Genomic DNA, 51,366 nt, shown 5'->3' on the forward strand with positions numbered 1-51,366 from the left:
GTGTGGGTGGAATCATGTATAAGTAAAGTTTTAAATAAACAGAATGCATCACTATGGAAACATTCGGCTTTATCAAAGCCACCATTAAAAAAAATAATCAAGACTTAAGATTCAACACTACAAGTGTTTATGACCAGAAAAGGCAAAGTGGGTCTTAGATATTCTGCAGCCAAGTAATAGCTGCCAGAACTCAAAGAAGAAATATTCCCAGCAGGGCGGGAACCCGTCGTTTGTCAAGACTTTCTCTGAAACCCTCCAACTGGAGCATTCAGCGCCCTGCAGGGCCTACTTAACTCTTTCAGCATTGCAATGACACAATTCAGCAGACGGCTCTATAGTTACTGTGTCCAGACAGACCTGCCACACACGAGGGCAGGATCACATCAGCCACAGAGGCAGAGAGTGGGTGCCACAAGGAAAGGGCAGGTTTATTAGCTGTGACTCAAACTTATCAGGAATTGTCAATGCCACCCGAGCTAGTGGGTTAATGATGGATCAATGTGGATCCTGATTTCAACACTGGGGATGCAATCTGGTGCTAAGTGTGAGTGTTCCAACCCATGTTTGGAGCAAGTTGCCTGTTATAAAGAAGACATTTTTAGTGTGGAGCCTGATGTTTCTTTGGGCTGCTGACTGGAGTAATGGTGTTGGTAAGTATTGTGAAAAAGCCTGATATGAGTTTGGGTGTCATTCAGGGTCCCCAAGTGTATTCACAGGTAAGAATGAGGTGAGAAAGGACCACAGGGGAAAACTTATCTGTCTCTAAAAGTTTCATATCTCTGAAGGTGGATACGGTCAGGAAACACTTGCCAGAAAATCAAGGAAAGTTGGCTGAGAATTTGTCTAACTCACCAGAAGTTGGATTCTGTCCCCTCAAAAGGAGCTTCCCCAATGAAATGGGAAACTGCTAGTCCAGTCACCAGCAGTTTCTGGCTAGAAGATGCTGATGCTGATTAAGGGAAGATGAGATGCAGATGCCTGCCCTGATGAACATGAAAGCCAGGGAACAAACAGGTGGCCTGTGGTCAGCTGTGACCAGCTCGGCAGGAGCCAGCCCTGAGGCTCAGGCTCCCAGGAGTGCTCAGCAGACCATTTTGCCTACATTCAGCATGGCAAAGGGAAACCAAACAGGCCGAGAAACTAGCCTGCAGTCTGAAATCTGGTTCTGCCACTACAAGCCCTGTTAACTTACCTAACGTCTTGGAGACTCAGTTTCCCAGCCTCTACAATGGGAATGGGACCTCTCTCTTGCAGTGCTGTGGGGAGGATTAGGGATTATGTATAAAAGCTCCTAGGACAGTGTCTGCTGAAGCTCAGAAAAAGGGCAGCAAAAACAAAACCGAAACCTGTTTTTCTTCATGCTACTGGTGTTATATTTGCTTCCTCAGCTTTACACGCAATGTAAGCAAAAACAGCTTCACCTCTAATTCCTAGTTCAGATCTAGCACCAGCAAAACAAAGCAACAGGCTGCTGCAGTCACTGAGCACACTGCCCTTTGCCATGGTCTGGAATTCCTGTCTATGCCTACACCCTGTAGTTTTATTCTATGGCAAGTACCTACTTGACATTTCAGAAGGGACATTATCTTAATGGTAAAGAAAAGGGCAGTTCTGGCATGTGGTATCTGGAGTGACAGCAAGAAAAACAAAACTGAAGATTTGCGGCTCTCAGACCAAGAAACCCAGGTGGTGGTCCACTCCATCTGCTGTAGAGTAGAAATGTTTCCCTGAAAGACATGGGTGTGACAAGTGAAGAGATCAAATGCACAGCTGCCGCAAGGGGAGATCATGACCCTCCATTAAGAAAAAGGGACGCTGGAAGACTTGGAACCATCTGCCAGTTCTTCCATTAGTAAGGAATGGAAGATAAATTTCCTAGTGTCATGCATCAAACTTATCACCAAAGCTGGCTGTATCACCTGGCCAGGTATTATTTGCATTAATAGGAGAACAGCTAAGAATTAAAAAGAGGCTTTATTTTATTCTTATGGTGATTTGAACCTCCCTCATAGGAAAGCTTGGTGTGGTGCTCAAATTTTAGAAAGCATTTCATATTTCTTACAGAAACAAGCTATGCTCTTTTTTTGGTTTGTTTTTTGTTTTTAAAAGGGCAGGGTGACTACAATGCCAGGAGCCAGAGAGCTTGTCAGAGAACAGCCTGGCCAGGCATGGTGCTCCATCTGAGTGCCGGGTCAGAGCCCGCCCAGCCTTTGGCATTTTCCTATGATCATGGAGAGCATCAATCTTACAGCCTGGAATGGAAACAGGATAAAAAGCAAGAAGGCACTGTACCTTTCCCCCACTGGCAGATAGAGAAACTCTAACTCTCCTGCCCTATTTTCATCCATTTAAATTCATTTCCTTTCTCTCAGGTTTTCTGTATATTGGTTTGGAATGAATCTGGTACACGGCTCCTGAGTCAAGAGGTCAAGAAGACACGTGGTTTTATGATGCAATAATGGGCAGCCACTCTGTTTTGTTTTGGGAACCTCAGTGACATCACAGACTAACCCTTGTACCTTGGGACCTTGTATGTAAGAAAACATTGAGTCAGAAGAGAGCGTTAGTCATAGGACTACTGAAACACAAGGTGAAGAGAACTATTAGGCAATTGAGTGCATTCCCTGCAGGGCTGCTCCCACTTCTATCTGACTTGGGTCTAGATGACTCAAGTGATTCCCGAGGGGAAAATAATCTATGTGGAACAGCTGTCATGAGCAGGCCTTCTGTGGCTCTTCAGCCTCAATTTCAGCCTGCTACTTCCCGTGACATCATTCAGTGATTCCTCCCTTTAAGGGGACAGTTTTCTCTTGTATTACAGGTGACTGCTTGAAGGTGGCTAGATGAGACCATACTGCCACCACTCTTTATTTGGAGGCCTGTAACCTGTCTTGAGTGTGTCGCAGGAAGACTCAGTTACAGTGTTCCCTGAATATGTAGCTTTCCATTACAATAGTATGCAAGCCAAGATGAAACCACCTCTGTTTGGGTTTCAGCAGCTGTCTGCCTACGGAAGGCTCCAGAGTCCCTGACGCATATTTATATCTCCACTTCACTGAAGTCACAAGGAACAAACACGTGAGATTTTCTTTTCCCCAGAGGCACAAGTCCATTCATATTTCTTCAAATGAAGGCGGGGTGTGTGGGGGGCAGGGGAGGGCAGGAGGAAAACTGCTTATGAACAAAATCATCCATGAGCACTGCCACATAGATTTTAATTTGCCTAAAGATGATAGCGATTTTGAGCTGTGGTTAGGGGTAACTGTTCCCACAGTAGACCTATTATCAACATGAGTTGCTGGCTCTCATTTAATAGGACTCCAAGCTGGGAAACAAACCCTACCATCTTCCCAACAGCCACATCACGAGATTTAGCAGCACCAGCCTCTTGAAGTGGCTTCTCAATGGAAGGTTTGCTCCGTTTCAGTGAAGCTTCTCTCTCAAAGCTCTGATGTCACCAGGGCACCCCTCGAGGGTCTGGATAGACTGTCCGGATAGACTGTCCGAAAGGTCAGATTCACTCTCGGTTCTCTAGAGTGGTATTCTTTGGGCACTCGATGCTAAATGGAAATACACATAACTCTGACATAAATATACACATACACACTTTTAGTTCAAAGTGACTTAAAACTTATTCATGAGAATACAGAAATATTTCCATCTTATCCCCCTTAAATGAGTAGTAAGCTCCTTGAAGTCTTGTGGAGAAAGATTCCTTCTTTGAAACAAATTTCCATTCCCAGCCCCACTGTGCTATGCCAGCACCTCTGAAGTGAGATATTTTCATCTTTTCTAATTGTTGCTGTTCCTCTCAGACACCTGCCATTTCCCAGATCTCATAAAACATATAAATGGATGAGACCAAAGAGAGGCATGAAATTCCATTCTTATGGTAAGTGTTTTGACATTAACATGTGCACCTTAGAAATGATCTGGCCTAAAAATGGCATGGCCTAGCTGCAGAGCTGTGTATTCTAATACGATAGTCACTAGCTACCCTGAAGCTATTTAAATTTAAATTAATCAAAATTAAATTTAAAACTCAGTTCTTTATAGCATGCAAGCCACATTTTAAGAAGTCAGTCATATGTGACTAGTGACTACTACATTTGGCAGCACAGATACTGAACACTTTCATCATCACAGAAAGTTCTACTGGACACACTAGTGTCCACCTGGATTGTCAGTAGTAGCAAAACTCCTTGGAAAGAATGTCAGCTCATTCCCTCTTGCTCATTATAAAAGCAGCTTGCTTTTCACCATGTCTACTTAGAAATAGTCCTCAGAGTCAGGAAACTGCCTCCACATGAGAGCAGATTCATATTACTTGCAGATCCTCACCTGCCAGTCAGCTTGTGTCGCTCCTTCCATGATTAACAAGGTCCCATGATCCAAGGGTATCTTCACTCTTTCCACATATGTGTAGTCTCCATTCTCTTCCTAGAAAACAGCATTCGTTGCGATAAATTTTTTTGCCTGTGTGCTCAAGATGCAACAGAACCTGACAGAGGTCAAAAAAAAATGGAAACCTCTGCTCAGCCAGACTGTGGGAATCCATATATAGCTCTGTCATTTGGCAGCTGCTTGACTGTGGGCAAGTTACCTCAGCTCTCTGTACCCTGACTTACTCATTTGTAAAATGGGGAGGATGACAGTGACTGCCACCTAGGGCTATGGTGGGCCTCCATTGATAGAATATGTGTAAATCCCTTGAAGATTGGCATGCAGTAAGTGCTAGCCATTAGTGTCATCATCAACATATTCCAAAATGCAGAAAAGCCCATTCTGCCCTAAGAAGGAAATAAAAGTCACTTGCACAAGAATTCTTTACATCTGACTGATGTTGTGCTCTACATTTTGACATACTCAGTGTGGGGAAAATGTCCTTTTAACCAAGATTTGATGCGATGACTTCCTTCACCTTTTCACAATGTATGCTAATTTACTAATTGGCACCTATAGTCTCAATTCTTCTCATGGCTACTATGGAGTTTTGGAGATATACTCCTGCCTCTTTCCAGAACAGACAACAGCAAGATTTTCTCAAAGGGAGCTCTGGCTTGACCAAAACAGTGCTGTCAAACTGAGATTGGCTGTTTACATCTTTGAGGATGGATCACGACTCCTGAACACTTAGGATACAAATGCCTTGTATTTACACAGACAGCTCAAAAGCAATTTATGTCCAGTATTCTCAGGAGTCTTCACAGCATAAGCTGCAAAGCAATCAATTGGTAGTGTGGCTCCTCCACAGCTGAAAACCAGGAGCATTAAACAACTTCTGTGCTCACAGCAACAAAGAGCATGTCAAGTGCTGAGACTGGCACAGATCTGAGCTTCCTGATTTCTTCACTTCCATTCTGGGCAGAACTGATGGGTCTATTCATTCATCTGCTTCACTTCCGATAGAAAAGGTTACATTTGGGTTACTGCAGGATTGATTTCAGTGCAAACTGTGTTTATGTTTATTACTGTATGGGTGCTTCTGAGAACTTAACTGTTTACAAAGATTTTCCCTAGGAAAATCAAAATCAAAACAATCATGAACTTGCATAAACAGTCTAAGTTCCAGGCCCCAACTTTTGGCAGTAACTTTGTCAAGCATAGTCATAATTTTTATAGACAGAAGATAGAAGCAATGTTTAAAATAACTCTGGTTTCAGTGATTGATTTTAATTGTGTCTGCCACCTTTTCTCTTCCAGTAATAAGTGGGCACCAAAACATTTACCTTTGACTCCTCAGACAACCAGAGGGCAGTGGGAAGGTGACCCTGCCCTCACTGCAGCCCAGCTCCATCTCAGAAAAGCAAAAGGCTGCTCTGATTAAAAAAAAAAAAAAAAGCCAGACAGAGGAGACACATGTCCTACTGGGGAAAAGATATCCGGAGGGAGTGCACTGACCATGAGATTAGAGAGTCCAAGGCGCCTTAATTTAGGCTGTATAGTCAGCTGTCAGATCAAGGTTCAACACAGCTAGAAGCAGAAGAATTTCTGCTACCCTCTACATAATCAGAGAGTGCAACATGGGCTTAATCTACAAATCAAATACAGACACTAAGGAGAATAAAATAAAGTAGAAAGGAAAGACACTTAAGCACAACATGAAGGCAATTCTGAGAAGAAGATCTCTTAGAACATTAAAAACACTGTTGGGGAGAAGGGGGTGCTAGATCAGTGGAAGAGAATAGGTAAACACTATAGTTCCACCTGGAAACATGAAGCAGGAATGTACCTCACAAGTGAAAGAGAATTCCGAAATGCAGTCAGCACTGATGGAAAGTGATGTTCAGCGATCACATTTCGTATACTGTTCCTAAGATCCAAACTTTTCAAATGAGAGGAAGCCTCAGGTTGGTTTTGAACACATTACATTCAACATAACCATTAGCCATACCAAAAAGCAGACAAGGGCGAGCCTTCATTTGGGAGGGAGCCACTCGAATCAGTCCACAAAGGAGACACCGATACACAGTGTACCCTCTGTGAGAAGTGATATCATTCTTCGCTGCTTGTTATTTATTCCTTCTAAGATCTTTGACTTAGAAGATGCATTCCCAATTTGCAGAAGGAGACAGACAGGAAAGAGGACAAGGGATCCTGCTAATGCAACACAGAGCTCACAAATGCATCCTTCTCTTGAGGCCAGAGTGGCAACAGACCATAGAGCCACCCTTCAACTGAAGCAAGATGCATGGAGACTTTTTCCACTTAGGAGTCAGATAAAAGGCCAGAGGAGCCCACATGGCTGTGCATAAAGGCTCCAGTTGATAAATGGATAAGCAACAGTGGAAACACAGGTCAGACTGTTTAGAAGAGTGCCTTCCTAGTCATTAAGCGTGGTTAAGTTACCCAAACACATCTCTGTAGCCCTTTTGATTTACTCAGGGTTTTCTTCAAAACAAAACAAAACACACCCCCCAAAACCAGGGCTAAGGATAAAATTTTCCATTCCTCATCCTGATTAAAAGCAGCTTTTAGGGTCACACTCAAGCTACAGGGTGGGTTTTGTTATTGATGTTCTTGGTTTTCCAAATACTTGAAACCCTACAAGTACATGGAAAAAGCGAAAAACATATATTTTTATATTAATGCTGATCAACATTCTCATTCCTCCAACCGCAGCCAGTTCATTTGAAGGCTTAATTATGCTTTTCTAAAGCTTCTCACAACTCTTACCTCCACCTCACCAAGATATTATCCTATTCAGTTTCCTTTAAGAAAATGCTATTTGGGGTGAAAAAATCTGGATGTATTTACTGTTATGTCATTATTAACCATCCAACAGATGGGAAACCTAAACATTTTTCTTTCCATTGGAAAGGTAATTCATACTGTATGAGATTTGGAGTTTTCTTATAATCATCCCTTTCTTGTCCTAAAAGAATGCCTTAGAAATTACAAACAATCATCAATGCTTTAAAATCATCATACAGGTTTTCTTTCTAGAATATAAAAAGTAACATAAGTTTACTAAAGTAAATGATGCACTTGTAATTACTTATTCAACCTCTGCTCTTATAAACTCCATGAGGGAAAGTTTATGTGGTCTTCCTGTTAAGAAACATTCTCAGTGCCTATCACACATAAGAATAAATATGTACTGAATGACTGAGGAAGAATACACAGAAAATGTAGAAAATTGCCTGTAATCCTATCATCCAGAGTTTATACAACATACACACAGAGTATTCCAGATATACAATTGTGTATACTCCATTTTTAATATTTTATTGAGCATTTTTCTATATCTTTAAATACACATTTCAAAAATATGGTTATAGAATATTCCTTTGTATGAACATATCCTTCCTTTAAACTCACAAATACCTTTTGACCACCTGTATATATCAGGCATTATGCTAGTACTAAGGATGGAGCAGTAAGGAGCACATGGTTGGAGACTGATTTTCATACACCAGTATTTTTTTTTTTTAAAGAGGGAAAATAAATATAAAGCTGCTGCAAGTAGATTTTTGGGCAAAACATTTCTGCATATATTTCTAGGATATATTCTTAAAAATGGAATTACTGGAGCCAAGTGTATGAACTTTAAGGCACTTGATTTATATTACCAAACTGCTTTCTTGAGAAGGCTGCAGCAATCTATAATCTCACCAGGAAAACATGACAGTACCTATCTTCTGGCTGAACATTATCAACTGACAATAACGAAAAACAATTAGGGGAGAAATGACAACTCATTCAAACTTAGAGATCTTGGATTACAAGCCAAGTTCTTTTTTTTTTTTTTGAGACAGAGTCTCACTCTGTCACCCAGGCTGGAGTGCAGTGGTGTGATCTCGGCTCACCGCAACCTCCACCTCCTGGGTTCAAGCAATTCTTGTGCCTCAGCCTCCCGAGTAGCTGGGATTACAGGTGCCTGCCACCATGCCTGGCTAATTTTTTTGTATTTTTAGTAGAGATAGGGTTTCACCATGTTGGCCAGGCTGGTCTTGAACTCCCGGACTCAAGTGATCCGCCTGCCTCGGCCTCCCAAAGTGCTGGGATTACAGGCGTGAGCCACCGCGCCCAGCCCAAGTTCAACTTTTTTTTTTTTTACATTCTGTTTGCTGTTTGTGTTTCTTCTGCTGTGAACACTCTCTGTTCATGTCCTTTGTCCATTGTTCTATGGGGGTGTTAACACTGTTTTCTTATTGATCTACAACCACAGATATTAAGACATTTGTTTGTCATACTTTTTGCAAATGCTTTTCTCATTTGCTATTTGCCTTTTAACTGTACTTATGGTATTTAACACGGAATAGCTCAAAAATTTTAGAGTCAACTCTACTGACCTTTCTTTGGCTCATCTTCATGATTTTTATGCTTAGAAAGTCTTTTCCCATCCTGAGGAAAGTTAAATATACAACTGCATTTCCTTTTAGTTTTTTTTTTAAGAGTTTACATTTTTTAGATTTAACTCTTTAATCTACATGGAGTTTGTTTTTTGGTGGTGGTTGGGTTATTCTTTTTTTTCCATGCTTCTTTTTGTAACAGTTTCCAGGTACTTAAACCAAAGCATCCTGCTAGACTTCTTCCACAAGATCCACCATGGTGTGTGCTCAGGTGCCAGGCACATCAGGCACTCTATATTCGTTATTGCTAATCCTCACTACAACCTTGTAAGGGAGGCAAGGAAGGTGATATTATCCATTTTATCATAAGCAAAGGGAGCTGGAGGGAAAATACTTCTCTAAGGCAAAAGCTAGCAGGAGGGCAGGCTAGCATTTGAATGTAGATTGCCCCGGCTCTAAAGCCCTATTCTTTCCACTATACTCTGCTTTCCGAAGTAAGCTGTATTCCTTCTGAAATCCTAGTATTTCCTGTCCTGATTATATGGTACCCTGACTATACTGTAGGGGTCACAAACACCAGCAAGTAGCATAAGTGAGAGGTGTGGGCTGGGTGCAGCACAAGGAGGAGAGGGAGCCATGCAGAACCAGGGGCCTGCAGAAAGGTGGTGGCTGCTCTGCCAATGAGTCGTTTCAGATCACTGTTCCCCCAGTGCTGCCCCCTCTTCTTTTCCAGGGAAGCTGACAAGTGGGATTTTTATGTGAAATTTCCTGAGTTATAAATTTTGGCAATTAATTCAGTGTCTTTAAAAACATTGGGCAATTTAAACAAGTCTGAGGGCCAGATTCGGCTCCAGGGATGCCCAGCTATGCTGCTGATGGGTCCATGACATGACTGCCTTCTTTGATTCCCTTGTCAGTCACCTTAGCTGACTTGTAAGCATCTAAGACTGTTGTCATCTGATGTGCTTCTTGCATCCCCTTTGCCATTCCATGCAGCAGTGCCTGAGAGACGCTCAGGACACAGGTGCTACTTCATCTTCAAATATCATCTTCCTTTACTGAATTAAATCTAGAGGTAGAAACTGTGGGGAAATATCAAATACATGTACAGTTGCTTTTAGTTAGCAACTGATTGTAGCATAGGCTCCTCCAAGGTTTCAAGCAATGGGCAGAGTTTTAAATTATAGTGGATTTGTTTAATTTATTATTTTATAGTAATCTGAATAAATCTTAGATGCCATTATCACTTAAATAATAGTATATCTAGGTCTTTCAAATTAAAATTATACCTGAATAATTGAGGATGGAGGATGGGAGGGGGGTGAGGATGGAAAAACTACCTATCGGGTACTATGCTTATTATCCGGGTGATGAAATAATCTGTATACCAAACCCCCGTGACAGACAAGTTACCTATATAACAAACCTGCACATATACCCTAATCTAAAACAAAAATTAAAAAAAAATTAGGCCTGAATGAAGCTGTCTGTACACATGAAGTATATTTGTGTACCATGACCAAGTTTGTCTCCTGTACTTGTTTTTTTTTTTTAACAACTGGAAATTATTTACTGTATCTCATTTATGTCTGTCTATCATAAAGAATTGACCAATATGTAAATATGTGATTTGAACCATGGTTGACTTATGAGTGTTGCTACAACATTTTAGAAAACATAGCCTGTTCCATGTGTTAACCAAGGCCCAGGAGAGTCAGTGGGCTTGTGCTTTGTGTAGAGCTGGGAGAGGCCATCCGTCGTGTCTCTCAGTGGACAGTGTACTTTCCTGATAAGGAAGGGAAGCACAATGGAAACACACCTCAACTGTTTTATTGCAGTAATTTTTTTTGTATCTGAAACTGTATTGTTTAATATATTAAGATTTTAAAAAATAAATGCCATGATTTAAAAAAATTATCACATTCTTCATCTCACCCCCAACTCAATCAGAAAAAGTCATTCAAAGCAAAATATGCTTCCAAATTACTGATTTCAGGTAACAGTGAGGCAGCTGGTTTTCCACATCATCTCTGATTCCTTAGATGAGCAAAATAGAAAAACCTCCATCTTTGTACTAAGAAGATACTTATAAAAACAAAACACAAACGAGCAGAAAGGACAAGGTAGAAGCCTGCTACCTGTTTCTCGTTTTCCAGGTTCACAGGAAGCACCTGGCACACAGTAACTATTATTAATTTCTGCACTGGAGGCATCAGGAAAGCCTTCATGCTATAGGGGGCCCTTTTAAGTTAAGAAGTTGGAGAGCAAGCCTCAGGGAGAGCAAAGAGATAACTTAGTAGAATGGAGCAACCATACAGGAACAGTGAGAGTCCATGGATCTCTATGGGCTAAGATCATGTATGGATTTGACAATCTGGCTAAGGAGTTTCTATTTTATCCTTTGTTCCAACAGAAGCAAATTAAGATTTTTCAGGTGGAAAACAAAGTGATGAAAGCAGTGAGCTCAACCTTTGAGGCTCTATGTTCCCTCCTTGTTTTTTGTTTGTTTGTTTGTTTGCTTTGAGGAGTCTCACTCTGTTGTCCAGGCTGGAGTGCAGTGGTGCAATCTCGGCTCACTGCAACCTCCGCCTCCCAGGTTCAAGTGATTCTCCTGCCTCAGCCTCCTGAGTAGCTGGGATTACAGGCACGCACCACCACACCTGGCTAATTTTTTTGTATTTTTAGTAGAGACGGGGTTTCACCATGTTGGTCAGGCTGGTCTCGAACTCCTGACCTTGTGATCCACTCACCTCGGCCTCCCAAAGTGCTGGGATTACAGGCGTGAGCCACGGCGCCTGGCCGCTCCCTTTTTTATTCTCTTTCTCTGAATGATAATGTACAATTCCACAGTTTTACATATGGTCTATATTATTAGTTTTAATTCGATTCCTCATTCAACAAATAGTTGTCTAAGCCATCTTGGGCAAGTGATTTAACACTGAGTCTCAGCCACCTCATCCGTACAATGGAAATAATAATGGCATCAACTACATAAAATTATCGGAGAATTCAATATAAAGAAGTTAGAGCAGAGCCAGGCACAGTCAGCAGTATACACCTGTTCTTTATTATTAGCATTTTACTACTGTGGTTATTCCAAAATTCCCAAATGACATCTCCAGCCAGGCCTGTTGTCTGAACTCCAGACTTATACAGTCAATTGCCTACTTAACATTTGGAAGCCTCAGGCATCTCAGATTTTGCATGTAGAAGAAGGAACTCCTCCAGCAAGGACAAAATCAAATGCAGAAATTCCGGCTTCTCTTCCACCTGAGTAAACAGCAACTCCACTCACCACTGCTCAAGTCAGACATCTGGGAGTCTGGATCCTTACCCCCGTATCTAACATATTACTGGCAAGTTCTGTTGATTCATCCTCAGAAATATACCTCAAACCCATTAACTTCTCTTCATCCCCAATGCCACCTTAGTCCAAGCTAGCAGTCTCCCACTGCGATGACTACAACCACCTACTCTTTTAGTCTCCTACTCTTGCCTCTTCCCAAATTATTCTTCACAGCAGCCAGAGTGATCTTCTAAAATAAAAATTCAGAGCTCTAACCATGAGTTGTAACTATTTCTCTCTATTCATTTGATTATAGTCTAGCTCCTGTAACCCCCATAAGGGCAGGGACTATGTTTGTCATGTTCACTGCTATATCCCCAGAGCTGAGCATAGTATAATACTTGACACATAGTAGGGGTTTAATTAATATTTGGAGAGGGGAGAATGAGAGAAGACACTGAGAGAGAGGCAGGAAAGAACTGTTCCTGGAAATAATACCTGACATCTGGGTAATGGACAGAAGAGAGGGAGCAAAGATTGGAATTAAGGACATCAGGGCGAAAAAAAAAAGTCATTTTAGTACTGTAGGCATGGGTTAAAAAGTGCCTGGGATAAAGATGGTTGCTGTAAGAGAGATGGGTTCTTTAGATAGTTCAAGAAAGAATTCAGATGACTTGGGACTTGATAATATATGAGAAACAAGGGAACAAGGAAGAGCTGAAAATAACTTACAGTGTTAACCTGACCAAGAGAATGGTCAGGTTAACATGAACATAAATGAACTTACCAGGAAGTGTGGAGTCTTTCTGAAAGAACAATACGAATCTGATTTTATCATTACAGGGTGGAAGCCACATGTGCTGTTATTAAGTGGAAATGTCTCGTGCACATGTGGAAAGTGATGACTGGAACTTCAGATGAAAGTCAAAGCTGGAGATAGGAGATTCAGAAGTCACCCCACCAAAGAAGGAATGTTTAAAGCTGTAAGAACTAATCAGATCCTATTTATTTACTTATTCAATCAACATATGTAGAACTAAATGCTAGGAATGTAATGATAAGACAGAAAGGGACCTTGCCCATATGGTATTTACAATCTACTGCCAGTTCATAATCTCCTAAAAAATAATGTAAAGAACAATAACAGAATCAAAGATAATGTTGAACCTCTATATTTAAGGGGTTGAATGTAAAAGAAAAGGCCTTAAAGGAGGCAGAAAAATAGCAATGAGAAAAGTTTGGGAATTCTAAAACAAGACAGTATTTCAGAGGAAGAAAACGCAGGTAATAGATGGGCATGTTTCACACACACAGGTGATGCATCCTGGTGACCAATATTACAAGGAAGAGAGATGACGACTGAGGACAGGCTGGTGGACTTGATTTGAGGTCAATGGTATGAGGATAATTTCAGCAGAGTGGTGGGATAGAGCTAAAGAGCAGGTGTGTCAAGAATGAGTTAAGCTTTGAGAAAGGGGAGACTTCAGATGCAGACAACTCATTCCTGAATCTGCACTTCAAAAATAAGAAAAAGCCCAAGATGTCAGGATATCTGCAAGGTCAAGCAAAGCGTTTTTTCACGATGGTAACAGATAAAAGAGATTTCTCTAGCCCGCTGGTCTAAGGATCAGACAGAGGGTGGAGGTGCTTGATAAGGATAGTCATGGCATTTTTTGCAGACTGAAATGATATTTGAAAACTAAATGCTAGCCTGTGTTACAGCTACTTACCTGCTGAGAATCAAATGTACATTTATTTGCCCTATTGCCCAACTTATGGCTATGCCAGTAATGTCCTCTTTTTTTCCTTATCATTTCTTTTCAGCTTGTTTTCCCAAACTGTGATGTTGCCTTGCCCTTGAGAACCCAGCTGAGGTCTAGACTGTTTCATGGATTACCTAAGCTTGCAGCTATAGTTGGGCTGCAAAGTTGTTCCTCTAGTGCTGATACAAGAACATAGCTGGTCCTTTTGTTCAGTGGTAAAATATTTTTAAAATCTGACATAAACACAACATATTAATTACAGAAATGATGGAGAGAGAATAAAGCTGGGACCCCACAAAGTCATATTTGCAGAGTTATTCTGCTGACTCAAACCACACTTTAACTGATGACCTCCTAGCATCGATCTGAAATACATTACTTTAAAAACAGAAGCTGTTTCTGAAATAAGATCTGCTAAAGTAAGAAGCCAGCTAGAAAAACACAGATTTTAAGTCACCTAGGTTACTGGTTCAAAACAGTTTACTTGGCACATACAGATCTTTGAGTTTTTCTAAAACTCTTTCCTGATTTTTGGCATTTATTTGGCTTGGAAGGTTCTGGCGAGGCAAATGAGAAAGGTGAGCAGAAAGGACTGGTGCAATCAATCATCCTATACCAGGCACACCCAGTGATATTAAAAGCTCAATGACATGGGACCTCACCAATGTCTCACTAACTTAAGAGCGTTTGGGAGGCCAGGGCAATTGTTGGCTGCGGCACAGGCTCTCTCAGCAGGCATCGACAGCACAAACTACCAGGCAGACTAGTGCCTTTCCTTCTGGACTGCACACATTGAAATGTCAATGAAATTGAATGAAATACCTGCTGACAGGGTTTACTGTTCAGACTTATTGCTGCAATAATACTAGGGATAGGGTGGGGGTAAGAAGTTACTGAATTTGAGCAAAAACAAACCTGGTTTTACACTTACAGTTGTAGCTGTTCCAGCTACACTGAATGTGCATGTGAAATCAGAAGAGATCATGTGATGAAGATTCCATTCTTGGCAATATAATATTTCTAAAAAATGCAACTTAAAAGAACTGCTATCTTGAAAGAGCTTCTATCTCAGGTGCTAGCACCAGAAACAAACGCCCTTCATCCTCTGAAAGCATATGAGAACACATTCCGCCATACCTCATCTCCAGCTGAGCCCAGTCACTAGCAGAAGTGCAAGCCTCTCCAGCCATCTGTTAGTACCAGAACACTCATTCCCAAACTGTTCCTGGACATAATCTGATCAGACACAATCCCCCGGAACTCTTTCCCTCCTGCACCCTTCCACTGGGTCCTCTGGATTTCCCACTCAAAGATGAGCAAACTCACCTATATCTTCAATCTCAATGAGCTCTGAAGGTTCTCTCTGCTTCCTCATCCTAATTGAAATCTGGCTGTCTCTGGAAGACTGCAAATTCCCTGAAACTCCCTCACGTGGAAGGTGATCATGGCTCTCCATCCAGTGGCTCACAGAGCCAGGTGACAGAGTATTCTCCTTACTCCTCAATAACACTTTCAAATCATTATTCTGCAGCAGAGAATAAAAATCCCTGTTCCTCTGAGCTCATGCCATTGAATCGTCCCTTTTTCTCCTTCTCTACCTTGGTCCCAAGGTATATACAAAATCTAACAATGTCCTAATTGGCCTCCTTGTTTCTATCTAGTCCAGGCTCCATGCAGTACCAATAGTGACCTTTTAAAATTGCCAATCAGACCGTGTCACTCTTCTGCTTAATACAGCTCACTGGCTCCCTGATGGACATAAAACAAAATCTGCTCTTCCTGAGGCTCATGAGTCTCCGCATGCCCTGGTGCCTGCCCACTCTCCCAGTCTCACCACCTGTGACACTCCTCAAGCTGGCTCGCTCTGCTCCAGGGCAGGGCCTCCTTTCCCTTCCTGAAACACACTTTGCTCTTCTCTGCCTCGGTGAGGCAGCCATCCTCCATGAAAACGTGACTTGTGAAAGATGAAAAAAATCACCAGATGGCTTAGGAATAGTCCTTAAGAGTATGGCAAGGGGAGAAAAACCTCTACCACTGGGGCAAGGTTTAAAAAAAGTCAGGTTTGCAAGCCAAATCATGGTACACACAGAAACAACAATGAATCACTTAGTTTCACAAGGAAACACAAGTTTGTCCTACTAAAACTAAAAGTGCTGTCACTAGTAGTAGAAAACTGGGAGGCTTGTTGCAAAAATCAATTATTCCCAGTGGGAGTCAGGGCATGGATTCTAGCTTGAGACAAGGCCCCAAGGACGCAAATGAGGACTCCAACTCCTAAGGGATCTCAAGTCTGAAGATAATTCAAGTCTTATCAGGACTACCAATCTTTATCTGCTCAAACACACACACTCTCTCTCTCTCTCTCTCTACTCACCCTCACACTCTCCAAACCATTAAACGGTCCTAGAGATGGGAACTCAAAAACCCAATCACCATTTATGATCCACAGGCCGCCTTACCCTCCCTGAGGCTTCCCTATACTCTTTCAATGAATGCCATTTCACAGACCACGGGTACCTTGGAGTTTAGTTTCACTGCTATTTCCTTTTTCAGTTTCCATATCTGAAAAGTCACCATAGTATCTACCATTTACAAAAGCTTAAAAATTCAGATTACTATAGCAACTTTCATGGGAAAACTTGTTGATTACTTCCATGAAGTAGCTAACAATTATCATTCCCATTTACAAAAAAGGAATAAGTACAAATGAGACAGCTGAGTGCTTTTTGCCAACAATAGGGATAGAAACAGTAAATACAACCCAATTTTTACAATTTCATTAGAAAGTGTTTTTAAATGATCATGGCTATCAACAATTTATTTCAAGTATTTCTTTTTGTTACTTATTATTTACTTGTATTTATTTACTTTAAAAAAATAGAGATGGGATCTCACTATGTTACCCAGGCTGGTCTCAAACTCCTGAGCTCAAGGGATCCTCCCATCTCAGCCTCCCAAAGTGCTGGGGTTGCAGGTGAGAGCCACCACGCCCAGCCTCAAGTATTTCTTGTAATCTCTTAGAGTAGGTGCTATAATCACCAGATGGATTAATAGGAAGGATAGATGACTGGAATAGCAGCAGCAGGGCTGCTGGCTAAGGTGTGGGTTGTTTCCACTCTATGAAATCCTGCATAGTACTAGCTTATCTAACTTCTAAATTTATACTATTTAGTATCATATTATTTTGGATTCCAATATCTTCTTTTCTAAAGTTTTACAAAAAATATCAGTATTTATGACTTGACTGACCTTTTTATACTCCACTCTTCCCAGCAGTGTACAAAAAACCCACAACCAATTAGCAAAGGAAGCACTAGGACCTCCAATTCATTGGGTGCTCTCATAGTCTATACCGCTAGACTTGGTTTTACAATCATCTCTCCTGGCAATCCAAACAGGATCCACATTCTTCACAAGGGCTAAAGAGAGGAGTGGTTAGAGGGCTCAACTTGCCCCAGCTCAATCACCCTGAGGTGAATAGGAGCCCCTAACATTTGCAGAATTCAGCTGATGAAGGATACAGTTTATCCAGAGGTAATTTACTAGAAAAACAAGGCTTTTGGCATCTAAACCTCCAGTGCATCACAAACTTCCTGCTATTATCTAATAACACCCCCCAGCCATCACTGTTTCCATAGTAACCGACAGAGAAATAGCAGCCTGCCAAATGGCTTTTGTAGTTCCTTTTCCAGCTTGTTTTTTTCAGTATAGAATTAAAACTAGCTGGGAAAAGAACCAGACTAATCTTTGCAAACAGGAACACAATGTAGTTTGAAAGGTACAACTGGATTTGGGACAAGAAGTATAGAAAACCTTTAATAAAGCCAGCCTGATAGAATAAAAAAGGTCTACTGAAGTATATTTGATAAGCTTTATGACAGTCTTAAGACAATATAGCCTGACACCAGCCAGAATATAGACAAGGTGCCCTTCACTTAGTCTTTGATTTGAACTAAACAAAAAAGGAATCGGAATGAATGTAAAAGCAAGCTTAAACAAGTCTACTATGCCCCTGAGGAATGACAGTAATATCATTAAAGGAAAGGGTAATTTACTCTAAAATCAAAATGAATGAGCAGCACTTGGCAGACTTGGACTACAGGACAGTGGAAAACAAAAAACAAAAAACTGGCACCTTGGAGGAGTGAAATGTTTAATCTGAGGGATGATGTCTACATGAAGCTGACTGAGCTGATGCATGAATCAGAGGGCACTGGTGCTTACGAAACAAAGATCTCCTTACCGTCTCAGCACAGGGAGAAACTGTTAGGAATACAGTGTGTGGAACTGGGGCAGCTTTCAGTAGATCAGCAGTTAATGGAGATCTGCTCAAGGTGCCAGACTACAAAATAAACAGCTGCTGCAAGGGTGGAGGAATTTGAATTTTTAAAAAATCAAGACTATTTCTCTTTGAAAGTGGCCCAAAACAAATGCTTTTCTGTCTCAAAACTGCACATTTGAACAAAGTGCAGGAAATCTCATGACTCTTCCGTGTCCGCCTGAGATGTGAAACTGTGACTCAAGTCAAATAGGCATTAACTTCTCCTCCGACGGGTCAAAGCTAATAGGAGTTTGAAAGATTCCCTCCCACCACCTCTAATAAACCCTGAACGTCTCAGTGACAGACATGAAAATTACAATCTGTAGTAGTACACCGAGATAGGTCTCTAAGAGTTACAGGAAGTCAGACTCCTACAAATCCCACACAGAAGACTAACCTAATTTGTACTTTTTAAATTATGCTTTACCTTGGGCTGTATGAATCATGAGTCATGTTCTCATCGCCTGAGTTTATAAAGAAAAGTAGACAAAAATTTGCAATAATCACTTCCTTTCAATCCTTTGGAAAAAAGGATTATTTATAAGATAAAGATGATGCACTCTAAGGTATATTTCCAAGGCCATCAACTCAAAGAAAGGGTTCTGTACTTCCAGTTTAGTTACATTTGTAGAGCCCCAGGTTTTTGGAAATCTGTTAGTGAGACCTGAAGGAATCTACAAAAGTTTAAACTTGTATCCTGTTTACACAAAAATGGACTTTACAGGTTTTGGGGAAAAAAGGTCACTTTTTACTCATGTGTGATTATAATTTCAAACATATTAATATTCAATTTCCCAATCTTAAACGAAAGCCAGAATTGAGATGATATACAAAAATTGCATGAAATTCAATCATAGTTAAGACTAGGCCAGAAGCCAAAACTTAACTACAGTCAACAACCTGAAGTACCAACATGTTTATATTTCTTCCCAAATCCCTTTCCTCAGCCAACTTTGTTAAAATCTCAGGCAAATTTTCTTACTTACTGGATCAGTATTTTAATCAAATCAGCTACCATCGTCATAGTGCAGATTCCCTTGCCACTGGCAGACAATTACGTGGACTTTACCACTTCTGAGTATTTCATGGCCTGTATTATCATTCATGTTCATCAAAATAGGCTCCAAGAAGGCTGAGGAGAAGAGAAAGCTACAGCATGGGGCATGGTAGGATAAGGTGCTGTTCCAAATGGTTGCCCACAGAAATAATGTATGTAGTAGTTATGCTCTCCATCTACATGTTACCCTATAACATAACTGATGTGTACTACCAAGAAATAGCTCTTGATCACCATATGTCATATCTTTATATAAGAAAATGAAGAAATTCAGCTCTCTGGAGGGGAGAAGAAATGGGGTATTTCTGGGCACCAGAATATTGTGAATGCGTAATATTTGGAAATTGCTTGTACAGTAAAATGATTTATCCAAAAAGCATACTTAGGGAATTCTTAAGCTTCAAATCTATAAATAGGCTCAAATTTTTAAAAAGGGGCATGGTGGTGGGGAATATATGTGTGTAAAGAAACAGTAACTGAATACTTAAATAGTGAGCAACAAAGAAAATAAGTGTGAAGAACTAAAAACCATTATTATACCAAAGGCTATATATACTATAGCTTATTTGCCAATCAGGAGGCCAGAAGGATAACTCTAGGAGGAAGGCGCAGCGCCAGCATATGCTAGATGAGCTCCAGGAGGAGAAAGACGATTTCATCTTACTCATTCACTGCTACGGCCCCCGGTCCCAGGACCACTTCTGGCAACAAGCTGAGGTTCCATACATCTGGCTTGAGAAGAGGGTCTGAACTTAAATAATGAGACTGATACAGTGTTTCTCTACTATTTATGTAACAGGAGTCTTACTAAGGGCAGGATGAATTTTTCACACATGTGAACTTGGTATTTAACTGAGTGGAAGCTGTATACAGAAGTATAATCATACCTAAAACGAATATAGCAAAAGCTGGTTTGTCTGATTCTCAAGTGGTACTCCTTGGTATATGAGAAGGCTGCTTCCCAATGTAACTGAAGGCTTAGGGAGCAAGTTCACTCAAAAAAACACTGGCAACTACCAATCCCCTAACAATGATCAAACTTTTTATGTAAACATAAACAAAGAAAACCTAATCAATGGAAATTATACCAACAAAAGGTGCTTAATGGCATATATGCAAAATTACACAATATGCTTTAAAAATACCATGCATGGAAACCCAATACACACCAGGAAAACACTCAGTCTATTCTTACGGAAGTATATCTGATGAAGAACTGACACGGAACTAATAATGATGTGGTCTGCTTTAGGTCTATTGAAAAATCAGCCTGGGCCAGGTGCAGTGGCTCATGCCTGTAATCCCAGCACTTTGGGAGGCCAAGGTGGGCGAATCACCTGAGGTCAGGAGTTTGAGAACAGCCTGGCCAACATGGCAAAACCCCATCTCTACTAAAAATACAAAAATTAGCCGGGGGTCCTGGCATGCGCCTGTAATCCCAGCTACTCGGGAGGCTAATGCAAGAGAATCGTTTGAACTGGGGAGGCAGAGGTTGCAGTGAGCCGAGATCGTGCCACTTGCACTTCAGCCTGGGCAACAGAGTGTGACTCCGTCTCTAAAAAACAAGCAAACAAAAAAACAGCCTGTTGGTTGGCCTTCCACACTGACTGGGTCTGGTTTAATATTATAAGCTGAATGATCAGGAATGCTGGTTAGGAAGAGACACAAACACTGAAAATAAAATAATTGGCTCTTTTCTTGGCATTACTATCTTTCTTCGTCCTAACGGGCTACACTTTTGATTTTTTAAAAAATTAATAACCCTAGTATTCCTCAAATGTCACATAATCGAGGTAAGCGCTGGGGTAGAAACTGAAGTTATTATATCGTTATTAATTTTTTGGTCACTGTTTTTCTACCTGAATGTGGACAGATCACCATCTCTGATAATCTGGCTTGAGTTTCCTCTCTCTGAAAGAGTTACAGATTCACCTGTATTTCAGGAGAAGGCTAAGAAGGAACAAAGATATGTGAATGCTCCCTTTCAGAAAAGTGGCCATATTACCATGAAGAACACTTAAAATAAAGGCTTCTTCAGGGACGTCTTCCTTAGCCTCCTTCCTCTTCCTTAGCCTCCCATTAGCTTGAGTCATTCTTCTAAGGCTTTCCTTCACAGCATTGATCACAGTTGCAATTATTTGAGTAACTGGCAATATTTATCTACCCCAACTAGACTGTATCTCCCGGAGGACAGGAAGTTTATCATCAATGAAATGAGCCCCCAGCACCTAGCATAAGGCAGCCAATTCTTGTTGGACATGTAAATGAATGAAGGAGCACTTTGGAAGTCAAAAGTTAACCATGGGGAAGTAGTCACTTGAAAATGTTTCATCAACAAAATGTGTACTCCCATGCTCGAAATCTGAAAGTAGAAGTTTTTAGGAGTTCTACTTTTTCCACAGACTAATAAGAGGCAGGAAGAGCATAAGAAAAAGAGAATACTCACTGGTGGTGGCTTCTTTCTCATCTCAAATGTGCGTGTGGCACCAAAACTTAGTGAAGCAATAATGGGGCACCTCCCTAGTGAGGGTTCATCATCACTGTGCCAGTCCACGCTGTCCTTCTCATTGCGGTAAAGATTGCAGAGTAAGGAGTTGAAGGTGTGGCCAGTGTTCTCTTCAACGCGGTTCTTTAGTGTGCGCAGCACAGGATGCCACTGCGATCCACAGACCAAGAAAAGGGCAAGACAGTCGCATAACACACAAAATGACAGCCTCATGGAAAAACAAAAAAGAAAGGGCAAAATCAGCCAACTTATAACCAGGGCATGAAATAAGCAAACCACTTGGAATGCAATAAACAGAAGGCAAGAAAAGTAGTTTAATTCCCTCCCATCATTTCTATTTTGAAGCAAGTTGATCTCTGCAATTTTATAAAAGTACTGAATTTAGTACAGCAATATCATAAGGACCAGAATCTATCTAACCATCTCATCCTTTCCATGTTAAATACATGGCCTTTGCAAAGAAGCAAACATCAGTATCTTCAGGGCAGTGACCTTGGTAAGTCATTAAGGTGGTAAGTGGAGCAGCAAAGCCGATATGTCACTAGGTAGTCAGCAGACCCAGACTGAAGCCTGAAGAGCGAAACAACTTTCCTGCTGGGTGGCCCTCTGTTCGTTCTATTCCTATTTTATCCTGATGGGGAGAATTGCTTCTTAAAAATGATCTTTAATATTTCCAGAGTGGCTAACTTCCAAAAAACATAACCTGAAGAATAAAAACATTCTTTTCTAAAGAATGAGAACCATGATATCCTCTTGACAAGTGTATGAGCCATCAACTACAGAAGACTTAAACAGGTTCCATGGCCCTGCCTCCTGGGCACTGGGTTCACTGATGTAATTCATATTTGGAACTGTCTTGCCATGTATATTACAGGAAGCTATGACCTCTGACCTTAGATTGTACTTGGGAGCTACAAACAACATAGCTTATATTGGTTCTTGCTAGAATTCTTTTCTCCCAGAAATCTCGAGTACTTTACAAAGCTTCCTTTAGAACAGTGGTTCTCAAATTTTACATGAGAAATTATTGAGGAGCCCAAGGAACTTTTGTTTATATGGGTTATAGCCATCAGTTTTTATCATATTTAAAATTAAAACTGAAAAAATTTTCAACTACTGGTTAATTCATTTAAAATGCAATGACAGGCCGGGCAACATGGCTCACACCTGTAATCCCAGTACTTTGGGAGGCCGAGGCGGGTGGATCACGAGGTCAGGAGTTCAAGACCAGCCTGGCCAATATGGTGAAACCCTGTCTCTACTAAAAATACAAAAATCAGCTGGGCGTGGTGGCATGCGCCTGTAGTTCCAGCTACTCAGGAGGCTGAGGCAGAAGAATCACTTGAACCCTGGAGGCGGAGGCTGCAGTGAGCTGAGATTGTGCCACTGCACTCCAGCCTGGGTAACAGAGCGAGACTCCGTCTCAAAAAAAAAAAAAAAAAAAAATTAAATTAAAATAAAAAAAATGCAATGACAAATCCATTACATGTTAACATCAACATTTTAATGAAAAATAACTATAATTTCCAACACAAATAATTGAATAATTGATGAGAAGGGTTACACTGTTTTGCAAATCTTTTTACTATCTAACTTAATAGAAGAGAGCTGATTCTCATATTTGTTTCTGCATTCAATCTGTTAAAATAGGTTGTTTTTACTGAAGTATATGAAGGAAATTGGCTTCACATAGGTATGTAGTTTACAGCCTTTTCAAATAACTGTAGATATTCTTCTTTGATATTATACCAAAACTCAACAAATACTGGTTTCCTTTTTTTTTTCTGAGACCACGTCAATCTTTTAATTGGTATAGAAACTACTTTTATTTCAAGAGAGCCCTTGTGCTCTGGTTTGATTTTGTGCACAACATATACAAAATCTATGGCTATTGAGTTAAGGTAGGATCAGAGTTAAAACTACCTGCCTAGATAGTTTTGGGATGAAATGACTACGTTTACCATCTGGCGAGCTATTTGCTATCTAGAGGTGAGAGGAGTCTGTACAATGTCACTGCTCGGCAGGAGGGTGGAGCTGGCTGTCCGAGGAGGGGCGGCCATCCCCTCTGCACACTAGGTGCAGGCGGTGCGGCACTAGCTGGAAATCATGGAGCTGGAGTGGGACTGGCTGGAGAAGGTGGTGGCGCGGCTCAACTGGGAGAAGCCACTGTGGCTGGACTCCAGGCTCGTCATGGAACCTCTGAAATCCTCGGAGCCTATCACCTTGGCGTAGTACATCACTTTACAGTTGTGCAAAGAGATCTGCAGGGACGCGAGCACATCATCCACCTGGGGCAGGCTGCTGACAGCGCACACTGGCATGCTGTGGAATTTCCACTGCAGGATGCAGAGGCCCGGCCACGTGGTCGCATGGGAGCCCTGCACACCTTCTCCTTCTTTGCAGATCAGAGGCGATTCCACCATGTTGTAGTCATGGCCCCACTGCCAGACGTTGTCTATGAGCTGTACATTGTTCCCACCTGGAGAGGTGGGGCCCCCAGGGAGTCCTTTTTGGGTGGCTGTGGCGACCTCTTGGAGTGATAGATGTTAAAGACAATGTCCCCTTTGTACACGTCGAAATTCCAAGTGACGACTGAAGAGGCATCCACAATCTGAATGAGAATCTTGTGTGGGGTTCCTTTGAAGATGCTTGCAGAGTGGTAGAGGTCTCAGTCCAGAGCTTGAGGTCTTCGTTCTCCAGCTCCTCCATGGTCCAGTACAGAGATCTGGGGACGAGTCCACCCTCTGGCACTTTGCACATGCACTCTTCACTCTGAAATAATCTGTCAATGTAATCCAGCAGGCCTCCAGGACCCTGGTAGTCATTTCCTGCATAAATGAGGAGTTTCCTTCTGGTGTTGTCATCAATAAATGGACTAACCAGCGTCCAGAGCACAGGAAATACCCTGGGTGCCCGCAGGATGAGAAGTCGGCCCAGTCTCTTAGGGTAATTGGCCTTCACCACCTCGATGATCCACCACAGCACTTTGACATCAGGTCTCCACAAGTGGCGCATGTTCACCCCTTCCAAGTCCACCAGGCAGGTCCATGAGCTGATAGGCCAAACAAAGACTTTTGTATTCTCTTCACATCGCCTTAGCTCTTCTTCATTTATGGAGAGAACATATCTCAGCAGGGCTTCCTCCCCGAGCGCTCTCACCAAGCCATTGGTGTCCATCTGCCCCAGCCTGAGCACACAGAGGGGCCGCCCATCTTTGTCGTGATGATGCCAGCTTCCCGTGTAGTAATCCTGAAGGACCTGTGGAGCGGTCCAGTAGCAAGAATGTAGTCTACCTGGTGCTGCTTCCTCCACGCCAAAGATTGACAAATGATCTCTCTGGCTTTGTCAATATTAAAATCCCACGCACGTAGGAACTGAAGAATATGCTCATCTTTTGGAATTTCGCCCTTGTGGATCTCCTGGAGCCACCGGTGAAGTCTAATGAGACAGCTCTCCTCCAGCGGAGTCAGATCGCCCAGGTATCTCTTGATGTAGTCGGCATCTAGTTTGTTATCGGGGTGCCCATGGGCTCAGGTGCGCTGGGACTGCTGAGGGCATCACCACTCAGCCCCTCCTTGAGAACAGCATCTGGGATGACAACGGCCATGGACACTGCTTGTTTCTTGCAGGATGACGAAGATGTCTCTGAAGAGGGTGTGATGGAAGGCGGAGTCCAACGGGGCACAAAGGTTATGCCTTCTTCTAAATGGCGAAGGTAGTATTCAATGATTTTCTTTCCTTTTTTTAATATTGCTGATATATTGTTTCACTGCAGTTTTTTCCATGGTACTTTCAAAACCAAAGAAAGATTTAATATCTAAACTTGCAGACTGTTCAAAACAGGTCCAATCTTCATTTTCAGGGTGAATGGTATAGCGACTAGAAAATGTTTCATTATGAGCCTCAATGTGCAAAGTACATTCCCGAGAATTCAGTGAGTTCTTCTGGACAAAATAAACGTAATCAACTCCTGCAATCTTCTTCAGCAGTCTTGGTGCATCTACATCCAGATTACAGTGCTTTTCAATGACATGAACAGCCCCATCTTCACTCTTGAATTCATTCACAGTGTCACTGCCCATGAATGTCGGAATCAAAGGACATGTAGGGAACCTCCTTTCATAGGCAGCCATAATTAATTTGAAGGGGTATTTGTACACCCTCAGTGGTGACTGGTATTTTTGCACCATGATTGTAATACAACAGCAATCCTTTCACACCTGTCTTGCCAAGGATAACCATTAAGTATGGTATTTTATGCTGAATATGGTGAGAGGATATTCAAACATACAAAACTGAATATTCTCAAGGAGCCCAAAGTCTAGCTCTTGTCAGAATGGCTGGGCCTGAGATGTGGGGTGGCGAGGGGCGCTCATACCAGCAGCTCTGCGGAGCAGTCACGGTTCCACTAACAGGTGCTGACTTCTTAAAGGTTAGTTGCAATATGGAATCTGAAACCATGTCAAACTTTTCATATTATTTTTTATATAAAGCCACTGTCAGCCAGGGCAATAAACTGAGACCCCTCTCTATAAAAAATAAGCCAGGCACAGTTGGCACATGTTTGTGGTCCCAGCCACTTAGGAGGCTGAGGCAGGAGGATCGCTTGAGCCCAGGAGTTCAAGGCTGCAGTGATCTAGTATTGAGCCACTGTGCTCGCTCTAGCCTGGGCAACAGAGCAAGACCCTGTGTCTCTAAAAAAAAAAAAATGCTTTAATTAAAAAAATAATAATAAAGCCATTGGTCCAGCCTACAACTTGAATAAATCTTTAACCTTGTATGGTTTTGTAACATCAACCACTGGTCATCTGGAAAATATTAGTTCACTAAGTTACACAGATCTTCTAAATGCTGACACATTTCATTATACAATAACAAAAAAAATTCTCATCCGACAATATTACCACTGATCTCAGCAGAAAAGCCTAAATAATGGGAAGAAGTCAGGCTCAAAGTGGCTGTGATGGTTAATATTGAGTGTCAACTTGATCGGATTGAAGGATACAAAGTATTGATCCTGGGTGTGTCTGTGATGGTGTTGCAAAAAGAAATTAACATTTGAGTCAGTGGGCTAGGGAAGGCAGACCCACCCTTAATCTGGTGAGCACAATCTAATCAGCTGCCAGTGAATATAAAGCAGGCAGAAAAATGTGAAAAGGAGAGACTGGTCTAGCCTCCCAGCCTACATCGTTCTCCCGTGCTGGGTGCTTCCTGCCCTCAAACATCGGACTCCAAGTTCTTCAGTTTTGGGACTCGGACTGGCTCTCCTTGCTCCTCAGCTTGCAGACAGCCTATTGTGGGACCTTGTGATTGTGTAATTAATACTTAATAAACTCCCCTTTATATATTTGTGTGTGTGTGTGTGTGTGTGTGCGTGCGTGTGTGTGTATCTATCCTATTAGTTCTGTCCCTCTAGAGAACCCTAATAGTGGCAGATACCAGTTTTCTAAAATTCTAATTTTTGCTTGAAAACTCAACTTTTATCATTAGTAAAAAATCTTGTCCATTGTTTTCCTTGAAGTGACATTCACATCACTCATTTATGAGGAAATGTCTGCCAAATACTCAAGTTTGAATAACCACAGTCGGTCTGCCAGTTATATTTTAAGCAAAAACAATCCACAACAAAAGTAGCTAGTTCAGCTTACAGCTCAATCACACTTCAGTTTGTAGCTGGAGTACTTTAGGTATACTCTGAATCATTAAGAAGACTATTGGGAAGACACACACTCAAAGACCAAGATTTAATAAAATGAATAATGTTTACTACTTCATCAATAGACATTCTTAAATGAAACTGGCATTTTTTAAAGTTTGCACTGGAAGCGCATGATGATGATGAACACAATGACTACTAGCACAGTTTGGTGACAATGGCTTGATTCATGCTAAGGTGCTGGCAGCTTTATCCACCATTACCATCAGTGCAAACCCAACACAGTGAAAATACCATACGGACTTAGTATTATTATGAAAAGAGTTTTACTTGTAGGTTCCCAAAAAAGTTTTCATGAACCCTCTCCAGGGATCTGCAGATTATACTCTAAGAACTGTTACTTTAGGGAACTCCTTGAATGTCTATTGCATTAGTCTGTTCTCATGCTGCTAATAAAGACATATCCAAGACTGGGTAATTTACCAACAAAAAGAAGTTCAATGGACTGACAGTTCCACATAGCTGGCGAGGCCTCACAATCAAGGCAGAAGACAAAGGAGGAGCAAAGTCACATCTTACATGGCAGCAGGCAAGAGCACATGTGCAGGGAACTCCCATTTATAAAACCATCAGATCTCATGAGACTTACTACCATGAGAACAGTAATGGGGAAAATGCCCCCATGATTCAATTATCTCCACCTGGCCCTGCCCTTGATACATGGGGATTATTACAATTCAAGGTGAGATTTGCATGGGGACACAGCCAAACCATATCATGTTATATGTTTTGCAGTGAAGAAACAGATGTTCAGCAAAGGAAAGAATATTATCGTTACTATTATCAAGTATATCCCATGGTTGTCAGGTAAAACTGCCAGGGAAGCTTACATAATCACTCAGCTTTACTCTGATGTGAAAACCATGGTTAAAGATGGAATTCCTTGTTGTGGATATTACATTATAATATTATATTATAAGCAGAGGATTTTAAAAAATAAACAGCAAAAACAACAAATAGTTGGCTAATAGGACACCTGGGGAGACTCAGGAAGCCTCTGGAAGTTGGAAGTTTCTGTATCTCTTGTTCTCCTTTTTTATTGTGGTAGAAAAACACATAACATGAGATCCACACTCATAAAGCAAAAATATTAAATTAACCTTTGTTCAAGAGAATAAATTCCAAAGTGAAATTCCAATAATAGTGTCAGCAGGCTGTATTTCCTATTTACTTTACAGCTTTAAATTTATCTTCATAACGATAAAGATCAGATGCTAGAATTACACACTTAACAGAAAAACAAGAATGTAAAGGAGGAAGATAGGCTTTTTTCTCCAATGTTACTGAGAATCTAATTAGCACTTCCCTGACTTGCTCAGGGACTGAATACTGAGATAACATAAAGTTTGTGTTATGTTTCTAAGTAGGTATTTTTTTTCTGGGTTATTTTTGGTACTGAAACAGTGAGAAAAGGAAGAAAAAGGGGGATAATGAACTAGAGGATTAATTTAGACTCTCCAACCAATACTCTATATTCAGATGCCTCAGAACTGAATGTCTAAATTAAAATTCAGCATTATCTCACTGTTCAGTGAAGACATTTTATCCTTAAAAGACATTTTAGGAAAAGAATACAAAAAATATGAATCACAGAAGTGAAAGGACCTATTCAGCGGATTTCAAACAGTGTTGTACAGAGTTCTAGGTACCTCTGGGTCTACAGGAGAAGGAAGGAGAGGTCAAGTTGGTGGGACTCCCAGCCAGCCAAGGCTCTGATCTGTTTTATACACTGGGCTCATTGGAGATTTAGTTTGAACAAAAACTAAAACAAGTTTAAAAACCCATGACTGAAATTGCTCGTTTTGTATGGGATATTAAGCTTCAGGTAATGACAATTTTTAAACTAAACAAGTACTCCCAACATATATATACATACACTAGTGAATCCACCTTTAAAAAATTCTGAGAGGTCGGGGTGTGGCCGATAATCACAACTATTAAAGGAAGCTGAGGCAGGAGGATCACTTGAGCCCAGGTGTTCAACACCAGCCTGGGTAACATAACAAGACCTTATATCTAAATTTAAAATGAACATAAATAAAAATCTGAGAAAGGGTAGCTCTTTTGTTCAAGATAGTATGTAAATGAACTAAATATATCACCAATAAAGACAAAGTTATGAGCCAGCCAAATCCGAATTAAAGAATTCTAATTTGACCACATTATTATCCAACAAAAGAGGGTTGTTTGAGTAAGCTACGGCACACATAGATTACAGAATACTATACAGTGATTAAATATGATGTTGTAGAAGAGTATTTAGTGATAACATGTTAATGATACATAGTTAAATGAAACGCGCTATCTCTCTCTCTCTCTCTCTCTCTATATATATATAGATATATATATATGTTTGAATGACAGGGTCTTGCTCTGTCTCCCAGGCTGGAGCACAGTGGTGTGATCATAACTCACTGTAACTTCAAACTCCTGGGCTCAAGCGATCCTCCTGCCTCCACCCAGCTAATTTTTAAATTTTGGTAGAGAAGGCATCTGGCGATGCTATCCAGGCTGGTTATGAACTCCTGGCCTCAAGCAATCCTTCCACCTTGACTTCCCAAAGTGTTAGGATTATAGACATGAGCCACCACACCTGCACTATTTTATTATTACAGAAAAAAAGATTCTCTAGGTATATTTGTCTAAAATAACAAGATTGGAACCAAAACATCGGGTAGAATTATCAAGAATTTTGATATTCTTCCTGTTTATGTGCAGTTTCTAAATTTTCAATAAGCACATACTACCAACATTTAAAAAAAAAGGATTGTCATAAATCATTTTGAAGAGTTGTCAAAATGTTCCCAAAGTGTCGGACAATAAGAGGCTACTTTACTCAGCAGATCCTATGTGCTTTGTGTTTATTCCCACCGGTTCTTAACCAAGGGCAATTTTGCCCCCCAGCAGATGTTTAACAACGTCTTGAGTTGGTTTTGGTTGTCACAACTGGGTGAGGGGTGCCACTGACATCTAACAGGTGGAGGTAAGGCATACTGGTAAACATCCTACAACGCGAGGGATAGACCCACAATAAAGAATTATCCAGCCCAAAATGGCAATACTACTGAGGTTGAGAAATCTTGTTTTAAAAGATTAACTAGAATGAATGAGAAAGAACTTGCCCACAGCCCATTTAATCCTCAAATTCTCTGCTATGACTACTGACAAGAAGATAAATTAATTCTGACAGAAACAAGGAAAGCCGGCTATGTTGGACTGGCCTAATTCTATTACCTCCATGTTTCAAAATCAACCTCAGATATAAAGGGTCTCGGCACTTCCCTGGCTTACATTCTAAATGCAGCCCTTGAAACCAAAGCATGCAGCTATCTCCTTACGTGAAAAGGCCATGTTCCCTTAATGTTTTCTCCCTGAACATTTTAGTAAAGTGGTAGCTTGCAATTACAAATTTCTAGAAGCTCTGAAATGTGTCACATTTCTGTGTATCCCAATGCCATAAGCAAAACTCCATTTTCTTCAAAGTCTCTTTCAAGAAAACATAACATTATTTGCCAAAGGCAAGATTCCAGGAACTAAACAGGGAGCTATTTCTTGGACCTTAACTCTATCCCCTGGAAGAGCTTAATTTATATACTAGAATATCTTCGTCTACTTTCATGGAAATTTTTTGAAAGCAAAAGCAGCAGCAGAAACAAGCCAAAGCAAAATCAGATGGAAGTCTGAGAACTGCAGCCATAGAATAAATACAAAGTTAACAAGAAAAACATCAGATTTTTTTTTTCACAAATAGCAAAAGAGCCTGAGAAACAGAAAAAGACATATTGACCTCACTCGTCAGTCATAAGGACTCAGCCCCACAGCAAACGCGTACCAGGGTGTACACAGAAGGAATACAGCTAGAAAAGCTTGGGAAAGAGGGATATTAGGAGAAGAAATAGTTCATTGTCCTGAAATCCTAGACTCTGGTTCAGTTTACTCTAGTTCTAGTTTTTTCTCATCCTCTAGCTCATCTGTGGATCAAAAGCACATGAAGGATGACAAGCACAAAGTCTCAATGTTTCAACCCAGAGAGGTTTTTTGAACTAGGAACCAGCATGCATCTCTGCAAGGTAATTTGTTGTTATTTTATAGCACTCAACACATAGTATATAGTCTATAAAACCATACCAATGACAATATGTTGACATACGTGAGGATTTGGTTCCATAGTGATTCTTGAATAAGTGTAAGGAAGTTCTCCATACCATGCTGTAAGTCTTGGTTGCTGATAAGTTATATCTAAGAAAGAAAATACAGGCCTTTGAAATGGTTTAATGCTATTTAAGGTGTTACTACTGAGTGCCAACTTTGTGCCTTGCAATGTGCTATGAGAAATACAAAGGAAAAGTAAGAATGGGCTGTGACCCAAAGTTCCACCTTCACAGAAGATATGGGACTTGGCAAGTAGAATGGACAAGAGAAACCACTACGTTGGCAGACACTGCATGGGCAAAGGCTCTGAGATGAGAATGTGGGTGACTTGCTGTATTAGTGATGACATAAACAAGAGAGGGCAAAGAGTCACACTGGGGAACAGTGGGGCTCAGACTAGGGTCTCAAAAAGCAGAATATGGAGCCTGAACCCCTGTCTGCAGAAATTTGTGGCACCAACATCCATATGAGAAACAAGACAAACTGCTCATTCATGTGTCCAATGTTGTGTAAACCTTTTTGATTCAATGGAGGAAAAAGTGCCCTGACCAACTGTAGCATGCAGCTGATTTTCGTCAGAAGGCTTTGATGTTCCAATTTAGAGAAGAAGTTATCCATAGATCTACTCTTTTTCCCACAACTGGTATCAGCCACAACAATAAAAACAACAACAATAATAATAGCAGCAGCTAATACTCACTGAAGGCTTACTATGTACCAGGCAATCTCATGCGTTATCTCATTTTATTAACACAACAACCTTATAAGGAAGACATTATTATTAATTTAATTTTACTGGTAAGAAAACCAGGGATCAGAGAGTTACTTAACTGTAATTTGCTTAAAATTAACAACTACTTTGAATGAAAGAGCCAACAATCAAAGCTATGTCTGTCACCAAAAGCCCTGCTGCAGAAACTGTGGGAGTTGAGAGAAGGCTGTCCTGAAGGCTGAGAGAAAGCTGACTCCTATTCTGAGGCATGAGTAACAAAAATGAAGCCAGTACAGTTGGCCTTTCGTATCTGTGGGCTCCACATCCACCATGGATCAAAAGTACTCAAATCATGGATCAAAAATACTCAAAAAATGTATAAAAATTAAAAATAACAATACCACAATAAAAAAGTGTAACAACTATTTACATAGCACTCACATTGTATTAGGTATTATGAGTGATCCAGAGATGATCTACAGGATACTAGAGGATGTGCATAGGTTATATGCACATACTATGATAGTTATTTTATTTTTTTTTGAGACGGAGTCTCGCTCTATTGCCAGGCTGGAGCACAGTGGCGCAATCTCAGCTCACTGCAACCTCCGCCTCCCGGATTCAAGCAATTCTCCTGCCTCAGCCTCCCGAGTAGCTGGGACTATAGGTGCGCACCACCATTCCTGGCTAATTTTTGTATTTTTAGTAGTTTCACCATGTTGGCCAGGATGGTCTCGATCTCCTGACCTCATGATCCACCTGCCTCAGCCTCCCAAAGTGCTGGGATTACAGGCGTGAGCCACCACGCCCGGCCACTATGATAGCTTTTATAAAAGGATTTGAGCATACATGAATTTCAGTATCCACAGGGAACAATCCCCTGTGGATACTGAGGGACAACTATATATACTTTGCCTCTTTACAGAAAATTTAAATTCACTCAATTCTAAGCTAGAGCACAGACGCCCCCAAGTGACCACCTGTGGTATATCAGGCACTGTTGGCTTGTGGATGCCCGCAGACATTCAGGTTCCAACTCAGGTAACAAACTGCCGTGTCACTTTTACAAGCTCAGGAGAGTACAGATGCTGAAGCTAGAGGAGACTGGACTCTTTTGGCGAAAGTTAAAGAAGAATACAAAGTCAGCAAGGACTGTGAAAGAATGTATGCAAAATAGGATAAGAAAAAAAGAAAGCTCTGTAAGTTTCTATGAAGAAAGGAAAAAGTTGGCACCATTTGAAGCAATAGTCAGTGAACACAAAAGGAGATAAGTATGTCAGCCATAGTTCAGCCAACCAAATTTCCTTTGGTTCCTTGAACTCTCTCTCACGTCTATCCTCCTGCCAAGTTCTCTCTGATCTCTGGGCCTTCCACCTGCTGTTTCTCCTGCCTGGAATACTCTTCCCTGTCCTTTTGGGCTAATTCTACTTTCTTAGGATCTCAGGTTTTGAATTTCTGTTTAAGACTAGCTGTGGTGAGCAGAGGTGATGGTACCAGGAAACATTCCAGAAAGGGAGAACACGCAGCACCAACTGTGACCTCTGGGATCTACTTACCCTCTCTGATGCCGGTCCTCTGTTTCCAGGGAACATCTTGACAAAGCTGTTCCAATATCCAGTCAGCTTCTTTTACGTCAACAAAGCCAGGATACAAACAGACCCTGGGTGCAGGATGAACCATTGTTAACCAAAGAACATGGAAAAGATAAGTTAGACCCTAAATGTCAGTGGAAACAGTTAATCTGGATGCAGCCTCTAATGGGTACATGAAATCATCTTACAACAGCTCTCACAGCAAGCAGAGCCTAACATCACCCAGGTCATGAGGCTCCAGATGTAAAATAAACTCCTTTCATGTTGGGACAAATAAAAGAGGCAATGAAGGATAAAGGGATGATAGGTGAGGGCTTTTATAGATCATAATTCAAACAGTACTTCAGTACTGCTTAGCTGTGAAACCCTGGGCAAGTTACTGAACCTCTCTGAACTTTGGTTTTCTCATCTGTAACCTGAGATGACATCCACCTCATAGGTTCACTGTAAAGAGTAAACAGAATAATAAGGCCGGGCACAGTGGCTCACGCCTGTAATCCCAGCACTTTGGGAGGCTCAAGTGGGTGGATCACCTGAGGTCAGGAGTTCGAGACCAGCCTGACCAACATGGTGAAACCCCGTCTACCAAAAATACAAAATTAGCTGGGCGTGGTGGTACATGCCTGTAGTTCCAACTACTTGGGAGGCTTAGGCAGGAGAATCGCTTGAACCCAGAGGCGAAGGTTGCAGTGAGCTGAGATCACACCATTGCACTCTAGACTGGGCTACAACAGCAAAACTCCGTCTCAAAAAAAAAAAGAATAACTAATAAAATGCCTGGCCCTGTTTTATTTAAACAATTGGTAGTCTTCTGAGACTATGCTAATTCTAGGGAAAGCTAGAGCTCATTATGACTGTATCAAAATAAACACAGCTAATGAGGGTTCTTTCTCCCACTAAATATGTGTTTATTTCAACAATGCCAACTCAGCTCAAAATAATTTTGGATATCTTTCTTAAGACATCTTCTGAAAGCCCACGGAAGATTCTCTTAAACTGCCTTGGTAGCAAATCTTCACTCTTTGAAGGTGCATCTGATTTTGTGAAAGAGCCAAGCTTACCTGAAGCCGTATCCAGTTAACAATGAGATATGATCAAAACAATAAAACTGGTTTTCTTGAGTGACTTACTTTAAAATAAAAGCTCCAAAAAGGGTTATAACCATGGCAGAGCCATTGCTCCAGCAGAAGTTCCTCTTAAGAAATTCATTTAGATGTGTAAGTTCTATTTGTTTTAAATGTCTCATTATTTTATAGTGACAATTAGTATACTCATGCATTAAGGCGATGTTAATGTTTCAATGTTTTTAAATGTTTTTAAAACAATGACTAATGCCTAATATACCCTAAATAGTATATGCTTTAACTACTGAAATCTATCCTAGGCCAGGTATGGTGGCTTACGCCTGTAATTCCAGCACATTGGGAGGCCAAGGCGGGCAGATCACTTGAGCCCAGGAGTTCAAGGCCAGCCTAAGCAACATGGCGAAATGCCATTACTAACAACAACAACAACAACAACAAAATACAAAACTAGCCAGGTGTGATGGCGCACACCTGTAATCCCAGCTACTCGGAGGCTGAAGTGGGAGGATGGCTTGAGCCCAGGAGGCAGAAGTTGCAATGAGCCGAGATTGTGCCACTGCACCCCAGCCTAGGTGACAGAGCCAGACCCTGTCTCAAAAACAAAAAGACGGCCGGGCGCGGTGGCTCACGCCTGTAATCCCAGCACTTTGGGAGGCCAAGGCAGGCAGATCACGAGGTCAGGAGATCGAGACCATGCTGAACAACACGGTGAAACCCCGTCTCTACTAAAAATACAGAAAAAAAAAAAAAAAAAATTAGCTGGGCATGGTGGCACGAGCCTGTAGTCCCAGCTACTTGGGAGGCTGAGGCAGGAGAATGGCGTGAACCCTGGAGGTGGAGCTTGCAGTGAGTGGAGATCAGGCCACTGCACTCCAGCCTGGGTGACAGAGTAAGACTGTCTCAAAACACAAAACAAAAAAAACAAAAAAAGAAATTTACCCTAGTGTAGCAATATGTAACATTATATACAATAATATGTAACATACATGAAATATAATAATATAATGTAGCACTCACAGCACAGAAGTCCAGGCTAGACCCAATTCTAATGTCAAGTTATTATGTGGCACAAAGAAAAAATATTCAGGCCAGATGTGGTGGCTCACACCTGTAATCCCAGCACTTTGAGAGGCTAAGGCAGGGCAGGTGGATCACCTGAGGTCAGGAGTTCGAGACCAGCCTGACCAACATGGTGAAACCCCATCTCTACTAAAAATACAAAAAATTAGCCAGACTTGGTGGCACATGCCTGTAATCCCAGCTACTTGGGAGGCCGAGGCAAGAGAATCTCTTGAACCCAGGAGGTAGAGGTTACAGTGAGCCAAGACAGCATCACTGCACGCCAGCCTGGGCAACAAAAGCAAAACTCTGTCTCAAAAAGAAAAAAATATTCAATCTTCCTAGGTCTCATTTCCTCATCTAAAAAACTGGGGAAATAGTAGCTACTATATCTGACAGAAAGGTTAGGAACTATACCTGAAAATATTGTGATGCTAGAAATACTAATAAAAAGGAGATATTATCAAATTTTTGCTACCCAAGAATTTAAGGGGCAGAAGCTACCTATTTGAAATAAGGGAGTAGACTTTTTTAAACTTTAAGTTTGGGGTACATGTGCAGGTTTGTTATATAGGTACACTTTTGTCATAGGGGTTTGTTATACAGATTATTTCATCACCCAGGTGTTAAGCCTAGTGCCCATTAGTTATTTTTCCTGTTCCTCTCCCTCCTCCCACCCTCCACCCACCGACAAGCCCCAGTGTCTATTGTTCCCTTCTGTGTGTCCCTGTGTTCTCATCATTCGGCTCCCACTTACAAGTGAGAATATGAGGTATTTGGTTTTCTGTTCCCACGTTAGTTTGCTGATGATAAAGGTCTCTAGCTCCATCCATGTTCCCACAAAGGACATGCTTTCATTCCTTTTAATGGCTGCATAGTATTCCATAATGTATATATACCACATTTTCTTTATCTAGGGGAGTAGACTATTTTAAGAGACTATAACTCAGTGATAATTACAGTCACTTCTTGTGAGGATTCGCTTACCTAGATACACCTGTGGGTGACAGGCTGATTTCATACACACCCTGTCTGCTAAAGAAACAAAGGAAACAGACTTGTTAGTTTGAGGCAAAACAATATGCTCTACCCAGTGGAAGAGTTATCCTTCTGAACTGCCAAAGTCCTGGCTCACCAAAGTCATTTAATTATGAAAGAGGCATAATCCCCACCTTCTTCTACCACTGAGAAGATCATGGTATATCATTAACAGCACTGGGAATGGAACTGTGACAGGATCAGGCCATGGAGACAAAAACTGGGATAAAATCAATTCTGATTCTACTCCTTTATATTTTACCCAAAATTGAGGCAGATATGGTCCAGGAATCTATTGCACAAAGAGGTTTCAAATAGAGCACTCCTCTGGAGAATGTGGAATAGGGGATACATTTAACAGGCAGCAAGCACATCTCAGGGATCTGGGCTTCTGTTGCTTTCAGAGATATACATCTGATGAGGTTCCTCTTCTGATTAAAATCCTTCAATGGCACCCCAAAACTGCATTCAAGGTCCTCATAATGTAGCTCTATCTTCTGACAGCTCCCATAAACTCATCATCCTCCAGCAGCAATCAACTGCTTGGAATCTCCTGAATACACCACTACGTTTCTAACTCCATGCTTTTCAACATGCTGGAATGCCACCCCATCACCCGGCATCCCCAATCCAATCCACCTCCAGCTTTGGTCCAGTGGAAAACTCTCATTCACCTTTCAAAAATCCTAGCTTCAGCATCCCCTCCTATAAACTTTTCCTGACCTTTAATCCAGGCAAATAATATTAACCTCTCATCCTCTATGTTACCACTAGACCTTAGATACAGTCTATTTTTTCATGATGTACAAGATTACAATTTATCTGATTAAATGTCTATTTCATTTACTAGACTGTGGGGTCCTGAGGTGCAAGGAATAGGTAGATTATTGCTTCCCAGTGTCTGCACATAGCAGATGGGCAATAAAGGTTTACTGAATTTAATCAAATGTGGAAATGTATAAAGCTGTTGCAGAACTGCCAGGTGGTGAGGCCCATAATGAGAAAAGTGACACAGCCTGGATAGGCATATCTATCAAGACAATTGTGTCAGATCCTTCTCAGAGAGAGAAACGTTATAGAGAATAATATGAAGGGGCAGTTTTCACATCACCTTCTGTCATGGGAGTTAGTGGTTCATGATCTCTGAGCTAGGCTTTTAAGTAGATGTATGGGTGCCTTTCAGCCAAAATGCAGGCATAGCTGTCACACATATTTACTACATTTTCTACATGCATTGTCTATAAAGTTTCCCTGAGTATATAGAGAACAAAATGTTTCAATATGATATATTTTTGGCCCACATTCAGAAATGGCTCACTTTAAATTTGGAAGACATTTCCGGCTATTTTTTTTTAAAACCTAGCATAGTTAACTTTAGATAACGAGAATTAACAGATTCTAGGACCAAGTAGGAATGAGTTCTGTCATTTTTCTCTGACAATTGCCCGTTTCTGGGGGGCCGAATGTCACATCTGTAGCTTACAACATGTTTCATGGTTTTGTTTATTCTCCTTCACCAATGAAGGCACTAACACACTTGTTTTTTTTAAAACAACCAAAGACCTGGCATGGTAGCTCATTCCTGTAATATCAGCACTTTGGGAGGCTGAGGTGGGAGGATCATCTGAGCCCAGGAATTCGAAACCAGCCCAGGCAACATAGGGAGACGCCATCTCTACAAAAAATTTTTTAAAAAAGGAGCAAGGCATGGTGGTGTGCGCCTGTGGTCCCAGCTACTTGGGAGGCTGAGGTGGGAGGATCACTTGAGCCCAGAAGATGGAGGCTCCAGTGAGTTTTGACTATGCCACTGCACTCCAGCCTGAGTGACAGAGTGACAGCCTGTTCCAAAAAAATAATAATAATAATAAACAACCAAAGACTATTAGAACTAGCCTGCGACTTTTTCTAAGATATACAAGCCAACCTGCAAGCAGTCAAACAGCATAACAAACAGATTGATCATGGGCAAGAACATATATCTGATGCTAATTTGCTAAGATAAAAGAATAGTTTCTACTGACAATTTATCTACATCAGATGAAAATGGACAAGCATAAAAAGAGGAGTCAAAGCATCTCTCACCAACTTTGGACAAGAACATTTTAGACACAGATCAATATAAGAAGAATGTTTACTATCATTTAAATTGTTCTGGAATAATTACATGGTTTTAATAAATGGACTGTAAGCTCATCTACAGTACTAGCAGCTTTCATAGCATTGCTAGTAAAAAAAAAAAAAAAAAAAAAAAGAGGCAATTAATGGCTTCTCAAAAAACCTGCTTCAATGACTCAGGAAAAATCCCTCTCTGTCTTTGCCTGAGAGGTTTAGCTTACTGTCTACAGATGTCAGTGAAATAGGGCCAGGAAATCTACACGAGTCAAAGTTTAACATATGGATATCTTGTTGCATTTTCTATACTATCAGCAAATTCAGAAAGTCTTCTCAAAAGATCAAGTTTAAAGACATTTGAGATGGGAATATCCCAGACTACAATTAAGACACTTATTGGGCCATTCTCTTCCAGATAGAAAAAACAGTGAGGAAAGATTCCAGGCTCTTCATTTCACTGTGGGCAACAATTACAGGAAGACAGCAAATTACTTACTCAATCACTCGTGGCTCAGGAGCTCTACGTACTACCTGCAAGGAAATAGGCAGATCTTACTTCTGGAATGTTCTTAATCCTCACGGATACTGATTTACCATATCTTCCCACTTCTGGTCAAAATAAAGTTAAAAACTATCTCTTTTCTGTTCCAACTTCTCACTAACCCACCAGAGACCCTTGTCTCTGCTCTTCTTAAAACTACTTCACATTTGCTAGTAGACAGTAAAAGAAGATACAATTATTAATAGAATTAATAAATTTTCCTAGCAGCCAGCAGCTCTGGAAAAATCTTGATAAGATTTTTTAAAATAGAAAATATGCTATAAAATAAGGAGTTTTAATAATTATTTATAGGGTTGTTACTACGGCAAGATACCCAACTTTTTAACTTTTCCACATTATTAAAAAGTAAATCTTCACTGTTTCCTACATTTTTCCTCATGGGAAAAAAGGGCTAAAAATCAGGCATTTTGCGGTAATAACTGAAATTTTAATCTAATTCCAAAGACGTTGAAGTGCAATAGCACTGAAGACAGCACAGTTTTAGGACTGCTGGAGCTCAAATAACCAATGCAAGCGAGCTCTCATTATGGTGTAACCTCCTTGCCAAAAATACGGGAATAACATGTGACCATAAACTGGGAGCAGACTACAAAGAATCCCCAGACATAGAAAGGAACTGAAATACTTCGCATTTCATTATTATTATAGTTCTTCTGCTCTGCTATTAGTGAATTTATTCTGTCATTATTTATTTGAGTGTCTACTGTGTGAATATCACTTTTCTAAGAAAATTTTTGTCACTATTGAAGAAAAAACCAAGAATTTACCTGCTGAGGTTCTTTGAACACAAACTCTCTGTCAGAGAGATGATGCTCTTTGTTCTTCCAGGTCTGGCCAGGCTTCTGGTGGAGACGGCTCTTAGCAGTGGTAGCTGAAGCAAGAGAGGGGACAGCCTCAAACCAGGGGAAAGTCTGTTCTCAGCACCTTGTACTGAGCAAGGGCCAATAAAGACCACTTGGAGATGATCTCTATGACATGTAGAAACTAACTGGTAAAGTCAACAGAAGATACTGAAAGGTTTGAGGGTGTGGACTAAACATGAGGAACACTAAAGACCCACCCTTAGCTCACCATCAACAAAATCGGACAAAATATCAGCCACATTTTAAACAATTCCTTGACATCAACTGAAATGGAAGTCCATTATAAACCAAAAGGATATAATAAAAGAGAATGAGAGTTGTCCATATCCACACACACACAAAATCCCTACAGATTCTTGCCTGGCTGAGCAATGGCTTGGCTCTTAACAGGGGCAGCCCAGGCTCCCTGAACTCGGGCTCGCCGTCTTTTTTCCTCCATGTTGACCAAAAAGGCTTCTGCTCCGAGCTTTCGGAAGATTTTGTTCCTGCTTCAAACTACTCCATGGTATCTGTTTATTAAAACAAAACAAAACAGTGTTTTTAGTTAGGATTGTGAACAATTACTCCTAAGGCATAATTAATTTCAGGCAGAAGACTCTCAATGGCAATAGAGCTTCCATGTAAAATCAGTTTCTGTCATCACAACATTTCATTCAAGAAGCCTAGTCATTTGGGGCTGCTGGCTTTAGCATTCACCTTTTGTAATCTTACCATAGTACTTTTGTTTCTTTCACAAGAAAGTGCATTTTAAGAAATTCTAAAATTAGGACCTATTACAAACCACATTCCTCTTAATAGTCCCCAAAAGTAGAATACAAGGAAACTGTACTATTCCCACTTTCACCTACATGGACATTGAAAAATAGGCTAAGACTGTTTCCAAGCATATATTCCATTATCACTGGCTGCATCAAACTTCCCTGGAAGTTTGTTCAAAACACCTATGGCCCACCTCCAGAAAATCTGATTTAGGATGGATACAGGTATTTGTCTTTATAACAAGCAGTGTAAGATTTGACACTATGCAGGTATGTATGTGGAGGGTAAAGTTTAATGATGCACCCAAAGCCACTCAGGAAATCAACAACAGGTAGATTAACATTCAACTTTTATTAAATTCCTGTCTCCAGCTAATGGATAAATCCACTTCATAATGGCTAATAATACTAATTTGACAGTTGTACCAGTAAAAGCTTAGCCTACAGCAAATGCAGAAGCACGTACAGCTAACAAAACAAGGAAATTCAAGCCACATGTTCCACATCTGTAATCTATTTCTTTATGCTTCTACCTAAGAAAGCTTCACACCTCAAGTTCTCAAAGGTAAAAGCTCGTTTTATATTAATAGCTTGCTTAGACTATAGATTCCCAGGTCCCATCTCCCACCTCTTCTGATTCAGTAGAGCTGAGCCAGGCCCAGGAATCTGTGTGTTTAACAAGTTCCCCCAGATGATAAGCATGTAATTCATTTCATTTAATAGATGGAGAGACGACAGAGGCTGCCATCTGCCCAGAAGAGTTAATGAAAATCAAATACCAATTCTCCAATCCCAGGAGCTCCTGTTTGACATGTTCTCTCAATTGAGGCCCTAAAAGCGTAACATAATTACCTACAGTCCCCGCAGAGGATACGACTTGCTCACCTTCTTGCTCCATTCACTGGGGAGCCATATGTTATTTGCCAGGGAACAATTGTTGAAAATAGATTCCAGAGCCCCATCCCAGATCTACTCAATTTGTAGAGTCCCAGAATTTGTTAACTAACGCCACCCTCAACCCAGGAATTCTTAATGCACATAAAGCTTGAGAACCGGTGCTGTAAAATACAAGGACTCTGGCGCCAGCCAGCACTCGCTCTGAATCCAGATCTGTCAGTTCCCAGCTGCATGGCCCATGGCAAATGACTTCACCTTTCTGAGCCCCAGTTTCTCCTCAGTAAACAGGGCAGTCACTTTCCGCACGGTTGAGGTGCAGACTAAGCGAGCTCCGCAGGTGGAAGAGCTTGGTCGTGGATAAGGGTACTTCCTTTTCCTAATTTAGATCCTTCTCTTCCAGGAGGCCTAGAATGAGGCCCCTGAGGTCGCCCAGGAAGAGACTTCAGGGGTGGTCCTCACACCCCCAGCCCCGCGCACCCAGCAGTAAGTCGGGAAGGCGCACTTGCGGGCGGAGCCGGGCGCACCCGTGCAAACCCGCTAGGACTTGGGGCAGCCCTCGCAGCCCCCGCAGCCCCGGACCCACTCCTCAGTCTGTGGTCGGAACCTTAAGAGTGAAGCACCTACTCCAGCAACTCCCAATCACAGGCCGCGGCATCAGGCACTTCCTCTCGGCGTTACGCAGCGCCGCCACTACTTCCGGTGCACCGTCCTCAGTCCGGGTAGTCCCACATCCCCCGCGCCTAGAGGGCTTAATCACCGAAGGTGCTGTTAAGGGGATATGTGTTGCAGCGGACAGGGATTGAGAGTGCAGGGGAGCGGTGTGAAGGGGTCGGGGTTTGGCAAAGGTGGAAGTGAAGGCGTGTCTCCTACGTGAGTTCCTCGAAACTGGAGATGTCCAAGCATCGGCATCTTTGTGGCAGAAAGAGCGACCGGGTCCCTGCGGGACTAGATAAAGGGAGAGGAGTTTGGGGGACCTGCTTATAATGTGTTAGGCAAAAGGGTTTGCATTTTTTCCTAAAAAACACGGAGAGCCTGAAATGAGCCTCCTTTGTGTTCCTATTGCAGCCTGTGCACGCCTCCGAACCCAGCATTTACAGCAGGGCGTAGGACCACGCCTTAATTCGCCTTGGCTCTCTCCAGTGCTAAGCAAATTTTGCTTGAGTGAACAGACCTACATTTTGGCCCAGACACCACCATTTACTAGGTGTATAATCTAGGGCAAGTACTCTGCCTCTTTTTAAAATGGGTATCGCTCTTGTTGGGAGGATTAAGTGAGATAATGCATTTAAAGAATATAGCACAATGCCTGGAACACAACAAAAACTCAAAAAATGAAAAAGAGCTCACCCCATTTGAGCTCATGAGAAACATCTTTAAAGTGGTCATGTTAACCATGTACTTTACAGTATGAAAATAGTAAAAGTAGCACTGAATTGACTGTTTTATGCAAGTCATTCTCTAAGATCTGCCAAAGTATAGTCACTGTGGAAATTTTTAAAATAAGCCTGATATGAGTGTTTACCTGCAGGAAGCTCATTATAGGTACACCTCATCAATGTACCTATATTGTTGCTACTATCAAATCTATTTTCACAGCACTCATTATTATTTGTTATACTTTGTGATACTGAAGGAAAAAAATGATTTATCCTAAACCTGAAAGGAGAGAAAATGCTAAGGCCACACTACAGTTTTTTTCCCCCCATCAACTAATTTGTCAATGTCTGCTTCTGGCTCAGGAACTTTGGCTGTATCTTCTAAAATATGTTATTTCTTTCTTTTCAATGATTATAGTTTTGGAACAGGAACAAAGAAGTCTGGATTGAGGAGTTCCTAAAAGTAGTGATTAACACCTCTTCAGCCTCTAAATAGTGTATTTCTCAAAAATCAATCCATGATTTACTTGCATCTGAAATCACTGCTTTTTTTTTTTAACAGAATCACCTGCGTTTTTAACAAGTACCCAAGTGATTCTGGTGCACAAAAATTTTGAAAACCTCAAGGACACATGTAGGATGACAAATTGTTCTGGTTTGCATGGGCCTGAGGAGTTTCCCAAGACACAGGACTTTAAGTGCTAAAGCCAGGACAGTCGTGGGCAAAATGAGATGGTTGGTTACCCTAGACGATGCGAGTATATAGTATTAGATGTTCGTAATGGTCTTGGCATCCTCATTAGGGTCTTGATTTTCTTATTTCTATTTGAAGCGTTTGAGTTTTTATCAGGAGGTGGTGGTAGAGACCATGGGAGAAGGAATGAAGGTGAAGCGTGTTGCCAATTATCAACCTGTTGAGTCTCCATTCCAAACCCACCCTTCACTACCCTGCTTGCAATACTGGAAGGTTTCTCCCTTGCCTTTTGGTTCAATGGGCAGTGAGCTTCTTCAGTGGAGGGTGCTGGAGGAACTTTAGAGGAGGAAGGGGCTCTTTTTTCTGGTTCCAGTGTGCTCCTCTCAGCTGGCTCTTTAGTGCACAGTGGCCCACAGTGTTTGACTACTCCCTGTGGGCTGAATTACCAGGTTAGTTTCTCTTCTGAAAGTTAAGGCATCAATTGGGAAGGAATGGAATCCCAAAATTTGAAATAAGCACTCTGCTTAGACCCAGATAACTGACAGTCTTGAACACCCACGTCACCCTGAGCCTTCCTTGGCAGTGGAAGTAGCTTGTCCTCTACGTCTGAGGAGACTAGTCATTCTTTGCTTGAAGACACTGCTAAGCCCTCAGCTGGGGCAGATGATTTCAAAAGGGAAGCTCATTCTCTACAAGACCCACCAGAATTTACTTCCCCTTCTTCTGCCTCATTGCCTCTAAACCCTAACTAGGTTCAAACCTCATTAATGCTCCAGGTAGGCTGGTACACACTATGATCTAGGATAAAACAGCTTGCACGCTGAAAGAACTATACTAATTACACATACTTTGCTAATGTGTGGAATGTGTGGAAGTGGATTCTAAGTGTTTTAAAGTAAGGAGGGCAGTATATAGTACTTATATATCAGGCCAATTATATGGAGGCACTTACTAGAGTGCATTTACAGACATTGTGTTGACTCATGCAACTGGAAATGACTCTAACAGCTTATTTGGTGGATTTATTGAAGATTTAACTCAACAGTAGTCTATAGTTAATACTACTGAGATGCCAAGGCATGATGTAGAGGTGGGAACCCAAAGACTGAGAGGGGTAGAAATGTTGGACTGAATTTATCAAATGTGACCTTGACCCACGTGTAATAGACACAAACACAAAAACTGTATCCTACAACAAGATCCAGAAGACACTCCTTTTTCTAAAGCATTGAGAAATACTTTAGACAAGGGAGCACTTGCATCCTTGGAAAGCTCTGTGGTTGCTCTCCTTTGCAGGCCAGGTGTGATCATGGAAGATGCCACCATTGAGTTGGGTTCCCTGGTTTTAGTGGAGATGATGAGGCCAAGTGGCAGCACTTAATTGTTAAAGGTAGGGACATTGATCCTATACAGAAGCCAGGACATACAAGTAATCAGAATATGTTGGTTTATAAGGATCTTTGGTAGTGGCCATGGTGTCCCTAGGAATGAAACAGATGGGCAGCCTATTAGAGAATTGTTTGATCTATCTAACAGAAAAAAAGTCTATGTCTAGTGGCCAAAAACCTTACCTGAGTGCCACACTGGATGGACACAGTCTCTCACCTAGTTTCCAGACAAGTCGTATCACAACCCCAAACCTCCTGATTGACAGGGAAGCCACATCTCTTGGAGGAAGGACCCTGCACCATTGTCACAAGTATATACTATAAATTTTCCTCCAAGTCTTTTTTTTGAGACAGTCTCGCTCTATCACGCAAGCTGAGAGCAGTGGTGTGGTCTCGGCTCACTACCGGCTCCGCCTCCTGGGTTCACGCCATTCTCCTGCCTCAGCCTCCCGAGTAGCTGCCTGCCACCACGCTCGGCTAATTTTTTGTATTTTTAGTAGAGGTGGGGTTTCACCATGTTAGCCAGGATGGTCTTGATCTCCTGACCTTGTGATCCGCCCACCTCGGCCTCCCAAAGTGCTGGGATTACAGGCATGAGCCACTGCGCCCAGCCCAAGACTTCATCCAAGTGAATGCAGCCGTTTACTCAAATGGTTACACATTGGGGAAAAGTAAGTACCCAGGTATTTTAGGGTTTACTGGGCAATGGCTCTTAACTAATTCCTGGGAACCTAGAATACCTCTATAGCCCACGAATGAAAGTGAGGGCTTATGATATTCAAGTGATAGATGGAATCTTAGTTCAAGTTTGACTCACAATGGACCCAGTTGTCCACAGATCCATCCAGTGGCTACTTCCCCAGTTCCTGAATGTATACAGATGCTCCCTTGACTTATGATGGGGTTCTGTCCTGATAAACCCATTGTAAGTTGAAAATATCATAGGTCAAAACGCATTTGCTACACCCAACCTATAGAACATCACAGTTTAGCTTAGCCTGCCCTAAACATACTCAGAACACTCACATTAGCCTAAGCTGGGCAAAATAATCTAACGCAAAGCCTGTTTTATAATAAAGTGTTGATATATCATGTAATTTATTGAATACTGTACTGAAGTACAGTTTCTACTAAATGTGTACCAGTCTTCCACTATCGTCAAGTCAAAAAATCAATGGAACCATCATAAGTCAGGGACCGTCTATAGTTGGATTAGTTATATTTGGCAACTAGCAGAATCCCCAGATTGACTCTCTGACCCACAAAGTGAAGGCCAGTTGGTAGAAAAGGCTACATGGAAACTCCTGGAACTTCCCCTCCATACCAAGATAGTAAATACTAGCAATACCACATTCCTGGAGGAATTGTGAAGATTAATGCCACAATCAAAGACTTGAAAGAATCAGATGATAATTCTATCACATTCTCATTCTCATTTAATTTACTGTTGGCCTGTGCAGAAGTCAAATGGCTCTTGAAGAATGATTGTCGGCTGTTGTAAATTTAATCAGGTAGTTACTCCATGACTCCAATGCAGCTGCTGTCCCCCATGTGCTATCTTTACTGTGGCAATTAACATAACCTTTTGCCTTTGGTATGCAGCTCTTGACCTGGCTAATGCCTTTTGCTCTATATTAATTTACAAGAAACATTCTGCCTTGGCTGGGCACGGTGGCTCAGGCCTGTAATCCCAGCACTTTGGGAGGCCAAGGCAGGCACATCGCCTGAGGTCAGGAGTTCAAGACCAGCCTGGCTAACACGGTGAAACCCCATCTCTACTAAAAATACAAAAAATTAGCCGGGCGTGGTGGTGGACGCCTGTAGTCCCAGCTACTTGGGAGGCTGAGGCAGGAGAATGGCGTGAACCCGGGAGGCAGAGCTTGCAGTGAGCCAAGATTGTGCCACTGCACTCCAGCCTGGGCGACAGAGCAAGATTCTGTCTCAAAAAAAAAAAAAAAAATACAAAAAATTAGCCAGGTGTGGTGGTGCACACCTGTAGTCCCAGCTACTCGGGAGGCTGAGGCAGGAGAATTGCTTGAACCAGGGAGTTGGAGGTTGCAGTGAGCCGAGATCGTGCCACTGCATTCCAGCCTGCGCAACAGAGTGAGACCCTGTCTCAAAAAAAAAAAAAAAAAAAAAACAGGAACATTCTGCCTTTACTTGGCATGGCCAACAGTAAACTCTCATAGTCTTGCCTCAGAGATACCTCAGTTCTTCTGCTGTCATACTATAGGTCCACCTCTCATCCTGACATCCTACAGAACATCACTCTAGACAACAATAATGATGACATTGTGCTGATTGGATATGGTGAACAGAAGGTAGAAAGTGTTTTAGATGCTTTAGTAAGACATGTGTGAGCTAGGTGTGGTGGCTCATACCTGTAATGCCATGCATGGGCCAATAGGCCCATGAACAGAGTAGTCATGGTGGCAGGGATGGAGGATATGCATGGGCTCAACGATTTGGACTTCCTTTTCTCAAAGCTGACCTGGCTAATGCTACTGCTGCATACCTAACCTAAAAATAGCCAAGACCAATACTGAGCCCTCCATATGTCACCATTTGTCAGGTGACCGTCCAGCCACTTTTAGCAGTTTGATTACATTGGACCTTTTCCATCATAGAGAGGGTGGAGATTCATCTTCACTGGAATATACTCATATTCTGGATATGGGTTTATTTATCTTCCTTGTATATACTGCTTTGGGCAGCACCACCATCTGTGAACCCAACAAGTGTCTTATTCCCCTTCATGGTATTCCCTGATCAAGGAACTCATTTCACAGTAAAGGAAGTACATCAATAGGCTTAACTTCTCACCCATTGGAAACAGTTTGGCTAATTGAAAGATGGAATGGCTTACTGAAGACTTAGTTATGGCCCCAATCAGGAGACAACCCCTGAAAGGGTAGAGTTCTGTATTATTGGATGCAGTTTATACTTTGAATCAGAGATCAGAATATGGTGCTCTTTCTCCCTTAACCAGAACACATGACGCTGGGAATGAGGGTGAAAATGAGAGTGACCCCCTTCAGTAATATAATTATTAACCCACTTGCTTCCTGTCCCAGCAACACTGAGCAGTGCTGGTTTGAAGGTCTGCTTCCTCAGGGTGGGAATGCTTACACAAGGACTATGTGTGGAACCAAAAGGATTTTCTCAGGTGCCTCTTGGTAGTTTGTGTCCAGTAAAAAAAAAAAAAATAAAGAAAACTAAAAAGCAGCAACAACAAAACAACAGAATGATGAATAACTTGGATTAAGAATGAAGATTTGTGTTGTACCATCAGGTAAAGAAATCAGTGAACTGAGGTTCTGGCTAAGGGCAAGGGAAATATGGAAGAAGCCACCTGTGATGTTATAACCAATAACAGAAACAAAGACTGTATGAGCTTTGTATGTTTTCTCTTTGCTAGTTATATGTATGTGTTTTGTACATGAAAATCATGTTCTTCTCTCTCCATTATTTTATACGCATGTAGTTGGAGGTTACATTTACAATTTAGTTTCTATGTAGCAGAACATTCAGTAGAATTATGATTGAATTTGAAGACTATTTCATACGGTCAGTAGTAGATATGGTGAATGTTGGAAGTTCATTTTGGGGGAAACAATGAGAACGCCTTCACTTCTGTGAAGGATAGCTCTATCTTGTTAGGTGGAAGCAGATGTTGTGTTGATCCTACAGAAGTTGAAATGTGTGTAGAAGGGTGGTGCATATGGAAACTGAGTAGCTGAAGGAGTGGACTCTGAATCATCAATCCTTATTAACTCTCAGCTCCAAATCCATCCTTTATTGCCTGCTTGTTATACTGGAACATTTTTCCCTTGCTAGCTGATTCAATAGTAAGCTTCATTAGTCGATAGTCCTGAAGAGACCCTGAAGGAGGAAGGGGCTCTTTAAAAAAATTTTTTTAATTAGCCCTTATAAAAGTGAAAGAGGCTCTTTTTCTTCTAATCTCTCTCTCTCTCTCTCTCTCTCTCTCTCTCTCTCTCTCTCTCTTTCTGACAGAGTCTCGCTGTCACTCAGGCTGCAGTGCAGTGATGCAATTTCTGCTCACTGCAACCTCCGCCTCTCGGGTTCAAGTGATTCTTCTGCCTCAGCCTCCCGAGTAGCTGGGACTACAGGCGTGCACCATCACACCCGGCTAATTTTTGTATTTTTAGTAGAAACGGGGTTTCACCATATTGGCCAGGCTGGTCTCAAACTCCTGATGGGAAGAGGCTCTTTTCCATGGTTCCTGTGTGTTCCTCTGTACTAGGTTGAATAATATCCACCCTCAAATTTATGTCCACTCAAAACCTGTGAACATGACCTTATTTGGAAGTAGGGTCTTTCCAGATGCAATCAATTAAGATGAGGGCAGAGTGAATTAAGGCAGGTCTGAATCCAATGACTGCTGTCCTTATAAGGAGAGGGAGATTTGGAGACAGAGGGACAGAGAAAGACAGGCGAAGACGCCATGTGAAGGTGGAAGCAGAGTTTGGAGGGATATTGCCACAAGCCAAGGAATGTCTGGAGCCACCAGAAGCTGGAAAAGGTGGGGAAGGATCCTCCCCCAGAGCCTGTAGAGTGCACATTCCTGCCAATACCTTGATTTGGGACTTCTGGTCTCCAGAACTGTGAGAGGATGAATTTTTGTTCTTTTAAGCCACCCCATTTGTGGTAATTTGTTATGGCAGGCCTAAGACATGAACACATCTTTTCAGCTAGCTCTGCCACGCACCATGGCCAGCAGAGCTTGGTGCCTCCCCTTGGCAGCTTCCCAGCACCACAGTGAGTTATCTTGGTGCAGCATGCCAGCAAACTTCGCCATCCAGCAAAACACCACCATGTCTCCTCCAGTGAGGTTTGGATCCTTAACCCTGGCAGATGGGAGCTATTTCAGAGTTGTTTGTTCCTCACTGTTCTGCCTCGAACTAGAGGTAGAGGCTGCTCCCTGCATCTGTTACACCCGTGTGAAAGGAAAATAAAATCTCGGGACCCTAATTCACTCTGCCAAAAGGAAAAATTAAGCTCAAAGCTGAGTCATGCAAGAAGCTGCCTTTCCTTTTGTTCCCCAACAGAGAGCCACCAATCAAGGTTAAATATCTCCATGGGTAGCTCCTCTGTGTTCACCCTATCTAATGTAAAATGCCAATTTACTGGGTGTGAGATGAATACATAATTGACTAGTCCCCTACCTGCTCCTTTTCTCTAGTATTGTGGGTCACCAGACCCTCTCTCTTTCCCCTCCAGCACACTTTTCCCCTTTAACTATTAAAGCCCTCAAAATCATCTTTGGAGAAAGGCACAGACCACAGACTTTCTGTTATTCCATGTTCTTTTCTTCCAGATGTGTTCTTAACCTTGGCAAAAATAAACCTCTAAATTGATGGAGACCTGTTTCGGATACTTTTTGGCTTACACTTATGTTCTTAGAGTTCTCTTTTTCCCTTTGTCAGTAACCCCCTATTATGGTTAATAATTCTTTCTTTGTTTTCTTCTTTTCTTTTCTGTTTTTCTTTTCTTTTCAACAGAGCCTCGCTCTTTTACCCAGGCTGGCAGGCTGGAGTGCGGTGGTGCAATCTCAGCTCACTGCAACCTCCACCACTTGGGTTCAAGTGATTCTCCTGCCTCAGCCTCCTGAGT

The 51,366-nt window shown here is 41.6% G+C and overlaps 1 protein-coding gene and 1 pseudogene across 1 annotated transcript; both read right to left on the minus strand.

The window, feature by feature from the left end:
• Positions 1 to 3,190: 3,190 nt before the first annotated feature.
• ALKBH3 (alkB homolog 3, alpha-ketoglutarate dependent dioxygenase) lies at positions 3,191 to 42,888 on the minus strand. Its single transcript, XM_054439133.2, is given in 11 exon segments — positions 3,191 to 3,493; positions 3,495 to 3,560; positions 4,342 to 4,440; positions 21,669 to 21,878; positions 31,595 to 31,683; positions 33,865 to 33,968; positions 37,032 to 37,079; positions 39,691 to 39,725; positions 40,524 to 40,627; positions 40,980 to 41,128; positions 42,530 to 42,888. Coding segments are annotated over 10 exon segments (873 nt in total). The 5' UTR covers positions 41,059 to 41,128; positions 42,530 to 42,888; the 3' UTR covers positions 3,191 to 3,454.
• On the minus strand, positions 23,503 to 31,563 carry LOC129007838 (SEC14-like protein 1; annotated as a pseudogene).
• Positions 42,889 to 51,366: the final 8,478 nt, after the last annotated feature.

This window comes from Pongo pygmaeus, chromosome 9 (assembly GCF_028885625.2).
Source record: "Pongo pygmaeus isolate AG05252 chromosome 9, NHGRI_mPonPyg2-v2.0_pri, whole genome shotgun sequence".
Classification (NCBI taxonomy): Eukaryota; Metazoa; Chordata; class Mammalia; order Primates; family Hominidae; genus Pongo; species Pongo pygmaeus.